The sequence below is a fragment of the Oncorhynchus mykiss genome, chromosome 4 (assembly GCF_013265735.2).
Source record: "Oncorhynchus mykiss isolate Arlee chromosome 4, USDA_OmykA_1.1, whole genome shotgun sequence".
Taxonomy (NCBI): domain Eukaryota; kingdom Metazoa; phylum Chordata; class Actinopteri; order Salmoniformes; family Salmonidae; genus Oncorhynchus; species Oncorhynchus mykiss.
Window position 1 is genome coordinate 31,174,615 of NC_048568.1, and position 71,922 is coordinate 31,246,536.

The following is a 71,922-nucleotide window of genomic DNA, read 5'->3' on the forward strand; positions in this document are numbered from 1 at the left end:
TGGTTTTCTAATGTAGGCTATTTCTTCCCATCTACAGGCATCGATGATGATGATTCAGCAGTGGAGGACATCCTCCAGCCCAGTGAGGATGACATGCCTGTCCTGGAGGGAGATGATGACACCTCTAGAATGGAGGAAGTTGACTAAAGATATTACAGAAGTACATCATTTTATTTAAGAGCCTTTTAACTCTTTATTTTGTAAGTAATTTTTTTGTTTGTCCCAAATAGACTTTCCAATTTACATTTTCCATGACTGTTGAGCTGTGGAGAAAGTATTGTATTTAATCAATCATAATTAATCACTACCATAATCACATAGTATACCGGCTGCCTATTCATATAGTATACCCTATTCAACTGTACTTTAATAATAGGCTATTTAATGTCAAGTCAACAGGGATTTGACTTGTCTTTTTGTAACTGTGAGCTATTTTCTATGAAAAACGACAAGATTTATAATAAAGATGTATTTAGAAAAATATCTTACATTGTCTCTTTCTGGTTGATGAATCCTCTTTTTCAAATAGTCTGGATTATTGTGATGTCAGGCATGTTTATAATTCAACACAAATTTAATATCTCAGAGATGGATGAATGGACTATTTATTTTGCATCACCTTAGCCTCTCCTAAGTGCTCCCTGTAATGACAGTATTTCACATCTTGTTTTCTTGTGAATTCTTTTGAGTTATCATGATGATGAACATGTCATGATATTGTCGTGGAAATTCAACACAGGGACACTATATTGGTATGTACTGTACCAATGACTGTTTGTTTATATGAAGGTATTAACCCTGATTTTAAAAAATAAAATACAAAATGAACCCTGATATCGCCACGCCCATAAACCCGCCTTCACAGAATTGAATGCAAGAGGGGCGTGGACAGAGTTCTAGCGTTTGATTGACATTCCATCGCTCCTCTCAGTGCACACACTCATCCTACACACTGTAGAAGCACAGTTTTGGAATAGTCCAGACGGTTCTAGAAGCTGAGGATTTCTCGAAGACACTCAGCTGGTATAAAACCTTGCCAGTTGTCCTCCTCTCCCCATCTTTGGCGTTAGCTGGCTGGGTTGTGTTTGGTCAGGAACCAACTTCTGAAGAAGAGTACAGGGACATTTTCATCCACAGTAAGGTAAGAAATGAAATAACATTTTCCAACAGTAAGATGAGTGTCACTCTCCAAGTCATACAGTCAGTGGTAGTCCAGTCTATTAACGAAATATATAGATTATATTTCATTTCTTTGCCATCAGAAAAATCCATCCAAAACATGGATATGTTGCAATGAATTCCATTGTACTTTTCCTAATTACCTTACATTATTTCAGCATAGCCCACCATCCATACGTTTGCATTCATTATGTTATGAAGCTGACCTATAAAACCTGCAGTATATCCCGTCATGGATCTTGACTGTCTGTCACACTTTGATCATTTTCCGAAAATGATTTTCATTCACTTTACTAAACAATAACTATTCATCACGATTTGGATAATATTTCTTAAAGTAGGAAATGCATAAATATAAACATAACTAGTTATAATACACAGTCGCGAGGAGGAGATTGCGATATGATAGATAGAAACGGATTATGCGCTGGTAGGTTCTAGAATCATGTTATTTACCGTACCAACCGGCAGGTGGAGCATGTTTGTCCGATGTTACTTCAAGCCACGTGCTTTCGGTCAGATTACACTGAGATTTGACGATGAATGAGTTTTCTTTTTTATATATAAGAACTCATTCATCGTCAAAGTAACTGTTGCTTATTAGCGCATCGTCATTATGGCTGGTACTTTCATAGCCTACCAGCAGTGTGGAATGTAGAATATTCGATTATATTATAGTGCGCCTGTTCAGAGTAGACAATTATCCATTGATGTAATTTCCTTACAATGAATTTATTTCAGTTTATTTTGTTGAATACTTTGCTCTATGAAATAAGCTATGTAAAATGTAAGAATATAATTACATTTTGAAGGAGACATTTGGAAAAGTGTTCATACTTTTAGGGGGGATTATATTTACGACTATGTGGTCGTCTCACCTTGCTATCTTTAGATGAATGCACTAACTGTAAATCACTGGATAAGAGCATCTGCTAAATGACTGAAATGTGGCAAGGACCTGTGGCTTCTCTGCTGATGGTTTGCATTTGGTGGATTATGGTCATGAAGTCAATGCAGCTGTGAGGAACAGCGAGGACAGTCTGTCACACACCATCTGTCTGTTTTAAACTATAAATCCCTTACGGAACTCCATGCAGGTGCACGAGCTAGTGCGCACATTAAAGGCCCAGTGCTGTCAAAAACATGATTTCCTGTGTTTTATATATATTTCCACACCTAGGTTGGAATAATACTGTGACATTTTGAAAATTATGATAATTCCCTTTTAGTGTAAGAGCGGCTTGAAAAGAACACCTGACATTTCAGCCTGTTTTGGTGGGATGGAGTTTTGGCCTGCCTGGTGACATCACCAGGTGGTAAATTATTTAAGATGCAATATGTAACTTTTTGGGTGACCTGACCAAATGCATATAGAAATGTGAGTTAATGATCTGAATTTTCATTGAAAGCAAGTCTAAGAAGCGGTAGATCTGTTCTATGTGCGCTATTGTTATGCTTCCCTAAAGTTTAGATTTTGCATCTTACTTTTGGTTTTGTACACCAGCTTCAAACAGCATAAAATTGTTATAGAAAATATATTTCACGGCAGTTTAGATTGTACAATGATTCTCGACACTAGTTTTGTCACATGAACTGAAATTAGCTAAACTATTTTAATTTTTGCAACCAGGAAATGGTTCAGTGATTTCTACATAGTACACCTTTTAATAGGCCAATAAGAAAGATACTTCCAAACCTCTCTGCCAATAATGGCTAGTTTTCAGTTTCCCACTCAGACCACTCACAGACAGTCCTAGCAAAATTCTTGCTTGAGGAAATAACTCTTTGCTAAAAAGCTGTTTTGGGGTGGAGTTGAAAAATGTGTTTTTGACGGTGACGTCAGATTGCACAACTTCGGCTGCACTGACAGTCCAAGGAGTGACGCAACCCGTCAGAAGACAATCTGGTGTGTTGTGTTGTCTCCTTCTCAGCGTGTGTGTGTCTGTCTCCACAGATGCCTGAAGCCCATGACGCTCCGATGGAGGAGGAGGCAGAGACCTTTGCCTTCCAGGCTGAGATCGCCCAGCTGATGTCGCTGATCATCAACACCTTCTACTCCAACAAAGAGATCTTCCTTAGGGAGCTCATCTCCAACTCCTCAGATGTGAGTACTTCAGACAACACAAGCACTTAGACTTCTTGGTAATTTAGTATTATTTGACAATTCATAAAATACACAGGCATTTTACTTACATTCCTAGTTTATTGCACCACTATTAATATTTGAAGTATCTTTAGATAGTTTAAATTCATATTTTATTAAACACAATAAAATATTGACGTAGCCTGCAGGATACATTTACATATAATTAAGAGTTTTGTTAATCTTGTGCTGAGGTCTGTGTGAAATCAAAATTCAGGTGTATTTAGACCTATTTATTTTCAATCGACTACTAGGCTCTGGACAAAATCCGCTATGAGAGCCTGACAGACCCGACCAAGATGGACTCTGGCAAGGACCTGAAGATCGAGGTCATTCCCAACAAGGAGGAGCGCACCCTGACCCTGGTTGACACCGGCATCGGCATGACCAAGGCCGACCTGATAAATAACCTTGGAACCATCGCCAAGTCTGGCACCAAGGCCTTCATGGAGGCCCTGCAGGCTGGAGCTGACATCTCTATGATCGGGCAGTTCGGTGTGGGTTTCTACTCCGCCTACCTGGTGGCTGAGAGGGTGACTGTCATCACCAAGCACAACGATGATGAGCAGTACATCTGGGAATCCTCTGCTGGCGGATCCTTCACCGTCAAAGTCGACACGTCAGGTAAAGACAGATTATAGTTTTACAGTGAACTGTACCACTTAACCACTTTTCTATGTTAAGATTATTTTCCTGGTATGGTCTGTCCTAAACGCTGACTTGACTCCCATGTCTCTCTCCTATAGCTGAGTCTATTGGTCGTGGCACCAAGGTGATTCTGTACCTGAAGGATGACCAGACAGAATATTGTGAGGAGAAGCGGGTCAAAGAAATCGTGAAGAAGCACTCCCAGTTCATCGGATACCCCATCACACTCTTTGTAAGAACTAGTAGGCGTGAGTGGATTAAATTGTAACTAGTGTGAAATCAACCCCTAGATGTAGTGGGAACTCCACTGAGTGATTACTATGTTGTTGGAAGTACATCTCAAGGATCCTTTCAGATTTGCATAAGAGGTCAAGGGAGGGGGTAGGAAGAGATTTCAGATTGGACAAGTAACTGATTGGACGATAAATTGATGCTGATAACATTTTTCACTTTTTTCCTTTTTAAATCGATTGTGAAACACAAAGTGAATGAAATATTTCTGCCCACTACCCTCTAAAAATAACTTCCTGTACACCAACTCTGTCCTCTAACATGCCCATGATCCTCTCTGTTCAGGTGGAGAAGGAGCGTGACAAGGAAGTGAGTGATGATGAGGCGGAGGAGGAGGAGGAGGAGGAGAAGAAAGATGGGGAAGGAGAGGAGGACAAACCTGATATCGAGGACGTAGGCTCGGACGAGGAGGATGACCATGATCATGGCCATGACGGCGCATGTGGGGACAAGAAGAAGAAGAAGACGAAGAAGATCAAGGAGAAGTACATTGACCAGGAGGAGCTGAACAAGACCAAGCCCCTTTGGACTCGTAACCCTGATGACATCACCAACGAGGAGTACGGAGAGTTCTACAAGAGTCTGACCAACGACTGGGAGGAACACCTGGCTGTCAAGGTGAGTATATTCTATTTATATTGGCCAACAGAATATGTTTCCACACTGTTTATTTACAAAGTTTCACTCTGATTTGTAGGTAGTCATAGGTAGTACCAGTATTGGTAAGTTTATAATGCTTGAGCTAATTTCATAATGGCATACAGTATACATGTACATGAAGATTTGTTTTAGTTAGTAGTTGACCTTCTGTTTTCTTCTACAGCACTTCTCAGTGGAGGGCCAGCTGGAGTTCCGTGCCCTGCTCTTTGTGCCTCGCCGTGCGCCCTTTGACCTCTTTGAGAACAAGAAGAAGAAGAACAACATCAAGCTGTACGTCAGGAGGGTCTTCATCATGGACAACTGTGACGATCTGATCCCTGAGTACCTCAGTAAGTCAGACAGAACTGAAGTAGATGCTCACATAGAGCAGGTCTGTGAATGATTAACACAGCTATAATCTCATCTGACCCATATTGTCTTGGTCGTTCTCTCCAGACTTCATCAAGGGTGTGGTGGACTCTGAGGATCTCCCCCTGAACATCTCCAGAGAGATGCTGCAGCAGAGCAAGATCCTCAAGGTGATCCGCAAGAACCTGGTCAAGAAGTGTATAGAGCTTTTCACAGAACTCTCAGAGGACAGAGAGAACTACAAGAAGTACTACGAGCAGTTCTCCAAGAACATCAAGGTCAGTTTCATACTAATGTGACACTGTAAACATAGTAATAATGGATTATATTATTTATACAGAGCTTTTCACTAGTTTTCTGACAATTGATGTGTAACAGCAGCACCCACCACATGGGTGGTACACAGCAACCATTTTGTGCCAACATGCTCACCACACATCAGCTATCATCATTGTAACATTACCTTCAAGGTCAGCCTGAACTTAATCTAGGTTGCGACAGTCACCTTGTATCTCATGGTATAATAGGATGTAGGAGACAATCTAGGTGGATACTATGTCATATACCTGTTCTTTGAAGAATCATTGGGGAACATTTTGAAAGGTGTAGCTGTAGAATGTTCCACTAACCTTTAACTGGTCGCCACCTGTCTGATCCCCTCGCCATCTTGTCTCCTCTAAACCTGATATAAGCTGCTTAGGGCCCTGTCGCTCAGAGTGCTCCTTACCACCATCTTCTGTCTTGCTGAAGTGGGTTTGCATGACTAGGGTCAGCCTCTATGGCATATTGTTAGTGCTTGCATAAATCTTAAGGTAGGCCTTGGATTCCAAGTTAAAACAATCTGCAGGGGGCACACCTTTCATGTCCTCCGGAATTATGTGAAATCTGGCTCTATTCTTAAAGGACGTTTACCTTACTGACACAAGGCAACAAACAAGCCCCTTCTAGATATCATATTTGTCAGAACTTTGGGTTACTTCCTGGAAAATGTAAAAGTCTCGTAACGCACCAAGATACTTTCTGGGTGACTTGTTGTTTAACTTAAATCTGTTTTCTTTCCCAGCTGGGTATCCATGAGGACTCTCAGAACCGTAAGAGGCTGTCAGACATGCTGCGCTACTACACCTCAGCCTCAGGGGACGAGATGGTCTCCCTGAAGGACTACGTCACACGCATGAAGGACACCCAGAAACACATCTACTACATCACTGGTGAGGAAACACTCCTCACTGTACAGCCCAGTTCATAGGTTGTCAGATGGTAGGAACCTGTTTGCTCAAGTTGCTTTACCTACTGCATGTTCCAGGTGAGACCAAAGACCAGGTGGCCAACTCCGCGTTCGTGGAGCGCCTTCGTAAGGCTGGCCTGGAAGTGATCTACATGATTGAGCCCATTGATGAGTACTGTGTCCAGCAGCTGAAGGAGTACGATGGCAAGAACCTAGTCTCTGTGACCAAGGAGGGTCTGGAGCTGCCTGAGGATGAGGACATGAAGAAGAGACAAGAAGAGCAGAAGTCTCAGTTTGAGAACCTCTGCAAGATCATGAAGGACATCCTGGAGAAGAAAGTTGAGAAGGTGAGGACGCTTAATCAGGCTGCTTACAGATATCATGTTGCTGAAGAGGTCCTTTATGATAAGGAAAATGTTTACCTCAATGTCACCAATAAACCCCACTTTATTTACAAGCTCACTGACCGTACAACGATTGCCTGATTCAATGCTGTTCTGATCATCTTCCTAATAACCAACCTATCCTACCCCCCCGCCCTAGGTGACAGTGTCCAACCGCCTGGTCTCCTCCCCATGCTGTATCGTGACCAGCACCTACGGCTGGACGGCCAACATGGAAAGGATCATGAAGGCCCAGGCCCTGAGGGATAACTCCACCATGGGCTACATGGCTGCCAAGAAACACCTAGAGATCAACCCAGACCACCCCATTGTGGAGACCCTGAGGCAGAAGGCAGAGGCTGATAAGAATGATAAGTCTGTGAAGGACCTGGTCATTCTGCTGTTTGAGACGGCTCTACTGTCCTCTGGGTTCACCTTGGATGACCCTCAGACACACTCCAACCGAATCTACCGGATGATAAAGCTAGGCCTGGGTTAGTTGATTTGCTCAAACAAGGATGATGTTTGTGATCAATTGTAACCCCTTTGCCTGTAGTCCTTTTGTGTTTTCTGATCTGAAGGACCCATGTTGGTGTAATCAATAAGGTCATATTGTCTCCATCTAGCCCTCCAGTATACAATACTTAACATTAAGTGGCCTAGATATGAGAGAGAACCTTGTTAAAGCTTCAGTAACTGACCATGACTCATTCCTCCCCCCCTTCCCCTGTCCAGGTATTGATGAGGATGAGCTGACCCCTGAGGAGCCAACTTCAGCCCCCATCGAGGACATGCCTCCACTGGAGGGAGATGAGGATACATCCAGGATGGAGGAGGTTGACTAGACCAGCTGCTGTGTTACTGTAACTATGGCAGTTAGCTTTGGCACTAGTAGTGTTGACAGGATGAATTTGTTTGTTCATAACCCTGGAATGCCCCCCCCCCCCTTGCCCTCTTTCTTGATCCAAAATACCTTGACCCGCATTGACCACATGCAGTTCAGATGAATTCCCCTAAATGTTAAAATCTTTTGAAGAAAAACAAGAGCCTGTTGACACTTTTTTTTTTGTATCTTGAATTATATCAAGCATTTTTGTATTTGACATTCCAATGTTATTTTGTGTTGACTGTATGACTTGACTGTAAATATCTTCTCGAATTGATACGAACTTCAAATGTTGGGGACCCAAAAAATAAAAGTACCACGTTAACCCATTGCATTGCTTCATTTTGCTATGTGTTTTCGAATAAAATGAGCTTTTCTAGCGGTTTAGTTGGATACTGTACAAATACTCAAGTTATAATGGTGTACAGCTTCTTCTGTCAGTAGGGTAAGTTGATTAAAACCATTACATTCAGCATCCTGCCATCAAGGGAAATTAGTTATTTCTTACTTTTACCACGTTTTCTCCTCAATTTCATAGTATCCAATTGGTAGTTAGTCTTGTCTGAAAGCTTCAACTCGCATGCGGACGCAAGGCAAGATGAAGGTCGAGCTGTGTATCCTCAAACACAACCCAACCAAGCCGACACTGCTTGACACAATACCCACTTAACCCAAAAGCCAGCCGCACCAATGTGTCGGAGGAAACACTGCACCTGGCGACCATGTCATTGTGCACTGTACACAATGGGATAAGGACAACCTTGACGGCCTAACCCGGATGACACTGGGCCAATTGTGTGCCACACGGGGTCTCCCCGTCGCGGCCAGCTGCGACAGAGCCTGGACTCGAACCCTGAATTTCTGGTGGCACAGATAGCAGTGCCTTAGACCACTGCACCACACGGGAGGCCATAAGTATTATTTCTAACAACGATATCTACATATCTCAATGTTGTGTATCCCTGGAAATGATCAGAATTCATTTTAACATTAGTTTTGAAAACCATAGCTTGTCCAAAACCTGTCTCCTGGCAAAACTTATCCCAGGACTGGGGTAAGTTGAGCCACGGTACTGTACTGAATTAAATATTACCACTTTTTAAATTATTCTTTATTTCCCTAACTCAATTCAATCACAAGTGCTTTTGTCTTAATTTTAAACATTAACACAGGCTTAACACCTTACATGGCGCCTCTGGGCTGAGGGGCTCTGGCGGCCCCTGGCTGACTGGCGGCACTGGCGGCCCCTGGCTGACTGGCGGCACTGGCGGCCCCTGGCAGACTGGCGGCGCTGGGCAGACTGGCGGCACTGGCGGCCCCCGGCGGCACTGGCGGCCCCTGGCAGACTGGCGGCGCAGGGCAGACGGGTGGCTCAGGCGGCGCTGGGCAGACGGGTGGCTCCGGCAACGCTGGAGAGGAAGGCTCTGGCAGCGCTGGACTGAGTAGCTCTGGCGCCTCTGGAATGAGGGGCTTTAGCGCCTCTGGACTGAGGGGCGGGAGCTCTGGCAGCGCTGGAGAGGAGGGAGACTCCGACAGCGCTGGAGAGGAAGGCTCCGGCAGCGCTGGAGAGGAAGGCTCCGGCAGCGCTGGACAGGCGGGAGCACCTGTAAGGATGAGACGGAGAGACAGCCTGGTGCGGGGGGCTGCCACCGGAGGGCTGGTGTGTGGAGGTGGTACCGGATAGACCGGACTGTGCAGGTGCACTGGAGCTCTTGAGCACCGAGCCTGCCCAACCTTACCCGGTTGAATGGTCCCGGTTGCCCTGCCAGTGCGGCGAGGTGGAATAGCCCACACTGGGCTATGCAGGCGAACCGGGGACACCGTGCGCAAGGCTGGTGCCATGTAAGCCGGCCCAAGGAGACGCACTGGAGACCAGCTGCGTAGCCGGCTTCATGGCACTTGGCTCGATGCCCACTCTAGCCCAGACAGGCTGTATCACAACCAGACATGATTGTCACTGGAGGCTTTGTGCCATGGAACATCACTACAGGCGCCGGGCCATGGATCATCACTGGAGGCTTCATGCCATGGATCATCACTACAGGCTCCGGGCCATGGATCATCACTGGAGGCTTCATGCCATGGATCATCACTACAGGCTCCGGGCCATGGATCATCACTGGAGGCTTCGTGCCATAGATTATAACTAGAGGCTCTGGGCCATGGATCATCACTGGAGGCTTCGTGCGTGGAGTCGGAACAGGTCTCACAGGACTGAGGAGACGTACTGGAAGCCTGGTGCGTGGAGCTGCCACAGGGCTTACCAGGCTGGGGAGACATACTGGAGGCCTGGTACATGGAACCGGAACAGGTCTCACCAGACTGGGGAGATGCACTGGAAGCCTGGTGCGTGGCACAGGCACCGGATACACTGGGCCGTGGAGGCGCACTGGAGGTCTCGAGCGTAGAGCTGGCACAACCCGTTCTGGCTGGATGCCCACTTCTGCCCCGGCAAATGAGGGGCGCTGGCACAGAGCGCACCGGCCTGTGAATGCTCACTGGAGACACCTTGCGCATCACAGCATAACACGGTGCCTGACAGGTCACACGCTCCCCATGGTAAGCACGGGAGTTGGCTCAGGTCTAAACCCTGACACCACCAATCTCCCCGTGTGCCCCCCTCCCCAAAAATGTTTTTTGGGGGGGCTGCCTCTCGGGCTCCAGTTGTTGTTGTGGACCAAAGCGCAAAAAACACTCGAACAAAGTAACAAAACGAAAGAGAACAGTTCTGTCAGGTAACAGAGACAAAACAGAAAATAACAACCCACAAAACACAGGTGGGGAAAAGGCTACCTAAGTATGATTCCCAATCAGAGACAACGATAGACAGCTGCCTCTGATTGGGAACCACACTCGGCCAAAAACAAAGAAATGGGAAACATAGAATGCCCACCCTAATCACACCCTGACCTAACCAAATAGAGAAATAAAATGGCTCTCTAAGGTCAGGGCATGACAGAGATGAAGACAGGAGGAGAAATGGAAGTGAATGAGGGTGAAGTATCGGACGTGGTAGGTGCGGTAAAGTTATGGAGACCGAGGTATGCACCGAGGATCAGGATGAAGAAGAGTCTTTGACAATAGGAGTGAAGCTTACAGAAAAAGTGGACTCCTGCCTTTTGGCTGATCCATTTGTGGTTTCACGGTGGGCGAAAAAGAGTTGGGTCATGTGGAATCGGTGAGGGTAACTAGAAGTGGTTTAGTGATAATTGTTTGTGTTTCTGTTGGGCAGTGGAATAATGCTTTCGAAGTAAAACTAATGGGGGCAAGAAAAGTGAATTGTTTCGTTCTCGAGAAAAGGGAACCAATGAAAGGAGTGATAACTGGGGTAGCAGTAGATATAAACATTGACCAGCTGAGAGCAAAGATTCCCGGTGTATGTGATGCCTGTTGTTTTATGCGACACAGACAGGGTGGCGAGAGTGGGGAAACAGAGTCTTTGTCTGTTCTTTTGAGTTTTGAAGTTGAGTCTGACAAAGTGAAGTTAGGATATATAAGTTATCATGTACGAGCATATCTGCCGAATACATTAAGAAGTTACTTGTGTCAAGCTTATGGACATGTGGCAGCGGTGTGTAGGAGGGAGGGTCCAAGGTGTGAGAAATGTGCAGAAGGGCATGAGACAAAGGAATGTGTAGCATTGCGGAAAGTAGTGGAAATTGTAGGGGTGCCCATTGAGTTGGGAATCAGAAAATTCCTGTGCGAGAGAGGCAGGTTGAGGTTTCCAGGGTTAGAGTAGAGCAGAAGATGTCATATGCTGAGGCAGTGAAGAAAGTAGAGGAAGATGGGTTAAGGGGGAGGAGTGGTGAGAGTAGTAAAGATTTACCAGTACAGAGGGATAGGCCAAAAAGTGAAATAAGTTTCAGTAAGATTGGACTTTTAGCATTTATAAAAAAATGTATTAATTGTACTGCAGGGATGGATCGGAAGTCTCAGAAAATTGAGGTTGTGGTGGCAGCTGCAGAGAGGTAATTGGGTGTGCGAGACTTGACAGCAGAAGAGTTACAGGATGTGTTAAGTGGTGATGTCTCATCCTTTCAGGGTGATGTCATGAGGTAGGAATAAATACATTTAATTAGTGGAGTAAGGGGGAGTTCATTTTATTTTATATATTTTTGAGATTATAGAGTATAGTGTGAGATGATAGGGTATTTATTTAGTACTTTTTTTTTTCAAGTAAAGTATAAGGGAGTTGTACTCCAGTCTAGCCGTTAAACCTCATAGATGAAGAAGAAGAAGAAGAAGAAGAAGAAGAAGTTATATCGACTATGTCTGTTTTAGCTCGCTCATTATTGTCTTAATTGAAATTACGGATTGCCTCTTATCCGCTCATAGCTCCCTTATGCCATAGTTTGTACATCTCAATTGTCAGTAGAAACCACATTTGTTTAAGCAAGTCAGCCATATCAGCTATTTTATTTTAAAAGGCAGTAAATGAGGCTGAATTAACAGTTTGGCTGCCAGGCAAGGCTCCTCTGATAGCAAGGATTTACTCCATGGGGCTTAAAAGAAAGCTCTGCTGTTGGGACAGCTATATGTAGTCCCTAACAGTGCATTGCATGTTTTGTTTAGTATTGTAGTGTGGCTTTGCTGGCATGCATAAAACATTATTACTTTTTTTCTTCCCACCCCATGCTAATATCGCCACTGGGTGTAGAGGTTTTACTGCAGAAGACATAAGGTTTTGAACACCCTCCCAGGCCGTCAGCCTGGTATAGGATCAGTAAGGGGCGAAGTAGTGAAATGTGGGGGTGATTTGTATTACATAGTGGTAGGTTACATGGGTGTAGGTTAATTGGTGGTGAAATTCTTTCATTTTTATTTTGGTATCACAAAATATAACGTGATCGACCACACACTACCGCACAGTAGGTGGCGGCATGCACAAACAAAATGTGCAACCGCCATGATACCAAAGAAGAAGAACTGCTAAACGTTGTTAGGCTTTAGCTTCTGGAGAGCGTCAGAGAGGGAACGAGGGCGGCTACATTTTTGCAATGCCGAATAAAGCGAAAAAAGAGAAGGTAAGTTGGCTTGCAAAACCGCAGATACAAGTAGTGGAATGTACAACAACTTGTTTGATGTTTTAAACTACGAACAGGTGGCCATCGACTCGACATTTGCAATGTCTCATTATGACTAGCTAATGTTAGCTAGCTATGCTAACTTGGAAAGCTACCGTTAGCTGGCTAGTTGCATGTAGCTAGTCAGATTATTTGTAACAAAAAGTACAGTACGATTTGAGGGACATGAAAACGCATAGCTAACGTTAGCTACAATTTAAAGTTAAACTTCTTAAAGTTACTAAATAACTTGTTCAACTTCAACAAAACTGTCAAAAATATTAGCTTTGCTTGCGTGCTAGCGTTTGACATTAGTCAACTTGCCCCCTGTCGCTACACATGACTTAAATGACTTGTGAATAAGGCATGTCTAAAATATGTTTTCTTTACAGGAGTCGGGAAAATTTGTAAAAACTGGAGGTCAAGAAAACGACCATGAGGTAACTAAACACCTCGCTAGCTCTTGAGAACCTGTCTATGAATGTGCAAGAAACACTTAACGTTAGCTACTACAGCACCAAAAACACATGGTAGCCACTATCCCTTTACTGTGTCAGAATATAAAGAATGCTTGCATAACATTAGCTACTACCTTGTGATCTGAGACAACTTAAGAAGGCTAGCTATGTCAGTTAAAATCAGATGTACTGAAGATGTAGATATGGCCATGAATCCACAGGAACATACACCAGTCAGTGATTAAGCCCTCATAGAAACGTTTTGCCCTCCTCTTTCTCTCTGGGGGTGTAATCCAGGGTTATCTATCTGTACTCTGTGTCATCAGCCATGCAGCCGATCTGCTAATGTGCCAGCGTTGTGTCGAATTGAAATCGCTGTATTACTCCCACAACCCAATCCAACCCCTCTGCATACAGCCAGGTTCCGCTCTCCTCTGGGATGCTTGTGGCCGCTGGGGTTCTAAACTTTTGACGTCAGTGGGATGATGACAATGAAACCATGGGAGTCATATTATACAGGCTGGTTCAGGCTTAGTAATACCCTTTGTTTAAGCGCCAGTGGCCTGAGCTGGCACGACCTTCTCATTGTTTGAGCTGGGTTAAACAGGTCGATAGATGCAAGCAGAGAAGTTTGTTGATATTTATTCTGCTTGTTTCTGAACAGCCATGTCTGCCTCTTTGGTTACATGTAGCTAGACTTATTTCCTATCTTGTGTTTTTTGGATGTGTGAACCACACCACTTTCTTACCCAAGGGCCTGACCAGCTGCAGTATGAAGCTAATACAGTATATGAAGGTATACAGTTAGGAAGCTAACACATTGGGTAAATTAATCAGCGGGAGAGAAGACCTTCTGTTGTGTCATGGGTCAGTAATCCAGGCCCGTCATGTGTTCCAGCAGCTTTATTCCTCCCATTACTAGACAGTCGGCGGCTCACTAAGAAGGTCTAAAACCCTTGTCTTGTAGTGTGAAAGGCAACATTTAGTTGAGTTCAGTGAATTTGACATATCCCCCTTCTGATGTAACTCCATAGCGGAAAGACAGCCTTGTCAGGTGTATATGTGGTGATTTTAAAGGATCCCAGCAGGCAGGTGGGACAAGACTATAAGAAACTGCCCGCATTTACCAGTTTTCATATCTAACCTAGGGGGGACCGGGACGACTCTAAACGGGGTTGTTCAGTAGGGAAAAACCTTTGGAAATTAGATAAAAATGAAAAATGAATAGTCCCTCCGTTTCATTGTTTTGTTTGGTGTCCCCCTCCACACAGCAGGGTTCCAATAGGAAAGGCAGTAACAGCGTCCCTCCCGCCACTCAGCTGCTGAAGGGCAAGCAGCCGGGTTCCCAGACGCCGGTCAAGAAGGACAAGAGGCAGAGCTCGTCCCGCTTCAGCCTCAGCAACAACAGAGAGCTGCAGAAGCTGCCTGCCTTCAAAGGTACGATTGGACCTAATCTAGGCTAGCCTTAACTCGGCCTATTCAAAGACACATATTTTGCCTCTGTTCACTCCATAATTGAAAATACATCAAGCTACCTAGGCAATGGTCTGAATCCTGCATTGGTTTGGTTTCTCAGCCCTCCCAACTGATGTATGTGCTGGTCCCTTTACCCCTGTCCCATTACCCCCAGCTCTGGCTTATCCTCTAGGTTTAACCCTGGTAAGCTTTAGCATAGCTGCCTGCCATCTCCAAAAGCTGTCTTTCATTATTTTCTGATGTAAATCACAGCAACGTCACCATCACTCTCTCTCGCTCTCTGTGCAAGTCTGTACCTCTCCACTGCTCTGCCATGCTATAAAATGTACCTCCGACAGCGTTGCTCAAGACGTGGAAACAAACAGTGGACGTAAAGGGCTCTGACTTTGCGCTGGATTTAAACCAAGTGTCTATATTTAGGGGGTAATCCAGAGATAAGGCTTTGATGCTGCCAGGTCCTTGTTTCAGGATGCTGCCGGTTGCCAGATAAGCGGGTGGCTGGCAGAGAGCTACATTACAACCCACCTACCCTCCCCTGCATTTCTCATGGACAATATCAGCACTGGCGCATGCAAATCCTATGCAGTGTTATAATGTTACTACTGTGAGTGACTGGCATGCAGTTGGCTGTCCATGGCGAACTATTATAGATGTGGTATGTGTGCAGTATGCACATCCAGCAGATTTCATAAGTACATAAGCTATGCTACACCACGTGAAAAGGACAGGACCCGTGCAGTACTTAGGCCTAGATGCAGGGTTTGAAATAACATGGGACATTTGGTGTTTAAGAGCTGGGGCAAAGTGGAGAGCTGCTTTAGTTTCTGTCTATACATTCAACTCTGTCTAGAGTAACCACGCAAGCCAACTGCTTCAGCAGTGATAGTGTGTCCTGTACACCTCTCACTCTTCCCTGTGTCTTCTGTCAGACCGCTTACATTCAGGCAGACACTTATCTCTGATCATGCAATACCTTTGTTTCCTTTCTCTTGTGTTACTGTGTTCTTTACGAGTTCGATAAGCTCAGAGTTGTGATAACAGCTGGTCACATCCATGGGCCCAACGAGGGCTTTTGATAAGGTTGTTCTGCAAATATTGTCCGATGGACCATGTGGGTGTTACCAGTGGTCCTGTCCTAATAGGCAGTCAGGCACCTAGCAAGGCCTGCTTTCATTCCACACATTCTCCTCTGGATGGAGATGGACTCTTTTGGACGGCAGCAGTCAGGCTACACCGAGCTTTAGTGCTGCTGCTTTTTGAATGGCTGAACTACAGCAGACTAGACCGCTTCACAGAGCTTTACCAACGGGTTGTCTCTGGACACCTGGGCCACATGAAGAGGTAGAGTGCTGCTTTTGGAGAGTTAGTTCTGTGTAGCTGAAGAGCTGATTTCCGACAGCTACAATGAACTTTAGGGGTTGTTTATTTTGTGTTCCACAGAGTTTTAGTAGGTGCCTCTTTTTGACAGCAGACTGACCAGGCAGGGGAAGATGCAGCCTGATACCACCTCACATTATTGCTGAGTGGAATATGCAGTCTGCATCCTGTTCACGTGGTGGTAATGGCAAAAAAAAAAAAGCTGTTCCAGGATAATGTTGACCTTTTCCACAGTTTGATAAGCATGAGCAACTTGCTACATTGGGGGAAAAACAACACCACAGTGTTTCAGGCGAGTGTCTGTTTTTAGTGAACCCCCCACTTGGCTCTCAACTCTCCCACCACTGCAATGGTTTGCCAAAAGGTGGTGAAGAAAGGAACGAACAGCAGCTGGTGTTTTTGTTTGAGATCCCGTGACAGAGGAGCTGTCTTGGGAGGGATACAGTTTCTCTTGCTCTCTGTTGGGAACTGTTGTCTGGAGGAACTGTTTCAGAGTGGAGGAACTTCACTCTGTGTGACTGTGAACTCAAGTCATTGGCTGGATGACATATGGCTTCAGTAGTAGCTTGAGGTCAATAGAATGTGGTGTTGAAGTGTCAGCAGACTCATAAAATAATTATTCAATTACTTCCATTGACACATCTTTGAAATCGCTACAATACAGACCTTGTTGTTATAGCCAGACTAGCCCGACGTGTCACAAGTTTAGTCCAGTTGTTCTGCAGGGGCTAGCGGGAGAGTTTATATAAATGGCTGGAGCCCGGTGGCCTGTGCCAAATGAGAGTTTGGAGGATAACCAATGAGTGAGTGCGTGCAGTCTATCAGAAGAACAACAGCTCTTCAGACAGGAGAATGCCCCATGACTAAGCATGCCAGAAACAGCTCTTTATCTCTCACACACACACTTGTTTGTTTTAATTATTGTGGGGACCTAAAATGTATTTCCATTCAAAATCCAATTTTACCTAACGTTAACTTCTAACGCCAAACCCTAACCTAACCCCTAAGCTTAAAATAGCCTTTGTCCTTGTGTGGACATGGGAAATGTCCTAACAAGGGAGAATTTCTTGTTTTACTATCCTTGTGGGGACTTTTGGGTATTTCAGGTCGACACGAGGATAGAAGAACAAGACAACACACAGAGATGGCCGGTGTTTCTGTTGCATGTATTTTAATGACTTCTGAGGATTTTGTATGATGTATTGAACTACACTCCAGTGTATTTTATAACAGATACTTTTGAAAGCTGTAATTTGTGTTTTCAAAATAGTTCACTATACCATTTCTTTATAGCAGTTCAACATTTTGTGTCCCTATTTCACCCTACATTGGTATACCCTACATCAGGGGTGTCAAAGTCAAATGGACGGAGGGCCAAATAAAAAAATCAGCTACAAGACGAGGGCCGGACTGTTCGAATGTTCATTGAAAATTTTTTAAATGACGCATATAGTCTAGTGAACCTAATTGAACCTACTGAAAACCTAACAAATATATTACAATATGATCAGATAAATAAAGCAATATTTTCTTATGGCTCTGTCAGTAATCTTTAATTTTCAACAGACACAAAAGACAAATTTCCTTTATATAAATATCCCCATAACATGAACATTAAATGAAAGAAACCGGTATTCAAGGCACCATCAGTAGACTATATTTTCTATTTTAGCAAAAGTGGGCTAAATTTACTTCAAAGAAAAAACAATAATAGCAATTTTCTATCATCCACTCAACTGAAATATTTTTAAAATATAATTGGATTGAAATACAAAAAAATAAAGTGCAAAAATCTATTAATCAAAAACAACACTTTGTTTAAGGAGAAGTAACATGCAGTGAAAACAAATATTAAATTTTAACTTTTAAACTTGAACTGAGTAAAAACTCTAAATATGTGATTGCACAGTAATGTTCACTTGTTTGAGGTTGAGGGTGATACTTGGTGGTGTCCCATCTTTTCCACAAGTTCATCAATGTTCGGGGTAAGGCTCTGAGCTGAAGAAATCCTCAGAATTGAGTGGAGGTGTTCAGCAGTAAGTCGACTTCTGTGTGATGTTTTGTTCAGGTTCATCAAAGAAAACAGTTGTTCACACAGGTATGTGCTGCCAAACATAGACAACGTTTGAGCAGCCTGGATGCGCAGCTGGGGCATTGTGCCGGGGAGGAAACGGGCAAACTCCGCAGCACCCACTGCCGCATATTTTTCCCTCAGTGCATCATTGCATTGGAGGTCAATCAACTCCATTTGGAGGTTTGGTGGTGAGCTTTCCACGTCAACAGCAAATGGGTTACCGAGCAGTTCCAACCTGCTTTTTTGTGCTTCAAAGTCAGCAAATCGGCGTCGAAAGTCAGTGGTAAGCATACCTATTTTATCAGCCAACTGTGTGCTCGGGAACGCACTGGTAGAGAGCTTCTCTTTCATGGTCTGGCAGCTGGGAAAGTGGCTCAAATTTTCTTTCCGCATCTGCGTCTCCCACAGAGTCAGTTTGGTTTTAAATGCCTTCACTGTACTGTACATATCAGAGATGACACGATCCCGACCCTGCAGCTGCAAGTTTATTGCATTCAGATGACTCGTAATGTCACACAGAAAAGCCATTTCACACAGAAACATTTCGTCTCGGAGTTGTGTTGTGTCTTTCCCTTTGCTGTCCAAGAATAGACAAATCTCCTCACGAAGCTCGAAACATCTTTGAAGCACCTTTCCCTGGCTTAGCCATCGCACCTCTGTGTGATAAGGCAAATCACCATGCTCCGTTTCTAACTCCGTCAGAAATGCCTTGAACTGGCGGTGATTCAAACCTTTGGCTCTGATAAAGTTAACTGTGCGCGTGATGATGCTCATTACATGCTCCATTTTCAAGGCTTTACCGCACAACGCTTCCTGGTGTATGATACAATGATAAGCTGTCAGCTCACCTGTCGCGTTTTCCTCTTGCATCTTTTCCCGTATCTTCGCCACCAGTCCGCTCCTGTGTCCACACATCGCAGGTGCTCCGTCGGTTGTCAAACCCACAAGTTTTTCCCAAGGCAGCTCCATCTCATTTACACATCTTAACACCTCTTCATACAAATCATGCCCCGTAGTTGTGCCATGCATAGGACGTAAAGCCAAAAACTCCTCTGTCACGCTTAGGCTGGAGTCCACTCCGCGGATGAAAATTGACAACTGGGCAATGTCAGAAATGTCGGTGCTCTCATCCACAGCCAAGGAATATGCAATAAAATCTTTTCCCTTTTTCACAAGCTGCTCTTTTAGATTGATGGACAACTGGTCTACTCTCTCGGCAATGGTGTTTCTGCTCAGACTCACATTTAAAAAGAGTTGCCTTTTTTCTGGGCAAACTTCGTCACAAACTTTAATCATGCAGTTTTTGATGAAATCCCCCTCCGTAAATGGCCGGGCTGATTTAGCGATCTCTTCTGCCAAAATAAAACTGGCCTTGACAGCAGCCTGGCCTTGTGATTTGGCTTTTTTGAACAGAGCCTGTCGAGATTTGAGGCCTCGTTTTAATTCCTCTGCCTTTTGTAGCCTTTGTTCCATGTCCATATTCTTGTTTTTGTCCGCGTGTTTCGTTTCATAATGTCGTCTCAGATTATACTCTTTCAGTACCGCCACACTTTCTCCACACAGAAGACACACAGGTTTTCCAGCTACCTTCGTGAACATATACTCCGACTCCCACCTTGTTTGAAACCCCCGGTTCTCAGTATCCACCTTCCGTTTTGCCATTTTTGATGGGTATCTGAAAGTTAATTTTACTGTGATGCTGACGACTGCTGTGCCAATAAATATTGAAATGAAGCAGCCTACTGCTCGGTGCGTCACCTTTGCATTGTGGGAAATGTAGTATTGGTGCGTGTAAAAGATCTGCGGGCTGCCGGCTTGCTGCGGGCCGGTTCTAATAATAAATCAAGATCATCCCAGGGGCCGTAAAAAACCTTCTTGCGGGCCGGATGTGGCCCGCGGGCCTTGACTCTGACATATGTGCCCTACATCAAGTCTGATGGCACTATGGTGTGATATGAGCATCTGATAAATTAACTATATGTAATTTAAAAATGAACAATTGCATAACATGTTGACTTACTCTGATCTCCGCCCTGAAACGAGGTCAATGGAAATACCCAGTGTGCTTTGCAGTTGTTCAGTTTTGCATATTTACATTTTGGTCATTTAAAAGATGCTCTTATTCAGACTGAGAGTGCATTCAACTAAGCTGGATAAACAATATATCACAGTCATAGTTTCTTTAACGGTTACTGACAATGTTGCTTTTAGCTCGGCTACTTCCAAATATATTTTAAAGTACATGTATTTTAATTGAAACATTGGTCTTTAGGGTATTTTGTAGTTGTATTTTGTACTTTATGTCCATCCCTACACACCACACACACACTTTTTAAATACTTGAATACAGAAATTACATTCATGATTCAAACATTTCAAAGCTCTTGTATACAAAAAGCTTCCCTTCTCCACACAGCTAGGCTGCCCATAACCGCTAAAACAGAGCATTACTTCACCAGTTGCTTTGCTCTAGTCTTATGCAGGCCTGCGATCTTTAGTTCACGTACTGTAAACCTATGTAAGTGGCTGAGACTGTCAAATATCAGCGCCACCACACACACAAACCAGGAATTCCTATATAACTAAACTGAATTACCTGTTATCAGTATTTTCTAATTGTAATTAGTTCTACTGGTAACGATACATTTACCAACTATTCTCCTCTTGAATACTGCCAATTGTACTAGTTAACTTACAAGAGAGGCTTCTTCCTTTAACCTTCTTGCAGAGTATTCAGTGTGGCGCACAGTGACATTAGCTCTCTCCCCATGTGCTACTTTGCCAACAGACACGCAGCCTCCTTCACCTCTAATGTAAAGACTGTTGGTTCAGTCTGTATCTATAGCAACATCAATACTTACTCATACCTTCCTATAGTGACCCTGGACACAGAACATCCAGATCGAAAACACGCAGCAGCTAACCTGACTGGTCACGTTCAGTTCGACCTGCTACAAACAAAGCTAAGGAATCCCGCTTTCAGTTGGAACATTTTCTGAAAACGCAGTTGAGTTCACAAGTTGCACTATGATTCACTTCACCTATTTGATTTAGGTCAGAAACCACAGTAGGGGGAAAGCATGAAACACGCCAAGAATCTCACTGCCGATGGGTACTTGTCACAGTGGGAGGGTGTTCCTTCTCTTGCGAGACAGAAAGCAGTACTTGCTGAGCCGGTAGCGACAAACCTTCCGATTCTACTTGTAGACTCGGCCAACAACTTGACTTTGAACCAATGGGCGGCAGGTAGCCTAGTGGTTAGAGCGTTGGGCCAGTAACCGAAATGTTGCTGGATCAAATTCCCGAGCTGACGAGGTAAAAATCTGTCGTTTTGCCCCTGAGCAAGGCAGTTAACCCACTCTTCCCCGAGCGCCGAAGACTTGGATGTTGATTATGGCAGCCCCCTGCACCTCTCTGATTCAGAGGTGTTGGGTTAAATGAAGACCCATTTCAGTTGAATGCATTGTTGTACAACTGACTAGGTATCCCCTTTCCCCAATCCGAGAACACAAACCCCCACGTGGGGACCGGAGTTTGGAATTTTCTCCATATATCGGTTAAATGTCATGAGCCAGTCACACTTCATGTGCATTGTAAGTTATGGGATGGTAGTGGGTTAAGTGCACAAGTCTAGGTACAAAAGGCTTCTACCACCCTTGTTTTTAAAAAATAATGATTTTTTGGAGATATAGTTTTCAAATAACCGAAGGTGTAATCTGAATAAAGGGGGAAAAAAGGCCTTTCTTTGCACATGGGGTGAGACATTCTTAGTAATTTACTAGAGAACCATTTCAGATTTTAGTAACTTTTGTATGACTGATGCATTTTGTGAGGTCTAATGCTTTAGTATTTAATAATTTCTGCCCTCCGAATTCATATTTGTTATGTTAATAGGCCCTTTTAATTTTGTCTGGCTTGTCATTCCAAAATAAATTGAATAGTTTTTTGTTCATATCATTTAAAAAGTGGGTCACTAGGTGTAGGCAAAACCATAAGCAAATAGGTCAACTGTGATATGACTAGAGTTACTCAGGGCGATTTCTCCCTCTCCCCCCCTTGATGGCAAGATCTTATCTATTTTTGTTAACTTTCAATAAAAATGTCCTGGAGTGAGAATTTCTTTCTATCATGATAAGTATACTTAGTATGTCACCATCCCCGTCAGAACATTTTATTGGGCAACTACACAGTAATGTAAACTTTTTTGTGATCCAATACATAATGTAATACATTTACCATAATTTGGTTAAATCCTGAGAGGTTAGCAAAAGTATCTAGATCCTCTGAGGCTGTGGAGGGATTCTAATTGTGGTTTTAATAGAAACATGAATCCTCAGCGTACAATGAAACCTTTGTTTTTAAGCCATGGATTTCTAATCCCTTAATGTTATTGTTGTATCTCATTTTAACAGCTAACATTTCGATGGCAATAACAAATAGATATGCCGATAGTGGACAACCTTGTTTTTCTCCTCTTGACAGTTTAAAACTTACTGCGATGTAGCCATTATTTACTTTATTTTTTTTTTTTTACATAGGGTTACTATACTTAAACCCATTTTAAGAGATTCTACAAAATTGATATATTCTAGGCATTTTATATATAAACTCAAGTCTTTATCAAAAGCCTTTTCAAAATCAGCTATGAAAACCAGGCCTTTTTTCCCAGATATGTCATAATATTCTATTGTTTCCAGTACATGTCATGTATTATCTCCAATGTATCGTCAATGTAAACTGTTGTTCAGGTTAGTTATCATTGTTTTAGTTTACAATGGAGCCCCTAGTTCCACTCCTCATAACTCTGATACCTCCTTTGTCCCACCTCCCACACATGCGGTGACCTCACCCATTATAACCAGCATGTTCAGAGATACAACCTCTCTTATCATCACCCAGTGCCTTGGCTTACCTCCGCTGTACCGGCACCCCACCATACCCCTGTCTGCGCATTATGCCCTGAATATATTCTACCACGCCCATAAATCTGTCTTTTTATTCCCTGTCCCCAACACTCTAGGCGACCAGTTTTGATAGCCTTTAGCCGCACCCTCATCCTACTCCTTCTCTGTTCCGCGGGTGACGTGGAGGTAAACCCAGGCCCTGCATGTCCCCAGGCACCCTCATTTGTTGACTTCTGTGATCGAAAAAGCCTTGGTTTCATGCATGTCAACATCAGAAGCCGCCTCCCTAAGTTTGTTTTACTCACTGCTTTAGCACACTCTGATCCTTGCCGTGTCTGAATCCTGGCTTAGGAAGGCCACCAAAATTTGGAGATTTCCATACCCAACTATAACATTTTCCGTCAAGATAGAACTGCCAAAGGGGGAGGAGTTGCATTCTACTGCAGAGAGAGCCTGCATAGTAATGTCATACTTTCCAGGTCCATACCCAAACAGTTCGATATTCTAATTTTAAAAATTAATCTCTCCAGAAATAAGTCTCTCACTGTTGCCGCCTGCTACCGACCCCCCCCCCCCCCCCCCCCCCCCCCTCAGCTCCCAGCTGTGCCCTGGACACCATCTGTGAATTGATCGCCCCCCATCTAGCTTCAGAGTTTGTTCTGTTAGGTGACCTAAACTGGGATATACTTAACACCCCGGCAGTCCTACAATCTAAGCTAGATGCCCTCAATCTCACACAAATCATCAAGGAAACCACCAGGTACAACCCTAAATCCGTAAACATGGGCACCCTAATAGACATTATCCTGACCAACTTGCCCTCCAAATACACTTCTGCTGTCTTCAATCAGGATCTCAGCGATCATTGCCTGTATCCGCTATAGGTCCGCGGTCAAACGACCACCCCTCATCACTGTCAAACGCTCCCTAAAACACTTCTGCGAGCAGGCCTTTCTTATCGACCTGGCCCGGGAATCCTGGAAGGATATTGACCTCATCCCGTCAGTTGAGGATGTCTGGTCATTCTTTAAAAGTAACTTCCTCACCATCTTAGACAAGCATGCTCCGTTCAAAAAATGCAGAACTAAGAACAGATATAGCCCTTGGTTCACTCCAGACCTGACTGCCCTCGACCAGCACAAAAACATCCTGTGGCAGACTGCAATAGCATCGAATAGTTCCCGCGATATGCAACTGTTCAGGGAAGTCATGAACCAATACACAGAGTGAGTCAGGAAAGCAAAGGCCAGCTTTTTCAAGCAGAAAATTGCATCCTGTAGCTCTAACTCCAAAGGTTCTGGGGCACTGTAAACTCCATGGAAAACAAGAGCACCACCTCCCAGCTGAGGCTAGGTAACACGGTCATCACTGATAAATCCGTGATAATCAAACTTCAAGCATTTCTCAACGGCTGGCCATGCCTTTCTCCTGGCTACTCCAACCTCGGCCAAATTTGTGAGGCCATATGCTGGTGCGGTTGGCCCTGGGTTCCTCCTAATGCAAGACAATGCTAGACCTCATGTGGCTGGAGTGTGTCAGCAGTTGCTGCAAGAGGAAGGCATTGATGCTATGGACTGGCCCACCCGTTCCCCAGACCTGAATCCAATTGAGCACATCTAGGACATCATGTCTCGCTCCATCCACCAACGCCACGTTGCACCACAGACTGTCCAGGAGTTGGCGGATGCTTTAGTCCAGGTCTGGGAGGAGATCCCTCAGGGGACCATCCGCCACCTCATCAGGAGCATGCCCAGGCGTTGTAGGGAGGTTATACAGGCACGTGGAGGCCACACACACTACTGAGCCTCATTGACTTGTTTTAAGGACATTACATCAAAGTTGGATCAGCCTGTAGTGTGGTTTTCCACTTTAATTTTGAGTGTCACTCCAAATCCAGACCTCCATGGGTTGATAAATTTGATTTCCATTGATAATTTGTGTGTTTTTTGTCAGCACATTCAACTATGTAAAGAAAAAAGTATTTAATAAGAATATTTCATTCAGATCTAGGATGTGTTATTTTAGTGTTCCCTTTATTTTTTAGCAGTGTATATAGATTTTTTTTCCCCCCTCTACTATGGTATTAACTTGTTTATTGTTTACTCCATGTGTAACTCTTGTCTGTTCACACTGCTATGCTTTATCTTGGCCAGGTCGAAGTTACAAATGAGAACTTGTTCTCAACTAGCCTACCTGGTAAAAAAAAAAATAATAATCTGTCTGATTAGGATGAATAATATCTAACAAAACCTTTTTAATTTTATGAGCCAAGCATTTGGCTAGAGTTTTTGTATCGCAACACTGAAGTGTACGTTTTTTTAAATGGACTGGATCTTATATAACTCAGCAAAAAAAGAAATTACCTCACTGTCAACTGCATTTATTTTCAGCAAACTCCACATGTGTAAATATTTGTATGAACATAAGATTCAACAACCGACATAAACCGAACATGTTCCACAGACGTGACTAACAGAAATGGAATAACAAAGAGGGGGTCAAAATCATAAGTAACAGTCAATATCTGGTGTTGCCACCAACTGTATTAAGTACTGCAGTGCATCTCCTCCTCATGGACTGCACCAGATATGCCAGTTCTTACTGTGATATGTTACCCCAATCTTCCACCAAGGCACCTGCAAGTTCCCAGACACTTCTGGGGGGAATGGCCCTAGACCTCACCCTGCAATCCAATAGGTCCCGGCGTGCTCAATGGGGTTGAGATCCGGGCTCTTCGCTGGCCATGGCAGAACACTGACATTCCTGTCTTGCAGGAAATCATGCACAGAATGAGCAGTATGGCTGGTGGCATTGTCATGCTGGAGGGTCATGTCAGGATGAGCCTGCAAGAAGGGTACCACATGAGGGAGGACAGCGTTGAGATTGCCTGCAATGACAACATGCTTAGTCCGATGATGCTGTGACACATCACCCCAGACCATGACGGACCCTCCACCTCCAAATCGATCCTGCTCCAGAGTACAGGCCTCGATGTAACGCTCATTCCTTTGACGATAAACACGAATCCGACCATCACCCCTGGTGAGACAAAAACGCGACTCGTCAGTGAAGTGCATTTTTTGCTAGTCCTGTCTGGTCCAGCAACGGTGGGTTTGTGCCCATAGGCGACGTTGTTGCCAGTGATGTCTGGTGAGGGCCTGCCTTACAACAGGCCTACAAGCCCTCAGTCCAGCCTCTCTCAGCCTATTGTGGACAGTCTGATCACTGATGGAGGGATTGTGCGTTCCTGGTGTAACTCGGGCAGCTGTTGTGCAGGTGTTACATGTTACTCGCAGTGGCAGACCACGATCAGCTGTCCGTCCTGTAGCTCTGTCTTAGGCGTCTCACATTACGGACATTGCAAGTTATTGCCCTGGCAACATTGTAGTCCTCATGCCTCCTTGCAGCATGCCTAACGCACGTTTACACAGATGAGCAGGGACCTTGGGAATCTTTCTTTTGGTGTTTTCAGAGTCAGTAGAAAGGCCTCTTTAGTAGCCTAAGTTTTCAAAACTGACCTTAATTGCCTAACGTCTGTAAGCTGTTAGTGTCTTAACGACCGTTCCACAGGTGCATGTTCATTAATTGTTTATGGTTCAATGAACAAGCATGGGAAACGGTGTTTAAACCCTTTACAATGAACTGTGAAGTTATTTGGATTTTTATGAATTATCTTTGAACGACAGGGTCTTGTAAAAAGGGTTATTGTTTTTGTGCTGAGTTTATATACCACTTGGACCCTGTTTCAGTAATAATATCAGACAAGCAAAAATGTCTGATAATCCACCGTTTATGTAGGAGTGATTAAAACATGCTCATAATGGTCCTCTGAGTATATCAAACTTTGTTTGGTATACTTCCACTGGTATGCCATCCATCCCTGGAGTTTTCCCCGGACGTAAAGGCTTTAATTGCATCAAGAAGTTCCTCTTCTGTAATGTGGCCTTCATCTGTCTTTCTGTACAGATGTTAATTTGACATTGTTAATAGGAAAAAAATCCATACAATTTGCTTCGGTTAGTGGAGATGGAGGAGACTGAAACGAAAACTTTCTTAAAGTACTTTAAAAATATTGTTCGGTGAATCATAGTCCCGCTATTGTTATTTTCCTGCTGCTCTTTTACTTTGTGCTTTTATTTCTTATCCTTATCAATATTTGTTAAACTGCATTGTTGGTTAGGGGCTCGTAAGTAAGCATTTCATTGTACGGTTTACACCTGTTACAACCTTACAGCATGTGACTAATAAAATTTGATTTGAAATTCTTCCTCCTAGCTAGCTAACCACTGTAGTTAGTATTTCCATTATAATTCAATCACAATGCCTGTTATTGCAGTGTCCTTAGCTCAATAGCTATGTTGTGCTAGCTAGCAAATATGCTAGCGCTAGCTAAAAATGTCGCTATGGGCTGGCAGTGGCAGTATGGGATTATGGAGAGTGAATTACATTGTTCGTCATTTGATATTTTTCTAGCTGTGGCCATCTCTTACAAAAAGGACTTTCTACAAAATAGCAACATTGGCACATCTAGCTAGCTAACTAACATTGGAATCTAGACCTTAACCTCTCTGGGATATGTGGGACTGTAGTGTCCCATTTGGCCAAAAGCCAGAGAAAATGCAGAGTGACAAATTCCTAACTTTCATGAAATCACACATGTAGCATACCAACTTAAAGCTACACGTGTTGTGGATCCAGCCAACATGTCAGATTCCAAAAAGGCTTTTTGACGAAAGCAAACAATGTTATTATCTGAGGATGGCACCATAGTAAACAAAAGAGAACATTTCAACCCTGCAGGCGCGACACAAACCGCAGAAATTAAAATATTAATCATGCCTTTGACAAGCTTCTTCTGTTGGCACTCCAATATGTCCCATAAACATCACAAATAGTCCTTTTGTTCGATTTAATTCAGTCCATTTATATCCAAAATGTCCATTTATTTGGCGTGTTTGATCCAGAAAAACACCGGTTCCAACTTGCGCAAAGTGACGGCAAAATATCTGTTACCTGTAAACATCTCAAACTACTTTTGTAATGCAACTTTGGGTATTTTTTTAAAGTAAATAATTGATAAAATTGAAGACTGGATGCTCTGTGTTCAATACAGGAAGAAAACAAACTCAAGCATGCTTTCTAGTCATACGCCTCTATCAAACAGTACACATGAAGTGACCCTCGTTCAAGATGGCCGTACTTCTTCATTCCACAAAGGAATAACCAATTTTTAAAGAATGGTGACCTCCAGTGGAAGCGGTAGGGACTGCAAGCAAGTCTTTTAGAAATCTGGATTCCCAATGAAAACCCATTGAAAAGAGGGTGACCTCAAAAAAAAAAACATCTGAATGGTTTGTCCTCGGGGTTTCACCTGCTACATAAGTTCTGTTATACTCGCAGACATGATTCAAACGGTTTTAGAAACTTTAGTGTTTTCTATCAAAATCTACTAATAATATGCATAGCTTATCTTCTGGGGATGACTAGCAGGCAGTTGAAATTGGGCATGCTTTTCATCCAAAATTCCAAATGCTGCCCCCTATCCTAGAGAAGTTAACACTAAGCAACGCAAACTGACATGCATTGCCAAACAATGCTACTGCCACCAAGGCCTTGTGACTGCCAACTTCATGGTCTTTGCGGTGTGTACTAAAGAGCTTGACTTCTGACACTCTTCAGAGGTGCTAATTACTCTTGGTTGGTGACAGGTAGGCAATCCTATGTGTCCCTGCTCTTTACAACGGACATGGTTAGTCAGTCTACGCTCCTGTCATTGTCTTATCAAGCAGAAAGGTCTGACATGCATACACGACTAAGAGCAAGAGAAGAATGTGAGCCATAGTCGTTGTGTGTGCGCCGTGTGTCTGCCTGTTGTGCTGGTGTTAGTGATGTAACTGCTCACTCTGAGAGCAGCTGAGGCAGAACATTTGCTCACTAGCTTCCTGTGTTATAACTGTGGCTTCCTGTTTCTTACACCTGGGCCATCTGTATGTGCACGCACCCACACAAGACCTCCGCTTTTACTGAATGATAGTCAATGCCTCCAAGTATTTTTCACGTCTTTCATCAATCACTGTGTCATTATGTATCCTCTTATTGTTGTGAGCCAGAGATAAGATGCAGCCTAACAATAGGTGTGTATAGATCTGACCTACTGTACTTTGTATAAAGTATTAATGGACTGTCTGTGCTTTTCCTAGAGCCAAGATAAGGCAGGTGATAATGTGTAGCCTTTTAGACCGACCCTACACTGTTTGTTTGCTTACTTTTTTGTTTATAGGGGGCTACTTTGTCTGAAAGTCTTGATTTATTTACATTGCTCTTTCTGCTGGGAATTCCATTTATTGTAATGAGTGCGGGGGCAGGGTAGATGTTTGTGTGAGACAGAAGGAAAAGAGATGAGGGGTAAGGTTTTCAGAGCTTCAGTCATCTTTCCCACTGAGGTTGTTAGCCAGACCTCCTGGGTCTGCTCCAATCACAGCAAAGGTCCCGCCTCTTCCCCAGCCCACCAGCAAATCCCCTCGACCTGCCTCATGCTTATGCATTCTGACAGCCTGCCCCATGTGACCCAGGTTGGCCAATCAGACTCCGTAGAGTGACATCACAAACTAGCCTGTTCCCTCCAACTGCAGCAGAGTTTCATTTTCTGCTCAGAGTGTTTGCTGTTAAAATGGAGGCTGGTTCCTCGCCTTAGCCTGTGCTACCCTCTCCTCTACCCCAGCCCTTAGATGTTGACAGGCACTAGTGCTGCCAGCGTGATGGTTCTGGATGCACCGAGCTCAAATGGGCCTTTTCAGCCCGTGGCCCTAATGCATTTCAGAGGTGAGCAATGCAAGCTGGCTATTTTTTTTCTCTGTCTTATCTGGTTCTCTCGTGTGTGTGGGTGCACGCTAGGGGAGGTGGGCAAAAATGTTGCCATTTACCATCTGTAGCTGTTTTAATGTGCTTTGCAGATATAAATGGTTTGAGACTAAAGCCTTCACTAGGAGGCGGCAGGGAAGGGTGTCTTATCTACTGTCTGGGCACCTGGGGAGTTTTTGGAGCAAGTGAAGATTTTTTTTGTCGTAGGCAATAAAGGAAGGTTTTTGCTAGGGCATTGCATAGCTCAGTGTGGGAGAAAGGGAGGGGAAGGGGGCTAGTTTTACTGCCTTCTGCCTCTACCATCCCCCACCAAGACTGCTGATGTCAAAGGATGTGAGGTCACAGTCGTTTGTGTGTTTGCCGTCACCCAGAGCCCTTTTGCTATACTCCTGTCCCTCGCAGTGGAGATGGATGTGTTTTCCCTATATTCATTTAGTTGTTGCCGCTCCCGAAAATATTACTACATTTTAAAAAATCATTTTTGGGATGGTAAAATGTTTTCAGTGTAAACTATAACCAACTACTATAACTCCGAATAAGAACACAGCATAAGCCATGGCAAAATATGTAGAATTGCAGGAAAATAGCTTTAAAAAGGTCAAATGTTCTCTCTGCCCCATGGCAAAATGTGTAGCTTTAAAACAGACAAATGTGTAACCACTACTGAAGGAAATCTGTTTCATACATCTTCAGTGTTAAGCAGTAGTTTTAAGGACCAAATTAGTACAACAGTAGCAGACACTAGTCATTGAATATACATTGTTTGGTGTTCTGTTTTTACTAATAGTGAAGAAACTACAGTTTCCTGATTGCAAAACGAGGGCATTTTTATGGAAACCGTACTGTATTGTCCCCATGGCCACAGTCTCGTATTATTATGCACATAGATTTTGCCAAGACACCTGTGACCTGCTGCAGCATATTGTTGTCATGACATTTTTTCCGGCGATGTATTATGCATCAGCTGTCGTTCAAATCTCCATAAAAGCTAATGGCCTCTGGCACTGTTGTTGTGAGTAGTCTGCTGAGACACTGTAGGAGTGACACTACGATTTTGGCTTAGAGGTGTAGACCTGTGTTCAGTGTTTCCACTCTTCATTTAGCAGCGTTGGCCCTCGGCTGGTAAATTTGTTGGCATCACTTCAAAATATACTGTATTCAAAACATTAAGGACATCTGCTCTTTCCATGATAGACTGACCAGGATAATCCAGGGGAAAGCTATGATCCCTTATTGATGGCACTTGTTAAATCCACTTCAATCAGTGTAGGTAAGTGGTCACCAACCAGTCTATAGCCAAACAATAAAACCTTGATTTCTTTTTTTTTTAACGGGGGGTGGTGCACCGGATTCAGCTGCGCTGATAGTGTTCCCATTTTTAAAAATTGTTTCATGTATCTAAAGAAGCAGACTCTGCCTTTCCGGCTGGCATGGGGAGCAAGCAAGTGCACCTATTGGCCAGCGCTAGGCCTATCGGATGTCTCAGATTATCATACAGTAACCTGTAAAATAAAGATTCCTCGAGCACACTGAATACTATGAAATTTCAAAACTTTTCTAACCTTAACTAGAGACCGTCAATGAATACAATAAAGAGCTGCTGTTTTTGGGTGATTTACTTTCACACTTTATATAATCCATAAAAAGCTTGTTCTCCCTACTTCAACCAGCTCTGCCGCTGCAATGAATGAGTAGGAATGTGTATCGATAGGCTTATGCTATTATTATTATTATTATTATTATTATTATTATTATTATTATTATTATTATTGGCTTAGGTCTTTTTCAATATTGTTAAATTTCACTTCCTTTGTTCATAGGAGTAACAACATGAATTTGTGCATGAGACATAAATAATGCGGTGCAACTCGAGTTGTGCCATCAGCTGGAAGATAATGTCCCCTCTTTGGTCAGTGCCTTTGAATGGGCTATGTGGAACGCTTTCGACACCTTGTTGAGTACATGCCCTGGTGAATTGAGGCTGTTTTGAGGGCAAAAGGGGGTGTGCAACTCCAATATTAGGATGATGTTCTTAATGTTTGGAATACTGTCTATTTCTGGCGAGATACACTTAAATGGATAGTCATTGGCTCATTGACTGGAAGTCTATGGCAACAGCTAGCATGTCATTACGTTAGCGCTAGTAGCACCCCCCCTCCTCCCTTTACCACCACTGCTGAAAACAATCCTATGGGAAACACTGGTGTTACTAGGCCTAGTTATGAGAAATGCATTCATGCTATTATTTTGCATAAAAATGGTGCAAACATTCAAAGCAGTTGGTTTAGGCAGAGCAGTTCACACTTTCAGCTTGTCCTAAAGCATTAAGTAGGCCCTTGACACAATTGCCCTAACCGTTTTGCCTTGGCTGAGTCCGGGTCTGTGCATCAACCCTTCAGATATGCTTGTGTTCACTGGGAGGTATGATGAAGCTGATCCTAGATCTGTGCCCTGTTTTACACCCATAGCGAATGTTCAGATGCTTTCTCTTAACTTGTAAATGTCTGTGGAGGCAATAAGGGCATGGAGCCCATGCACACATACACTGTGTCAGGTGTGTGTGTGTGTGTGTGTGGGGTACACGTCCCTTTAATATTTTAGGCATGATGGGAAACCCTAGGGCTGTTGTGTAATGGCACTAGGACTGGGGTAGGGTAGGCATGGAGGAGTGGATAATGGGACACGCATGTTAGAGCAACAACGTGTCTGAACACTCCTGACACAGGCATGTTCCACAGCAGGAGCAGTGTTATGCAACAGGGGATAATGAAGAAGAGGGGTTGTGTTAGCACTGGGCTGCCAAATCAGGTAGTTTCTTTTTACTTAAAAAAAAAACACCCAGGTTTAGGCCTATATAGAATTGTCCAGTTTGGACAATCAGCAGGTTTGGTGAATTTTGCTGTGCTATGATTTGCTGTGCTATATGATCAACAGCCCTCGTCCCTGTTTCCTCAAACTTTTCTGTAGGATTCTCTCTGGTGCTTTGTCCCAAATGACCTATGGTCAAGGTAGTACACTACATAGGGAATAGGGTTCTGTTTGGGACACACTCTTGGTCATGCTGTGGCAACTAAACGTCTGAGAGCCAGGCAGTGTTTCACTCATAAGGTTGTGTGTTTGGTGGGATGATACTGGTGGAGGTTGTCCTTCTCAGTGTCGGGCTCATTGGTTTTGTAGGTTTAACATATCATTTATTTGCACCAAAGAAAACAAGTGATAAACAACAAAGATTAAAAAAATACAAATCACATTTTCTCACATGCGCTGACTACAACAGGTGAAATGCTTACTTGCAAGCCCTTAACCAACAATGCAGTTTTAAGAAAATACCCACCCCCCCCAAAAAACAATTGATAATGAAGTGGATGTGGTTGGAAGCCCAAGGGCTTATATAAAAAGCAATATACAATACAAAAGTAAAAAAATAAATAAAGGTTTGTTAAAATAGATAAAACCCTCAATGTACAAATTAACCTATCATAAATGATTTATAAGGGCTTAAATCCAGCATGTCTGTATAGATGCCATCCTTAGCACCAATGTACCTGACCAGGTAAGGTATTGAACTCAAGACAGCAATATCTCGCTGAGCTAAAGCCAATGTTTTAGTTCTGGGAACCAAAAGGAATGTTTAAGTCTCAGCTAACCAGCCATGGTTAGGGTACCCATCATGCGAGCATAGTTTTTCCTCCATCTTTGAGAAACAATTTTATATCTGAGTTTCTGCCTTCTCATTGGCCAGAATGTTCCCGCCTGCCTTTGGTCTTTGGGAACATTTAACCCATTGTAAGAGCGGTGACTCCAGTATCTCCAGTATCAGTATATACCACCATCTTTGTCAAAGATGCTTTGTGTATATGGCCCCTGATCCAAAGTCCTTTCTCTCTCCTGCTTCAGTGGTGACCTAGTGTGCAGGTAGTGGTAGTAGGTCAGTTCAACCAAGATCAAAATGACAAACTTGCAACAAAAAAATTCAAGGCACTCATTTATAAATAATTTTTAAAACTAATAGCGGTTGTTTATTTTAACCTGTGTTAGGTACACATTCTGAGTGGTTTACCAGAATGCACCGTCAGGGAGCTTTGTTAGACTGCATTTGTTTTCTCTTCAGATTGGAATTGTCATGTAGGCCTAGTGTATGAAGCTGGCTGCTTCTCAATATTGATTTCTGTCAGGTTGTGGTCAGTCATCGCATGCACAGTGCACACGGCAATGATGCGTGATGAGCTCGCTAGCTACACTATATACAAAAGTATGTGGACACCCCTTTAAATGAGTGGATTTGGCTATTTCAGCCATACCTTTTGCTGACAGGTGTATAAAATCAAGCACACCGCCATGCATTCTCCATAGACATTGGCAGTAGAATGGCCTTACTGAATAGCTGTGACTTTCAATGTGGCGCAGTCATAGGATGTCACCTTCTCCAACAAGTCAGTTTGTCAAATGTCTGCCCTGCTAGTGAGTAAGTGCTGTTATTGTGAAGTGGAAAGGTCTGGGAGCAACAACGACTCAGTCGTGAAGTCGTAGACCACACGAGCTCACAGAACAGGACTGCCAAGTGCTGTAGCGCAAAAAAAATCTGTCCTTGGTTGTAACACTTACTGAGTTTAACCTGCCTCTGGAAACAATGTTATCAGAATTGGTCGTGGGGAGCTTCATGAAATGGGTTTCCATGTCCGAGCAGCCGCACACAAGCCTAAGATCACCATGCCAACTGTTGGCTGGAGTGGTGTAAAGCTTGCTGCCATTGGACTGTGGCGCAGTGGATATGCGTGTTCTCTGGAGTGATGAGTCACATTTCACCATCTGGCAGTCCGACGGACGAATCTGGAAGAACTCTACCTGCCTGAATGCATAGTGCAAACTAAAGTTTGGTGGAGGAATAAGGGTCTGGAGCTGTTCATGTTTCGAGCTAGGTTCCAGTGAAGGGAAACCTTAACATTACAGCATAAAATGACATTCTAGACAATTCTGTGCTATCAACTTAGTGGCAACAGTTTGGGGAAGCCCATTTACGGTTTCATCATGACAATGCCCCCTTCCACAAAGCGAGGTCCATACAGAAATGGGTTTGTTGAGTTGTGGAAGAACTTGACTGGCCTGCACATAGCCCTGACCTTAACCCCATCGAACACCTTTGGGATGAATTGGAACGCCGACTGCGAGCCAGGCCTATTCGCCCAACGTCAGTGGCCAACCTCACTAATGCTGTTGTGGCTGAATGCTGCTGGGACTTGCTTCCAATGTTAACCCTAGTGGAATGCCTTCCCAGAAGAATGGAGGCTGTTAGTCTCCCCCCCCCCCCCCCCCCCCCCCACCCCCCCTTGCTGCAATAACTCCACATTAATGCCCTAGATTTTGTAATGAGATGTTCCACATACTTTTGATCATGTAGTGTATCTACCTGAGTGAGCCTTCATGCACAGAAAGGAGAGTGAGCAGATATTTGGATGTTAATGTTTATTTTATGGCTGCCACGCTCTGTGCCCCTGAGCCTGAATTGAAAGTGTTTACATTTGTATTCATTCAGTAGGCTCTGTAATCAGGAGCGTCAGTGTCTGAGACTATTTTTTTGTGTATTTTTTTCAATCACTCACTCATTCTCTAGTTAAGTGGCTGGGTTTTTGGTTATTTTGCCTACAGCATGTGCTGTGAATTTGTCTTTATTCTGTGTATTTTGTCAAGCAGTGAAAATGAATTTCCTTGTGTGGATAATGAATCTGACTCATCTCTCTCCCCCCTCCCAGATGTCCCTCCGGCGGAGCAGGAAAAGTTGTTTGTCCAGAAGCTGCGTCAGTGCTGCGTCCTGTTTGACTTTCTGTCGGACCCTCTGAGCGACCTGAAATGGAAGGAGGTGAAACGGGCAGCGCTCAGCGAGATGGTGGAGTACATCACCCACAACAGGAACGTCATCACAGAGCCCATCTACCCAGAGGTGGTGCACGTGGTCAGTAGACACAGTGAAGAATGCCTTGGTCGTAATTATTAGTGCACACTGTCCCAAAACATTTTTAAACATAAAAGGGAAAGAAAAGTGTTTGTTAGTACTCCCTCCCTCCTTTGGACCTGTTGCTAATTTTTGGTTCCTGGTTTGTCAACCCTTCTACACCTTCATGATGTTTTTCTTCTTTTTATTATGTGGTGCACATAGGCCTAGTCAGTGGAGAAGGCCCTCTGGTGACATTGTATTGTCCTTAGGGGTGTGAACGTTTAAAAGTTAAAACGTTTAAACGAAGTTGGGACCCGTAATGTTAAACAGATATACCCTTAACTGAAAAACAGTTAAGTTTTCTGTGTTTATAGATTATTTTAACATCTGACCGCCAGCCTGCCTTCTCATGCCTGCCTCTCTCTCTCGTGCTGGCCTGCCTTCTCCTGCCTCTCTCACATGCTGGCCTGCCTGCTCTGTCTCTTGGCTAGCAGTGTGCAGACTTCGGTCTGTTGCGAATAGAATATCCTTGCCTTTTCTGGCACCTACGGCTTTTTTTTTGGGCCATTTGTTTCCAGACCATAATATAGACCGTAAAAATACATATCTTCGCCCAAAACAATTGTAAGCAGCAGGGATCTTGATCCAGGAGGCGATTTGATTCTCTGCTGTAAAAAAAAAAACATCTTGATCTTGCAAGCTAGCTACTTAGCTAACAAGTTCGCAAACCAAATGCATAGTTGGAGCCCCGAGCTGGAGATATTTTATTTGGCATATCTTAGGTGGTTATTGTAATATTTTTTTTACATTATTGAAAACCATAGTCAGTATTTCAAAATGCCCATGTTAACATTATAACTGGTGTAGCCTACTGTGTTTTTTTTTGTCTCATATGAAATCACAATACCAGTAGCCTGTTTTGATAACGCTTTTCAGACAATGGAATGTGGCCCCTTGAAAGCGCTGCAGCATGTTTGTCTGTTAGGGTAGTCTACACTATGTATTTTTTTTTTAAAATGCCCACACGAAACCTTCTCTGGTGAGATGAACTGACATTTACTTGTCTTTAAAGGAATTACTGCTTCCATCACTAGGCAACCAGAACTGTCAATCATAATCTCGAGCTACTGCGCGAAGCCGGCTCGCCTGCTGCATGCTCGCAGACTACTCACTCCTAAAAAAGTACTTTAAAGTTTGTTAAATACCGTGACTTACCAATACATTTTAGTATAAGACACATCTAGCTACCATACCATTAAACTGCAGAAATAACACAGCAGCGTCTATTGTTGTCAGGGAAAAAATACAGAACATTTTTACGCTGAAGCAGAATTCTACAGTCGTGGCCAAAGGTTTTGAATGACACAAATATTAATTTTCCCAAAGTCTGCTGCATCAGCTTGTATGATGGCAATTTGCATATACTCCAGAATGTTATGGAGAGTGATCAGATGAATTGCAATTCATTGCAAAATCCCTCTTTGCAATGCAAAGGAACTGAATCCCCAAAAAACATTTCCACTGCATTTCAGCCCTGCCACAAAAGGACCAGCTGACATCGTCAGTGATTCTCTCATTAACACAGGTGTGAGTGTTGATGAGGACAAGGCTGGAGATCACTCTGTCAGGCTGACTGAGTTCGAATAACAGACTGGAAGCTTCAAAAGGAGGGTGGTGCTTGGAATCATTATTCTTCCTCTGTCAAAATCGACCTTTCATCGGATCAACAAGAACTTCAAGGAGAGCGGTTCAATTGTTGTGAAGAAGGCTTCAGGGCGCCCAACAAAGTCCAGCAAGCGCCATGGCCGTCTCCTAAAGTTGATTCAGCTGTGGGATCGGGTCACCACCAGTATAGAGCTTGCTCGGGAATGGCAGCAGGCAGGTGTGAGAGCATCTGCACGCACAGTGAGAAGACTTTTGGAGGTTGGCCTGGTGTCAAGAAGGGCAGCAAAGAAGCCACTTCTCTCCAGGAAAAACCTCAGGGACAGACTGATATTCTGCAAAAGGTACAGGGATTGGACTGCTGAGGACTGGGGTAAAGTCATTTTCTCTGAATCCCCTTTCCGATTGTTTGGGGCATCCGGAAAAAAAAAGCTACCATCAGTCCTGTGTCATGCCAACAGTAAAGCATCCTGAGACCATTCATGTATGGGGTTGCTTCTCAATCAAGGGAGTGGGCTCACTCACAATTTTGCCTAAGAACACAGCCATGAATAAAGAATGTCACCAACACATCCTCAGAGAGCAACTTCTCCCAACCATCCAGGAACAGTTTGGTGACGAACAATGCCTTTTCCAGCATGATGGAGCACCTTGCCATAAGGCAAAAGTGAAAACTAAGTGGCTCGGGGAACAAAACATATATACTTTTTAACCCACAAATCCTGACAAACTCCAAGCACTGATTATGCAAGAATGGGCTGCCGTCAGTCAGGATGTGGCCCAGAAGTTAATTGACAGCATGCCAGGGTGGATTGCAGAGGTCTTGAAAAAGGGTCAACACTGCAAATATTTACTCTTTGCATCAATGTAATTGTCAAAAGCCTTTGACACTTATGAAATGCTTGTAATTATACTTCAGTATTCCATAGTAACATCTGACAAAAATCTAAAGACACTGAAGCAGCAAACTTTGTGGAAATTAATATTTGTCATTCTCAAAACTTTTGGCCACGACTGCACTGTCTGAAAAGGTACAGACTTGATGTGGCACTTTTTTAAACTGTCTGAAGTTATCAGTTGTCGCTATCGACATAACGCATCTACAGTAATATGTCTGTAAAGGGATGTGGTAGATATAACTTCATCGCCCAGACCTAGTTGTTCATACATACGTAATCGAACCATTCTGTATTGTAAATTGATGTGGAATTTTGTAATTGATTTAACAATGTTTCTTATCGTTTTAACAAATGTTTTTAAACATTAAGGAACATTTTTTTTACATTTGTCACATCCCAAATTGTCCTCAAACTTGCTTTTAATGGTCACCAAAGACAACCCTCTGACGTTTGTGTTGCAAACACATTTAGTGTCCATAGACACAACCATTTTGTGTAGTAGGCCTCTGTCTTTCTGGCTTGAGTGAATTCATAACCCTGCTATCAAGTGAAAGCTATTAGCCATTTCAATCAATTAAGTTGTCACAGAAGCTTTCAAATGGCATATTCCACATACCACAAAGTTTCTGCATTTCTCAGTCTCACGTTTTTTGTCGAGGGTGCCTTTGGCAGAAATTCTTCAAGTTATTTCAGTTCTAGTTAGGCTAGATGTTTTCTTTTCTAGTTCCTGAGGCATAGGTGCGTCCCATTCCCTTCCAGGTGAACTCTGTGAAACCAGGACATTGCAGAGAGTGGAAACTGCTTTACACTCACCAAACTTGAATCTGTTACCCAGAGTCAGAAGCGGGGCTGACTTTGTTATTCTATAGTACAGCTAGCAGTAGGCCTATTGTCTACCTAGCTAGACATCGGCCAAGGGCTAGCACTGTGGGCTCAATATCTGTGTTACGCCACATATGACTGAAATCAGATTGGTGTGAAAATCTGAACTCATCCTTTGTGGTTTCGTCATCATGGGCTCACCTACCTATGTAACAGATATACATGGCTGGGGATGTGATGTGTCGTGGTGCTGCCTGCCTGCCGGCCAGCCAGCCAGGTCTGAATTAAAACAGGCTTTGATGTTTATCAAAGCAGGAAACCAAGGATGATCAAGGTGCAAATGTCCCTTCATTCTCCTGATCCTGCCTCTATTTGATCAGTGCAGCAGAAAATGCAAGGCCCCTGCCAAATCAGCATAAGAATATACTCTTGGTTTACTTTAGTTCTCCCCTTCCTGAGTCTTTCACTTTGATGTGTTCACTGCTTTTAACATCAAAGTGTGGACGAGGCGGACTCTGAAGGATGTGTTCTTTATGGTTAGATAGACCACGATGGGTGACTCTTTGCGGGGGCGCCCAATTGAAAATTGCGGGGGCGCCCAAGTGCATTATTGTTACAGCGCCCCAAAACAAATGTTACATTGATAATTCAGTCGAGTGCATTTTAACTCAACCTGCTGGGGGTGGGGGGGGGGGGGGGGGGGGGGGTCGTCATCTGAAAGGTGAGAATGAATGGGAATTACATAGCGCTTTTCTACAAACTGAGGTACTCAAAACGCTTTAAGGAGAGAAACTCGCCTCATCCACCACCGTGTGGCACTCACGGCAACCATTTTGTGCCAGAACGCTCACCACACATGAACTATCAGGTGGATGATGAAATGGGGCCAGTTTGGGAATTTTGCCTTATCACCGGGGTTAATACACCTACTCTTATGATAAGTGCCATGGGATTTTCTTATGACCACAGTCATTTAACGTCCCATCCGAAAGACTGCATCCTATGTACCCTTCAATGCCCTGGGACATTGGGATCTCCTTAGACCAGAGAAGAGTGCCCCCTACTGGTCTGCCAACACCACTTCCAGCAGCACCTGGTCTCCCATCCAGGGACCAACCAGGCCCTGCTTAGCTTCAGAGGCAAGCACACATTGGAATGTAGGGTGGTGGTATGCTGCTGGCTTGGAGAGGTGAACAAAAAGAGTAGCTTAAGCTTCGGCTGGTTAAAACAAAAAATGTCTGCTTCTCATTGAGGGGGGTGGGGGGGGTCTGATAAATGTAATCTTAAAGGTCCTGACATCCTCCTCTCTCTGGTTCTACTGGTCTGTGGCTGTGTTGATTGAAAAAGTTTTTAATTTATGAATATGTAAATGATCAATTAGATGCAGCTTGATGGGTGAAGAGGTCGGCTGGACATCTGTACTATTCTCTTATATTTAGTTGTATTCACAATACACATGAAACAAAGGGTGTTTCTTAATATGCCTTCTACCCTGCTCCACACCCCCATCCTCAGTCCGTACTGAGTCCGTACATTTTGAGGCACTAGGCACTCATTACTTTGGACCCTTTTAGAGTAAATTGAGTCATGTCGGCTGCTCATCTATGCTTGACTTTCCTGGATCATGACTACTCTCAGCCGTTATACGTCAAACATTTGTAGATTTAAACGTCTGATTCGGTTTTACATTGCAATATTGTCAGTAAAGCAAATTATCTACATAGACTAGTGTTGCATGGTATACCGGTACCAGGGTAATATCATGGTACCAAAACCTCATGGTACTTATGATACCAACATTTTAGAATACCGTAGTACTGTTTCATAAGATACTACCATGTTTTTGGTTGTCCCTACCAATTTAAAGAACCCGCTGATTCCTGTTTATGGAATCTTAATAGTCAGTTTAGAAATTCAGTTGAGTTTAAGCAACATTATCTAGACTCTTGTTTGCGCCAGTCCAACAATGTCCGCCTCACATTCATGCGCCTATCACAATGTGGCAGCTGTACACAGCCAGCCGGCAGCTGGATCCCCTTCCAGCCATCACTCACCTGCATCTCTGTCTGGTCTTCCTGCGGCATTTAGTCCTCCATCAATAAAACAAAATATATAGCCGTGATGGCGAGTGGGGATGTGATGGCGAGTGGGGATGTGATGGCGAGTGGGAACGCAGTCTTCTGATACATTGGAGCAGCTTGCAGAGCAAGCGAAGTTGATACATTGTATAATTTCACCCCTTGTATAACCAAGAGCACAAGCCAGTCTGAGTAGACTTTGCAAGTTTGCTGTCACACAGCCTGTGAGTGCTAGAGAGGACAAATAGGGCACAGCTTTGCAAAAGGCATGCTTGCAGCTTACAGCAAAGAAAATGGCTTGTCTCTAGCTCAAACGGTTAAAAAAAAGGAACAATTTTACCGGAGCTCCCCTTTCTAAAAACATAATTTCACAAACCATGTCGCTGGCCGTTTGAAACAAATCCCGTCTATCGGTTTGATAACAATGTTCAGTCATGTTTCCTAGCTAACAACCTAACTTGACAGTAGGTCTAGGCAAATTTGATTGGCACAGGAAGAAAGGGTCTGCTTTGCTACTCATGAGAAATGAATCCTACCCTTTTTGAATCATATTGGCCTATTGGAAGCCTAAAATGTCTCTTACTGGTGCTCCTTAAATTCTGTTTGGTGCATGAGGTTTTTAAAGTTGACAGCAGTATGTTTGGGAGTGTTTTTGAGACCGAGGGAGAGCGTGTGAGTCTGTTTACTGAAGAGGGAGGGTTTCATGCAGTGTTCTCCCTGTACTTCCACAATGATATGCAGACCATTATGCATGTGTATTCCTTCCTCCCATTCGTCCAGACAAATCACAGGTAGACCTTTGCAAGTTGGGGCAAATCAGCCATTCTTTGCAGTATTCTATTATACAGTGTGAAAAATTCAATACGTGTTGTATTGAGTAGAAGTGTCTAGAAATCAGTGTGTTGTATTGAGTAGAAGTGTCTAGAAATCAGTGTGTTGTATTGAGTAGAAGTGTCTAGAAATCAGTGTGTTGTATTGAGTAGAAGTGTCTAGATATCAGTGTGTTGTATTGAGTAGAAGTGTCTAGATATCAGTGTGTTGTATTGAGTAGAAGTGTCTAGATAAATCAGTGTGTTGTATTGAGTAGAAGTGTCTAGATAAATCAGTGTGTTGTATTGAGTAGAAGTTTTTAAATAATTTTTTTATTTAACCAGATAGGCTAGTTGAGAACAAGTTCTCATTTACAACTGCGACCTGGCCAAGATAAAGCAAAGCAGTGCGACACAAACAACAGTTACACATGGAATAAACAAAACATAGTCAATAACACAATAGAAAAAAAGTCTATATACAGTGTGTGCAAATGGAGTGAGGTAAGGCAATAAATAGGCCATAGTAGCAAGTAATTATAATTTAGCAAATTAACACCGGAGTGATAAATGTGCAGATGATGTGCAAGTAGAAATAGCGTAGCTATATGAATATATTTATATAATATATTGAGTATCACTGCCATGTTTTTGGTGTAGCACATCCTCAATTGTGATTTGTGATGCTTGGCCTGGTATCGTTAGTAAAATGTTGGTGTCGTGAAAACACTGACATTTAACGAAAGTAACAAGCTAGTTAACTTCAGCAAGAGACCACTTGTCTTAACTTTATGCATTAGCTTGCAACTTACTATCATTAACATAAAATATTAGCCTAGACAATGACCATACTTGTTTACTAGTAAAAGGTAACTTGCTAGTGCTGTAACCATAGGTTGTTAACCCTCATGAACCGTGGTTAGAAAGCTGACCAAGTTAGCGGGCTAGCTAAGTTAGCACTCACCATGGCTGCATGGGCTACGACACAGCCTGCAAGTACTCTGTGAAAACGGTGAAAACATTAATATAATCTGTTACTAGCCACGCTACAAATACTTACACGAGTCGGGAGACGAGCTGTTCGTGCCTCAGTCACCTCAGCACAACTTTGCCCTGTAACGCATTACTGCCTATAAGACTCGATCTGCTGCCAGCCAGCCAGTCTAATGGCAATACAGACGACACAGGACTACATAAACTTAACTTCGGAATGATCAGCTAGCTAGCTATATGTGAATCGTAATAGTCTAGCTAGCCAGCTAGTTTAAAAGGCAAAAATGCCTGATAACCGATGTTATGCAATCTAGATGACGAGCTGTCAATTCCTCGTGGCTAGTTAGTTTCCAATTGTTTGTGGCCAGTTAGACCTATTGACTTACCCATTGTGCAACCCCATAGTATTGTAGGCAGGTAAACATGCCAAAATTAACACTGTATTTATTAACATATCAAGATAAAATATTGTAGTCCGGCAACATAAGAGATGTGAATGGGCAACAGTTCATTCTCAAGCCAGTTTATTTCTTCTCTTCAGCCCAAAATAATGGCTTCCATTGATTTCAATCATTTTTGCTTTTTTTATGTGGTTGCGTCATATTTCTGTGTATACAGCTTTCAGCGATGCATACTTCGAAATGTTTTCTCCGTGTGAGCGGAGCATGGTAGTATTCATTTTGAGACACCCAAAATGTCAGTTTCCAAAGTGCTGGAGTTGGCTAACCATTGACACATGCTTAGGATAGTTCTTCCAATAGCCCTTATGGTAATAATATGAAGTGCTGTGTCGTGACCTGCCTGTCTGTCCTTCAGTTTGCAGTGAACATGTTCAGGACATTGCCTCCATCATCCAACCCCACAGGGGCTGAGTTTGACCCAGAGGAGGATGAGCCCACTCTAGAGGCCGCGTGGCCACACCTCCAGGTAAACACGCACAGTCACGCATACCGCACAGCCAAGCACACCACGCACCGCACGGCGGCGCAACACACTTGCAGTTGCGCGCACCGCACACTCCACAGTCGTGCGCACCGCACACAGTCACACAAACAAGCAAATGAACATGCGCACCGTTTCATACCACTGATGTGTACACCTCTGCTCTTTCTCCAGCTCGTCTATGAGTTCTTCCTCCGGTTTCTGGAGTCTCCAGACTTTCAACCAAATGTGGCCAAGAAGTATATCGACCAGAAATTTGTAATGCAGGTAGCTAAGCACTGGACCTTTTCTCACTGGAAGTAAATAAACAGGATGTGAGATTGTGTGAGAAAGTACATGTGATCTAAGGTCACCTGCTGCATTGTATCCACAGCTATTAGACCTGTTTGACAGTGAAGACCCTAGGGAAAGGGACTTTCTAAAGACCACTCTGCATCGCATCTACGGAAAGTTCCTGGGCCTGAGAGCGTACATCAGGAAACAGATCAATAACATATTCTATAAGTAAGTAAATGGTCATAATACTGTACTATGAAATTGTATTGTCATACACTGAGTGTACAAAACATTAAGAACACCTGCTCTTTCCATGACAGACCGATCAGGTGATTGATTCCAGGTGAAAGCTACAGTACGATCCCTTATTGATGTCGCCTGTTAAATCCATTTCAAGCCGTGTAGATGAAGGGGAGGAGACAGGTTAAAGAAGGATGTTTAAGCCTTGAGACAGTTGAGACATTCAATGGGCAAGACCAAAGATTTAAGGGCCTTTGAACGGGGAGACACAACATGGCGAATACCAATGTTTAAATGATAATTTATTGAACTGCTCTGTTCTGCTTTGACATTGTCATTTCTTTCCAGGTTCATTTATGAAACAGAACGTCATAACGGAATAGCAGAGTTATTGGAAATATTAGGAAGGTATGTGGTTCTTGAATCGTTTTTTGTGCCTATATTGTTTTGTGTTGATCAGAAGTATTACATTGCTGATCACAACCTTCAAATCCTTCTGTTTGCAGCATTATCAATGGCTTTGCCTTACCGTTGAAAGAGGAGCACAAGATTTTCCTGTTGAAAGTGTTGCTGCCTTTACACAAAGTCAAGTCCCTTAGTGTCTATCACCCACAGGTAGCTATCCCTAACTACCTTTGGTTTCAAACATGTTACTGTTAATGACCGTGCAGTTAAAGCCTTAGGCCTGCAATACAATAAACCTTTTGATTAGGCCTATATGTGTTTATAGGTTGTAATAAGCGTTTATTAGTTGTATTAAGCGGTGTCGGAATGATGGTTGTAGTTAATCTGCTTTTTTGTTTCTGTCTTTTCTAGCTGGCTTATTGCGTGGTGCAGTTTCTAGAGAAGGACAGCACTCTCACAGAACCGGTAAGACATCTTGCTGTTCGCTGGGCAAAAATCAACATTCCCCCATGGAATGCGTGAGGTTAGTACTTTGCTCTAATGCTGGCTTAGTGTGAATGTGTGAATCTTCTCCATAGACAGTGATGGCTCTGTTAAAGTACTGGCCAAAACACACAGCTCTGTGTGACTAGTTAGTTAGACCCACAGCTCTGTGGGAGGGACTGGTTAGTTCAGTATTAATGTATGACTAATCTTGTAGACGGTGATGGCTCTGTTGAAGTACTGGCCGAAGACACACAGTCCAAAGGAGGTGATGTTCCTCAATGAGCTGGAGGAAATCCTGGACGTCATCGAACCCTCTGAGTTCGTCAAGGTCATGGAGCCTCTCTTCAGACAGCTGGCCAAGTGTGTGTCCAGCCCTCACTTCCAGGTGTGTTGTTGATCTGGTGGAACTCATGCAGTGTGTGTTGTGCATATGTGTGTGTTGCGCATGTCCAGGCTTGTGTGTGGTTATCTGTGCTATGGTGTGGCCTTACCAGGCATCCCTCTCTCTGTGTGTGTATCAGGTGGCAGAGAGAGCGCTGTACTACTGGAACAATGAGTACATCATGAGTTTGATCAGTGACAATGCTGCCAGGATCCTCCCTATCATGTTCCCCTCGCTCTACCTCAACTCCAAGACCCACTGGAACAAGTGAGCCACTCTGCTAACCTACCACTATGGAGCAGACTCTTTCTCCGTCTCTGTTGCTGCCCTGTGAAAGAGAAGTAAACATCGTTCCATATGTATGGTTAATGTGTGTGTGCAGGACGATCCACGGTCTGATATACAACGCCCTGAAGCTCTTCATGGAGATGAACCAGAAGCTGTTTGATGACTGCACACAGCAGTTCAGAACAGAGAAGAACAAGTAAGACTACTTTACCTCTAAACACACACACACTGAATAAAACCTTTGTCATAACTGTTCATTCATTTGCAACATCCACCCACATAGTTTCATTCTACGTCTGTCTCCACTTAGCAGATTTCATCTTGAAATGACTGTTCCGCTGTCGTCTGATCTTTGTTCCCGTCTCTCTAAACCTGTCGTTGTGATGTCTGTTCCCCTGTCTCCCTAATCCTGTCATTGTCTGATCTGTTCCCCCGTTGTCGTCTGATCTCTGTTCCACTGTCTCCCTAAACCTGGTGTGTGTGTGTGAAGAGAGAAGGCCAAGTGGAAAGAGAGAGAAGAGGCGTGGGTGAAGATTGAAAATCTGGCCAAGTCCAACCCTCAGGTGAGCTCTAAGCATCTTTCCTCGTGTGTTTTAATCCAGCCCCGTTGTCTCTTGCTCTCTCAAGCATTTGACATTTTACTCATTTAGTAGATGCTTTTATCCAGAGCGACTAACAGTAGTGAGTGCATACATACAGTGCCTTGCGAAAGTATTCGGCCCCCTTGAACTTTGCGACCTTTTGCCACATTTCAGGCTTCAAACATAAAGATATAAAACTGTATTTTTTTGTGAAGAATCAACAACAAGTGGGACACAATCATGAAGTGGAACGACATTTATTGGATATTTCAAACTTTAACAAATCAAAAACTGAAAAAGTGGGCGTGCAAAATTATTCAGCCCCTTTACTTTCAGTGCAGCAAACTCTCTCCAGAAGTTCAGTGAGGATCTCTGAATGATCCAATGTTGACCTAAATGACTAATGATAAATACAATCCACCTGTGTGTAATCAAGTCTCCGTATAAATGCACCTGCACTGTGATAGTCTCAGAGGTCCGTTAAAAGCGCAGAGAGCATCATGAAGAACAAGGAACACACCAGGCAGGTCCGAGATACTGTTGTGAAGAAGTTTAAAGCCGGATTTGGATACAAAAAGATTTCCCAAGCTTTAAACATCCCAAGGAGCACTGTGCAAGCGATATTATTGAAATGGAAGGAGTATCAGACCACTGCAAATCTACCAAGACCTGGCCATCCCTCTAAACTTTCAGCTCATACAAGGAGAAGACTGATCAGAGATGCAGCCAAGAGGCCCATGATCACTCTGGATGAACTGCAGAGATCTACAGCTGAGGTGGGAGACTCTGTCCATAGGACAACAATCAGTCGTATATTGCACAAATCTGGCCTTTACGGAAGAGTGGCAAGAAAGCCATTTCTTAAAGATATCCATAAAAAGTGTCGTTTAAAGTTTGCCACAAGCCACCTGGGAGAGACACCAAACATGTGGAAGAAGATGCCCTGGTCAGATGAAACCAAAATGGAACTTTTTGGCAACAATGCAAAACGTTATGTTTGGCGTAAAAGCAACACAGCTGAACACACCATCCCCACTGTCAAACATGGTGGTGGCAGCATCATGGTTTGGGCCTGCTTTTCTTCAGCAGGGACAGGGAAGATGGTTCAAATTGATGGGAAGATGGATGGAGCCAAATACAGGACCATTCTGGAAGAGAACCTGATGGAGTCTGCAAAAGACCTGAGACTGGGACGTAGATTTGTCTTCCAACAAGACAATGATCCAAAACATAAAGCAAAATCTACAATGGAATGGTTCAAAAATAAACATATCCAGGCGTTAGAATGGCCAAGTCAAAGTCCAGACCTGAATCCAATCGAGAATCTGTGGAAAGAACTGAAAACTGCTGTTCACAAATGCTCTCCATCCAACCTCACTGAGCTCGAGCTGTTTTGCAAGGAGGAATGGGAAAAAATGTCAGTCTCTCGATGTGCAAAACTAACAGAGACATACCCCAAGCGACTTACAGCTGTAATCGCAGCAAAAGGTGGCGCTACAAAGTATTAACTTAAGGGGTCTGAATAATTTTGCACGCCCAATTTTTCAGTTTTTGATTTGTTAAAAAAGTTTGAAATATCCAATAAATGTCGTTCCACTTCATGATTGTGTCCCACTTGTTGTTGATTCTTCACAAAAAAATACAGTTTTATATCTTTATGTTTGAAGCCTGAAATGTGGCAAAAGGTTGCAAAGTTCAAGGGGGCCGAATACTTTCGCAAGGCACTGTACATGCATACATACATACATACATACATACATACATACATACATACATACATACATACATACATACATACATACATACATACATACATACATACATACATACAGTGGGGAGAACAAGTATTTAATACACTGCTGATTTTGCAGGTTTTCCTACTTACAAAGCATGTAGAGGTCTGTCATTTTTATCATAGGTACACTTCAATTGTGAGAGATGGAATCTAAAACAAAAATCCAGAAAATCACATTGAATGATTTTTAAGTAATTAATTTGCATTTTATTGCATGATATAAGTATTTGATACATCAGAAAAGCAGAACTTAATATTTGGTACAGAAACCTTTGTTTGCAATTACAGAGATCATATGTTTCCTGTAGTTCTTGACCAGGTTTGCACAAACTGCAGCAGGATTTTTGGCCCACTCCTCCTCCATACAGACCTTCTCCAAATCCTTCAGGTTTCGGGGCTGTCGCTGGGCAATACAGACTTTCATCTCCCTCCAGAGATTTTCTATTGGGTTCAGGTCTGGACACTGGCTAGGCCACTCCAGGACCTTGAGAGGCTTCTTACGGAGCCACTCCTTAGTTGCCCTGGCTGTGTGTTTCGGGTTGTTGTTTTGATGGAAGACCCAGCCACGACCCATCTTCAATGCTCTTACTGAGGGAAGGAGGTTGTTGGCCAAGATCTCGCGATACATGGCCCCATCCATCCTCCCCTCACTGCGGTGCAGTCGTCCTGTCCCCTTTGCAGAAAATCACCCCCAAAGAATGATGTTTCCACCTCCATGCTTCACAGCTGGGATGGTGTTCTTGGGGTTGTACTTATCCTTCTTCCTCCAAACACGGCGAGTGGACTTTAGACCAAAAAGCTCTATTTTTGTCTCATCAGACCACATGACCTTCTCCCATTCCTCCTCTGGATCATTCAGATGGTAATTGGCAAACTTCAGACGAGCCTGGACATGCACTGGCTTGAGCAGGGGGACCTTGCGTGCGCTGCAGGATTTTAATCCATGACGGTGTAGTGTGTTACTAATGGTTTTCTTTGAGACTGTGGTCCCAGCTCTCTTCAGGTCATTGACCAGGTCCTGCCGTGTAGTTCTGGGCTGATCCCTCATGATCATTGATGCCCCACTGAGTGAGATCTTGCATGGAGCCCCAGACCAAGGGTGATTGACCGTCATCTTGAACTTCTTTCATTTTCTAATAATTGCGCCAACAGTTGTTGCCTTCTCACCAAGCTGCTTGCCTATTGTCCTGTAGCCCATCCCAGCCTTGTGCAGGTCTACAATTTTATCCCTGATGTCCTTACACAGCTCTCTGGACTTGGCCATTGGGGAGAGGTTGGAGTCTGTTGGATTGTGTGTGGACAGGTGTCTTTTATACAGGTCATGAGTTCAAACAGGTGCAGTTAATACAGGTAATGAGTGGAGAACAGGAGGGATTCTTAAAGAAAAACTAACAGGTCAGTGAGAGCTGGAATTCTTACTGGTTGGTAGGTGATCAAATACTTATGTCATGCAATAAAATGCAAATTAATTACTTAAAAATCATACAATGTGATTTTATGATAAAAATTACAGACCTCTACATTCCTTGTAAGTAGGAAACACAGCCGATTTTGCAGGTTATCAAATGCTTGTTCTCCCCACTATATATAGATGTGTGTGTGTGTGTGTGTGTATATATATATATATATATCACACATGCCGCACATAACATACACTGGTCCCCTGTAGGAATCAAACCCATCACCCTGGTGTTACAAGCACCATGCTCTACCATCTGAGCCAGTAGTTTTGCCACTATTCCTCCTCCACCACAGAACAGCCCAGGCAGCACCAGATACGCAGGTGTATTCTATGGCTCAGAACTCAACAACCAGAAATCATCTGACTCATGGATTTTACCAAATGATCTAAAAAGGTCTATATCATTATCTTTGGTTCTGGGCGTTCCTCACCTCTCCGCTGGGTTTACTTCCTGTTGTCTCATTATAATCCTACCCTCCTCTCTCTGTCGGTGTGTTTAGTTCCTGGTGTATGTGGACCCGTCAGACCTGGGTAGTCCTATGGAGACAGACGGACCTATGATGGAGGATGTTAACATCTTGAAGAAGACCATAGCGGAAGAAGCCACACAGGTACTGTGTTGGTGGGGCGGGCGGGCTAGCGTGCAATTCCTCTGACGTCCTCCATGCAGTCAGTGCATTGAATTAGACTGTTCGTGTGAAGGTTCAGAGCACAGTCTCCCGAGCTGTTTGAAATGTAGCATCAGAATCTGGTGCTTCCTGTCACACCTTGTTGCAGTTTTAAGCCTGGGTGGGTGGAATTATGGAATTGTTTAAGATGGTCATACCAAGTATCATGTAGCTATTAGTGTGTAATTTAAAGGCCCCTGAAGGTAGAGGGTGATATCGGTGGATGCGGTGTTTTGAGACGCTGCCCATGCAAAAACATCTCTAGCTTCAACAGTCAGATGTTGATGGGGATTTTCTATTATTATGTTCATTAGATTCCCGCTGGGGTGCAGAAATTGTAGGCTAAGGGTTAAGAGGGGTGGAGTCAGACGTGTAGGAACAGGAGTAGTGCAGCATGGGTAGGAGTAGAAGTACGCCATTCATAGCCCTCTCCTTGCCTACTGCCCAGGCTGTCATAAATGGCAACATATCCCCTATATAGTGCGCTACTTTCAACAGAGCCCTATGGGCCCTGGTACAAAGTAATGCACTACATAGGGAATAGGGTGCCATTTGGGCTGTAATGTAGGTTGGAGAGGGACAGGGTCGGGGAAGAGGGCTGTGAGTGATGTACTTATCGACAGAATCATATCTATAGGCAGGCTCACATTTCTAAGGCAGGGGAGAGCTGACGGTAATGTACACTTCATACAGGACTACTACATATCTAGGACATGATGGATTGGGCTGAGTTGGGTATACAAGTTGATCTAGTCAAGACGTGATAGACCTAGTTAAACGTGCCGAATTTGAATTCTAGCAGCACTGAGGACTATCAAGGACTAGAGAAGGTTTGTTTAGGTTGATGGACTCTGGATGTGTAACTGTTCCCCCATCTCTTGAAGAGGATGTGTGATCAGTCTAATGCCTCCATAAGACCAGGCACTACTTCTAGCAATCAAACAATTGGAAGTCATTCGTTATCAAAGGAGCGAGAAACAAGGATGCACCATAGTGCCCTCAAAGCTCACCACTAAGCTTAGGACCCTGGGACTAAACACCTCCCGCTGCAACTGGATCCTGTACTTCCTGACATTAACTTATATAGGTTCGTTATTATTTTATTGTAACTTTAATTTAAATATAGTTTAAATATATTATATGTATGTTTTTGATTTTTTTTTCTTAAACAAATGAGATTCAATAAATAAATTTAAGGGCTTGTAAGTAAGCATTTCACGGTAAGGTCTACCTACACCTCTTGTATTCGGAGCATGTGATAAATTAAATGTGGTTTAGCTACTGAGCTGGGATCCGTAATGGTGAAACATTTACGTCTGGGGAAATTACAACTAACAAAGAACCAGTTTTTTCCTCTGTCACTGCATGTGCAATATAACAGCAGAATAAGTGATGCATCTTTTCCCTAAAGTGCACCTCTCGTCCACAAAGCATCAGTCTCTGGGACGGACAGTCGTGATGCTTCCCCGAACGCAGACCTCAACTATCGGTGACTAAAGAGTCTGACGTTTATGCAAATTAGCAGCGCCTTAATAACAATCAGGGACGGGAGGATCTAGCTTGCTTGGACACCGCGCTGAATAGGCTAACAGCCAGCGCAACCTCGTACATGCTATTTGGAGAATACATCCACATAGGATGATCTCCACGATTCCTTATTACTTTGTAGATTTTGGTTTGACTGTTCTATAACTGTTCTCCCTCTCCCCCGAAAGCTCCAGAGGAACGAGCGCAAGGAGCGTCCGCTGGTCAGGAGGAAGTCTGAGCTGCCTCAGGACATCTCCACCGTCAAGGCCCTGGAGACGCACCGGAGGGCCAATGATATGGTCACACCACACGACGGACACTAAAGACACACGCACGTACACGAACAAACACGTACAGACAGTCTCTCTCTCTCACACACACACACGCACGTACAGACAGTCACACACACAGACGTACAGACAGGCTCTCTCTCTCACACACACACACGCACGTACAGACAGTCACACACACAGACGTACAGACAGGCTCTCTCTCTCACACACACACACACGTACAGACAGTCGCACACACACACGTACAGACAGTCGCACACACACGTACAGACAGTCGCGCACACACACACACATACAGACAGTCTCTCTCGCTCTCTCACACACACACACACACGTACAGACAGTCGCACACACACACGTACAGACAGTCGCACATACAGATGTACAGACAGTCACACATACACAGTCAGACACCACATACTGACAGACAGACCAGCCCCGGGGAGCCCAGAACAGTCCAGCACAGACAAGGTCCAGACCAGAATAGAACAAAACAGAATGGCCTGGCTGAAAGAAGCTGCAGCTCAAACAACTCCACCAGTCCAACTCTGAAGTGTTCCCCAGTTCGCTACAGCCCTGCCCAGACATGTCAATGGCACAGGACTGTATGGCATGACCACCAAACATGACATTGTTGCCCTCCCTCCCTCTCTCTTGTAAAAGCAGTGCTGTCCCCTTGTGGTCATTTTTCTCAGGTCTTCTGTTTTAATTTGTTGGGTTCTTTCTGTTTTTCTCTCATCCTCATTCTAGATGTCATGTGCACTGGCAATAGGATTGGCAGACAGACATGTATTATAGATGCATACTGTACGTAATGGGCGAAGGAAGAAGCAGTTTAGTCTCCTCTCTCAGCATAGAGAGGAAAGCACAGTCCTTCTCTCTCATGTTTATTCTTTTTTGCCTAGTTACTGCTGCTATTGCCATAAGCGTAATCTTTTGTGTTCTGCTAGGATTGATTTGATGGGAGGGGAATTATTGGGGACCGCCAAGAGACGTAATAAAGTTGTGGCTCTAAATGTGCTTGGCTTAGTGAAAGGGGGGTTCTTCTGTCCACTGGACATCAGCTGGTCTGTACAGACCTAGTTTGGTTCCAACCTCACGCTTGCTTTTTTTAAAAACTTATCCACCCTTTCTTAGCTGTATGATATTGTAGGCAATAAGTTGCAGTGTGTTTGGTTGGTTCGAACAATGGTTAATGGTTTTCTAAGACTGAGGGCACAGCACATCAATTGTTTTCTGGATCCATTGGAGTTTACTGTCCATGTGAACACGTCAATCCCATTCCCTGTCGGTCTGTTCATGTCTTCATTCATAATCAGTATTGATCAAGACATCCAAGTCATGTTAGTGTTGTGAAAGCTGAGGTCTGTGTTCTAGTTCAGTGTTTACAGACTCCCATTGAGCTGTAGTGTGGGAGGAGCTGTACTGGGCTACACACAGAGGAATACCTGCTCCTCACTCCTCTCTACTCTTCATAACCAAGACCCCTCTTTCTGATGTTGCTTGTATACCTTGGTAACTAAGTAGCTTAGTTCAGTCACATAAGATCATTGTCTGTAGTCAGTCAAAATTCATCACAAGCCTTTCCTTTCATAGTGCCTTTATTGTACAAGCGGCTAAACTGAGAGTAGAATAGCAGTGTTATGTGAATGCAGAACCATGTTCAATTTAGCATTAGCTTCCCAACAGACCAGAGATGCACGTTGAAACACAATGACACTCACACCTACCCACAGAGTATTTAGGGCCATGTTTAGTGTAAAACGCATACAAGTTGTTTTTGTTAAATCTACAAAGCAGATCAATGATTGTGGTCAAGCTAGAGAGGAGTGGGTAAGCCCCAAAGACTTAAGATAGAAGCACTTCCTGATAAAACTTGAAGAATAAAAACCCAAGATTCAAAATGAATTAATAATTAGTGCTGTCTGGTCTGTTTAGTTACGTCAGTTCCTCTGTGCCTGACGGAAAAACGTGTAGAGAAGGATGATGCTTATTCAACCTGATCTTATTACCCCTCGCCCTGTTCCATTTAGGATGTCCCCCAAATGGCACCTTATTCCCCTATGGACCGTGATCGAAAGAAGTGCACTATATAGGAAATAGTGTGCCATTTTAAGATGCACCATTGTTTGAGTCCCCAGACAGACATGCACTCTGGCTTTATCCCTGTAGAGAAGCTCTGTGTGTGTGAGACACTACTTCTGGATGTGTGCAGGGTCTTTTTCATTGCCTGCAAAAACTCTGATGTTCAGATTGAATGTGCAAATTGTAAATATATTACTATCATGACGTTTCACTGTCTCTTTCTAGATTATTTTCTTTGTCTTAAAGAATATCATTCACCATAAATGTATGCCACCCCCCAACTATTTTGCTGTAAAATTATTAAAAGGAGGTATAGAGTGCTTTTATAGATGGCACACACAAAACTGGATGGCACCAGGGTTTGGGTCAATTAAGGAAGTAATCTGAAATACAAATGTTCCTCATTGCTTCACAGAGGAGAATTGGAATTTCAGTTGACTGAATGTGAATGGATCCCTGGCTGTTCCCAGTGTCCTGAGAGCAGAGAGGACTCTGTGACTGTTCTTCATCAAATTGCTTTAATATTGTAGCCTCTGGCGCTCTCTATATTTTACATACAGTGCATTTGGAAAGTATTCAGACCCCTTGACTTTATCCACATTTTGTTACGTTACAGCCTAATTCTAAAATGGATTCAGTTGTTTTCCCCCTTATCAATCTACTCACAATACCCCATAATGACAAAGCAGAAAGTTTTTTTAGAAATTTGGGCAAATTTGGTATTTTATTTTTTTTTATTTTTTTTATCTAGAACATTTACATAGGTATTTAGACTCTTTACTCAGTACTTTGTTGAAGCACCTTTAGCAGTGATTACAGCCTTCACTCTCCTTGGGTATGATGCTACCAGCCTGGCACACCTGTATTTGGGGAGGTTCTCCCATTCCTCTCTGCAGATCCTCTCAAGCTCTGTCAGGTTGGATGGGGAGAATTTCTGCACAGCTATATTCAGGTCTCCCCAGAGATGTTTGATTGGGTTCATGTCCAGGCTCTAGTTGGGCCACTCAAGGCCATTGAGACTTGTCCCGAAGCCACTCCTGCATTGTTTTGTCTGTGTGCTTAGGGTCGTTGTCCTGCTGAAATGAGAATCTTTGCCCCAGTCTGAGGTCCTGAGTGTTCTGGAACAGGTTTTCATCAATGGTCTCGCTGTACTTTTCTCTGTTCATCTTTGCCTCAATCCTGACTAGTCTCCCAGTCCCTGCCACTGAAAAACATCCCCACAGCATGATGCCACCACCACCACGCTTCCATGTAGGGATGGGGCCAGGTTTCCTCCAGATGCTTGGTATTCTGGCCAAAGAGGTTGATCTTTGTTTCATCAGAGCAGAGAATCTTCTTTGCCATGGTCTGAGAGTCTTTAGTTGCTTTATGGCAAACTCCAAGCAGGCTGTCGTGCCTTTTTACTGAGGAGTGGCTTTCTTCTGGCAACTCTACCATAAAGGTCTGATTGGTGTAGTTCTGCAGAGATTGTTGTCCTTCTGGAAGGTTCTTCCATCTCCACAGAGGAACTCTGGAGCTCTGTCAGTGACCATCGGGTTCTTGGTCACATCCCTGACCAAGGCCCTTCTCCCCAGACCGCTGAGTGGCCAGCTCTAGGAAGAATCTTGGTGGTTCCAAACTTCCTCTAAGAATGGAGACCACTGTGTTCTTGGGGAACTTCAATGCTGCAGAAATGTTTTGGTACCCTTCCCCAGATCTGTGCCTCGACACTCCTGTCTCGGCGCTCTACGGACAATTCCTTTGACCTCATGGCTTGGTTTTTGCTCGGACATGCACTGCCAACTGTGGGACCTTATATAGACAGGTATGTGCCTTTCCAAATCATTTCCAGTCAATTGAATTTACCACAGTTGGACTCCAACCAAGTTGAAGAAACATCTCAAGGATGATCAATGGAAACAGAATGCACCTGAGCTCAATGTTTAGTCTCATAGCAAAGGGTCTTAATACTTATGTAAATACGTTTTTGTTTTTTATAAATTGGCAAAAAAAATAAAAATAAATACGGGTTTCCCTTTTGTCATTGTGGGGTTCTGTGTAGATTACTCAGTTTTTTTTTCTGTCCATTTTAGAATAAGGCTAATGTAACTGTGGGAAAAGTCAAGGGTTCTGAATACTTACAGTGCGAAGGCACTGTATGGTTTTGTTTATTTTGAAAAGAATGATTCTGCAAGTGTCTTTTGGTATACACCCTGTATGATAATTGGCCTCATCTAATATTGTACATATAATGTACTTTTATTTTATAGCTACTACATGGTAGATGTAATATTTTGTACAGAATGTCCCCTGTGTACAGAAAACAAAGGTTATAAGCTACCACAGTTGATGTGGCACAGACGTCAACACGTGACCTATATGCATTTAGAACAGTTTTGAATTTGGATTCTACTATTTTTTTAATCGATTTGTAATCCAAGACTTTCTTTGATTCAGCATTTTAAAGTATGTGATGAGTTCCTACATACATCTGCATTGTGTGTGTGCTTTTATCCAAATTCTCCAGTGGTGTACATCTATCTAGCTGTATATGGTAAATAAAGAGAACATGTGAGTTTTTATATTTTCATCCTAGAACAGGTATAGTGCTTTCATGATATGCCGCCTAATTCCTCATTCACTACCCTTGGAAGCCTGTGACACGATTTGGAAGGATGGCCATGTGAGACTACTCCTTGATGAACTACATCCCCTATCCTTATTTAGTTCTGTATCCATGGACACGGATGATTACTTATCAATGTTTCCAACTCATCTCCATCACTCAGAATCTGGAGATTGCCTTATAATATCCTAGACAATCTCCACACAACACATCACCCAGAGCGAATATGTACATTTAGAAGCCTGTTTTTTCATCTTTAATACAGTAGAAGGCATACACTGACTCATACCAGAAAACATTTTATAGCAGTGCTGTCTATCGGAGAGTAAACTATAAAAATACAATTGTGCACTAATTATGCTCCCAAACATTTAAATGACTTATGCTTTATGCAAACAATACCGATTACATTAACGCCTGAGCTGTTTTATTGACTGTTCCAATATCTAGCATACAATGAACCTAATTGTCAATATTATTTTGTAAGTCTGCAGGTATAATACCTCATTTCTTTTATGGATAAAAATGGGTTTCAGGTGGTTGGTTACCAAATGTAACTGTTATAAGGCAAATTTCTTGGAATTCTACACATTTTGCAGAAATATAATGTTAGTTTTAAAGCAATTTTTTTCTCTTTCAATTCTACACGGCTTATTTTATTTGACCAGGTAAGTTGACTGAGAACACATTCTCATTTGCAGCAATGACCCTGGCAATAGTTACAGGGGAGAGGAGGGGGATGAATGGGCCAATTGTAAACTGGGGATTATTAGGTCTTATGATAAATGCCATGGGATCTTTAATGACCTCAGAGTCAGGACGCCCGTTTAATGTCCCATCTGAAGGACGGCATCCTACACAGGGCAGTGTCCCCAATCACTGCCCTGGGCATTGGGTTATTTTCCTCCTACTGGCCCTCCAACACCACTTCCAGCAGCATCTGGTCTCCCATCCAGGAACTGACCAGTACCAACCTTGCTTAGCTTCAGAAGCAAGCCAGCAGTGGTATGCTGCTGGCATTAATAATGCCATCTGTGACACAAACAAACACAATCAATGGGGGCCACATGCCATGACAAATACTCCTGAATAGCTAGGTTTCCATCCAATTGGTGACAGATTTTTAACATTAATATTTTAAAATATACATTTTTTTTAAAAGTGCATTTTCTCACCAGATAAAAGGCTGTGTGTGATGACATAGTTCACATAAAAACACCCTTTTTGGTTAAATTCTCATTTACCTAATAAACTGCATGCTTTCCTGACGTCGCAGTGGGAGGTTTACTTAGATATGATGGTTATTATATCAATATTTGCACATAAGCGTTTCCACTGACATTTCTCACCTAATTTTACCGACACAGCGTATTTAGTTTTGTCGACATTTGAAAAGTTTAACGAAAAATGTAATTTTTCCACCAGGCCTGTCATGATTTATTTTTTATCCCACATGCATTTTTGACAGCAGCATATCCCACTGCTGGTTTATCTCTGAAGCTAAGCAGGGTTGGTCGTGGTCCGTCCCTGGATGGAAGACCAAATGCTGCTGGTAGTGGTTTTGGATGACCAGTAGGAGGCACCCTTTCCTCTGGTCTAAAAGAAAATATCCCAATGCTGCAGGGTAGTGATTGGGAACATTGACCTGTGTTGGGGACATTAAACAGTTGTCCTGACTCTGTGGTCACTAAAGATCCCATGCCACTTATTGTAAGAGTAGGGTTGTTAACCCTGGTGTCCTGGATAAATTCCCAATATGTCCCTCATACCATCATGGCCACCTAATCATCCCCAGCTTCCAATTGGCTCATTCATTTCCCCAGGTTGTTGCTGTAAAATACAAAAAGTACTTTACTCTCTTAAGGTTGGATGGAAACCGGTTTTAATGCCTATTTTTGTACATTTTAGATTCTCCCTGACTGTCTAGCTTTTATTTTGATAATTGTTAGTTTTCAAAGATGACCGTACAATTTAAAATATTTTCTACATATCTGATTTTTGTTTTATTAAGTTTGCATTGATAAAATATTCTCATCCTGAAGATAATTTTATAAAAAGGAAAAAAGAAAGCAATTTAATAGTTTTGAAATGGGCTTCCCGGAAAAAAAAACAAAGTTAGGTAGAACACCCAATAAACCTTATGATGCAGTCATAATGCATTGTAGGACTTTTTGAGCATGTATGACCCCCATATGTTTTGTCTCATTGTCATGCATACTGTTGTGCTAATGAGTAATTGGAACTTTGGTTTCCTGTCTTTAAAAAAAAAAATGAGTTACACCAACTATGATGTCCGAAAGGAAGCAACAAGCATTTTCCAAGCATTGAAACCGGGGCCCAGTATCAACTAGAGCATCCTATTGAAACCGTCTGCTACCATCTTGTGGTTTAAAATGGTCACTTTATTCACACAGCACCAGAAATCAAATACAAGGAATCTTTCGATCATAGTGAACCAGACATTCTGAGGAGATTTGCTAGACGAGGCCAGTTGCATGAAACTAATTCAATGGAGCAGATGGGGGCTTGTCATTGCTTAGAAACACTATACTCATTTTAGTTTGCCTGTTGCGTAAATGGGACAGCCAACTGACTGGGTGCTTAGTTTACACATTTGAACCAGACCAGGGTCAAATTCATGTCAAATACTCCAATGTTGAGATTAGTCCAGAATCTGTTCACTGACACAATGGGGAATACTTCTCTTCAAATACATTTTTTATTTGTCACATGCGCCGAATACAACAGGTGTAGAACTTACTGTGAAATACTTACCTACAAACCCTTAACCAACAATGCAGTTTTAAGAAAATAGAGTTAAGAAAATATTTACAAAATAATCTTAACGTAAAATACATGATTTAATAATAAATAAATAACAAAAATATACAGGGGGCACCGATACCGAGTCAATGTAAGTATATGTAAATAAGTATAAGTATATGTAAATAGTCCGGGTGGCCATTTGATTAATTGTTCATTGTTCAGCAGTGTTATGGCTTGGGGGTAGAAGCTGTTAAGGAGCCTTTTGGACATAGACTTGGCTTTCCGGTACCGCTTGTCGTGCTGTAGCAGAGAGAACATCTTGGATGGCAGGAAGCTTGGCCCCAGTGATGTACTGGGCCGTACTCACCAACCACTGTCATGCCTTGTGGTCGGATGCCGAGCAGTTGCCATGCCAGGCGGTGATGCAACCGGTCAGGATGCTCTCGAACCTTTTGAGGATCTGGGGACCCATGACAAATCTTTTCAGTCTCCTGATGGGGAATAGTTGTTGTCGTGCCCTCTTCACTACTTTCTTGGTGTTTGGACCATGATAGTTTGTTGGTGATGTGGACACCAAGGACCATGATAGTTTGTTGGTGATGTGGACACCAAGGACCATGATAGTTTGTTGGTGATGTGGACACCAAGGACCATGATAGTTTGTTGGTGATGTGGACACCAAGGACCATGATAGTTTGTTGGTGATGTGGACACCAAGGACCATGATAGTTTGTTGGTGATGTGGACACCAAGGACCATGATAGTTTGTTGGTGATGTGGACACCAAGGAACTTGAAGCTCTTAACCTGCTCCACTACAGCCCTGTTGATGTGATTGGGGCCATATTTGGCCCTCTTTTTCCTTGTAGTCCACGATTATCTCCTTTTGTCTTGCTCACGTTGAGGGAGAGGTTGTTGTCCAGGTCTCTGACCTCCTCCCTATAGGCTCTCTCATTGTAGTCGGTGATCAGGCCACTGTTGTCGTCAGCAAACTTAATGATGGTGTTAATCGTGCTTGGCCACGCAGTCGTGGATGAACGGGGAGTACAGGAGGTGACTAAGCACGCACCCCTGAGGGGCCCCTGTGTTGAGGATCAACGTGGCAGATGTGTTGCTACCTACCCTCACCACCTGGGGGCAGCCCGTCAGGTAGTCCAGGATCCAGTTGCAAAGGTAGGTGTTTAGTCCCAGGGTCCTTAGCTTAGTGATGAGCTTTGTGGGCACTATGGTGTTGAGCTGTAGTCAGTGAACATCATTCTCACATAGTTGTTCGTTTTGTCTGGGTGGGAAAGGGCAGTATAGAGTGCAACAGAGATTGTGTCTGTGGATCTGTTGGGATGTTATGTGAATTGTACTGGGTGTAGGGTTTCTGGGATGATGGTGTTGATATGAGCCATGCCGAGCCTTTCAAAGCACTTCATGGCTACAGACGTGAGTGCTACAGGGCGTAAGTCATTTAGGCAGGTTACTTTCGCTTTCTTGGGCACAGGGACTATGATGGTCTGCTTGAAACATGTTGGTGTTACAGACTCGGTCAGGGAGAGGTTGAAAATGTCAGTGATGTGAATTGTAAATGTTTTGCATATCCCAACTCCCCCTGAGACACCAATATGGACAGCAATCAGGACAAAAAATGTTCCCCGACATTCACTTTAGGGAGCGGTAAATTGGTGGCTGCAATTGAGCAATAAGCTATATGGGTGATTTTAGCATGTATTGATGGTTTAGCGACAGATTACTTTGTGTTTGAACTTCGTGTTGTCTACAAGCTTGATCGGATTGAATTCTGGCCTATTTCATGTTGGGTTATGTTATATACAGTATGTTAGATGTGTGATCCAACAGAAGACATTAAGAGGAAATTCTAATCAAATATGAAACTTAATTTTGCAGGAAGGCCTTGTGCAGGCCCAGAGTTTCTCTTTTGAAACTAACCTCACAGGCTACGTCCCAATATCCATAGCATACCAAGTCTTAATGTATGCCAAATACATTACCTCTTAAATGGTGTTCTAGTGCGTTGTCAGATTCTGCCTGCACTGAAGGATGAACCTCACGCATGAGTGATGCCACCTGACAATGATTCTAGTGTGGATATTGGACCAGAGCCTCACAGAACCAAGTCATAACCTTTGAGGCCAAAGCTTTAACTTTATTAGTTGTTATCTACCAATATAGGATTCCTGGGCTATATCCCAATTGGCACATTCCCTATTTAGTGCACTGTCTTTGACCAGGGTCCATAGGGCTCTGGTTAAAAGGAGTGTGCTATATAGGGAATTCGGTGCCATTTGGGACGTACCCGTAGATGAGGTAAGTGTAATTCTGGGCTGTGCTGTCTAGATGGTGGTGTAGTGGGGCAATTGGCCAAACAGTGCCAGCCCCTGACTGTTAATAGGTTGTTCCAGGGTCATGCAGTTCTCCAGCGACATAGAGAACAGACGGGGCTGACTGTCGCTTGGCGACCGCCCCACCTAGGCACACCCTTCTGTGTTTAGTACCCCTGCTGAGCCCTGCTCTGGTCGCACACCATCCATCCATCCAACGGACCGACACGCTCAGCCGCTCAGGGAATCATGTCTATAATGAATATGCTCATTCAACGCCATGATCCTTATCAGGATGATAATAATGACTATTGTGATGGTAATGGCGTTTATGATGATGATACATGCAGTAATTCTTCATTTAGTTGATAACCTAGTTAGAATGTACTTACATATTGTGTTGTAATAGACAGTGTGGATCACTCCCATTTAGAACAACATTAGCCACAGGCTAACCTCAGTCTGTGTCATAATCATTCCTTTATGTAAGTGAAAAGAGTGTCCGCATTTGACCCTTTGGAGGTGTTTCTTAAAAACAAATAATTAGCTTTATCGACACTGCTTGCCATTTATCCCAAAACAAATGTTCTCTTTAAGGAATCTGAGACGTAGAAAATACGTCAACGGTTGGTTGTCAAAGTGAGTGTTTTTCTCTCTCGCTCTCTCTCTCTCTGGCTTCCTCTTTCTCTCTCTCTCTCTCTCTCTCTCTCTCTCCCCCTCTCCTGTGGTTACCCTCCCTCTTTTCTCTCTCGCTCTTTCTAGCTTTCTGTCTCTCAGATGAGGTCGTTGAGTTCGTTTAATGTTTTTGCGAACAGCCAAAGTGCCTTGCTTTGTGTAGGCTACCAGAGAGTTTCAGAGAGGAAATACTAGTTGTGTGCCTGTTGTCCTGCAAAGCCCCTCTATCTCCAGTGTTAAATCTCGCTGCTGCGCCGCTACCCGAGGTCTCTGTATCCAAAAACATCTTGTCACGACAGGATGGTGTCAGCTACTATTGCCATGGAAACACGGCTCGGAACTTTTAAGGGACCCCATTGAGATTGCGTCCAATCATATTTTAGAAAAAACATTCAACAATATCTGTGTGTGTGTTCCTTCCCACCTCTACATGACTCAGCACCCCTCTCCAGCAGCTTGTGGATGAACTGGAGACGGAGAGAAGATGGAGGGGTCAGCTACCCAGGAAAGAGCTACTGAGGACCAGGAAACTGACTCACACTGCCCTGGGGGTCTGGAGCAGCTTGGATATGACTCCCTCTCTTTTAATTTCTCTGTCTTTGTCTCTCTCTCTTCATGTACCTGTCTTTATGTATCTCTCTCTCTCACTGTATTTCTCTCTTGCACAAACACTCTCTCCCTACCTGTGTCCTTCCCGCATCTCTCTCCTGTAGTGCCAGAACTCAGTATAGAAGCAGCGTGTGATTCCATCATAAAGAGATCAGGCCTTCCGCTGTGCTGCTTCATAGAGAGGGATACGTTTGTTTTCCCTGACCTATTTTCTTTCTGGTCCCTTAGTCATGGGACCATGCGACTCTCTCACCACCAAAACAGCTCTCTCTGGGGTCAGCAGACTGACTGGAGTGGTGTGGCAGCAGGCAGGGCCAGGGAGGGTGAGAGGCAGACAGACAGACAGACGGGAGGAGAGGGGGGGGAGGGATGGAAAAAGAGAGAGTGAGAAGGAGAGTGAGGAAAAGAGCAAGGGAGAGGTGTGGAGTTATGACACTGATCAAGGTAGCGCGAATCGATCTACCCGGAGAGGGAGAGAAAAACAAGGAAAAGGATGGCGAAAAAAAGATGTAGAGCAAAAGAAAGATATGAAGAGAGGGGAAAGAGCGAGTGTGTGAATGAGTGGCTTTAAACGACATACCTAGTTTGGGATACTCTACATCACCCTGTGCTGCTCTTCTACTTGAATAATTAACCACATTTGTCAGAGAACATAAAAGTTAGCCCGCAAAAGTCTCTGCTGGTGCAGGAGTAAGGGCCTGTGCTTCACTCAGCTCAGAGGTTATGTTGGCTCCATCTTCATTAAAACACACTTCAAGTTAAATTGACCATGAGAAGGGGGGAGAGTGATGCAGAAATGAAGTAAGGGGGGGAGGGGGGAAAGAGAGAGGAGGAAGATAAACAAACAAGGAGGGAGGTAAAGAGAGAGGTGGTGAAACCTAGCAAAAGAGAGCAGGAGAGTTCACAAACACAAACACACCCTACAGAGCCCCAGGACAGCAGCACAATTAGACCCAACCAAATCATGAGAAAACAAAAAGATAATTACTTGACACATTGGAAAGAATTAACAAAAAAACAGAGCAAACTAGAATGCTATTTGGCCCTAAACAGAGAGTACACAGCGGCAGAATACCTGACCACTGTGACTGACCCAAAATTAAAGAAAGTTTTGACTATGTACAGACTCAGTGAGCATAGCCTTGCTATTGTGAAAGGCTGCCTTAGGCAGACATGGCTCTCAAGAGAAGACAGGCTATGTGCTCACTAACCACAAAATGAGGTGGAAACTGAGCTGCACTTCCTAACCTCCTGCCCAACGTATGACCATATTAGAGAAACATATTTCCCTCAGATTACACAGATCCACAAAGAATTCGAAAACAAATCCAATTTTGATAAACTCCCATATCTACTGGGTGAAATTCCACAGTGTGCCATCACAGCAGCAAGATTTGTTACCTGTTGCCACGAGAAAAGGGCAACCAGTGAAGAACAAACACCATTGTAAATACAACCCATATTTATGCTTATTTATTTTATCTTGTGTCCTTTAACCATTTGTACATTGTTAAAAAACTGTGTATATATATAATGACATTTGTAATGTCTTTATTGTTTTGAAACTTCTGTTTGTGTAATGTTTACTGTTAATTTTTATTGTTTATTTCACTTTATATATTCACTTTATATATTATCTACCTCACTTGCTTTGGCAATGTTAACACGTTTCCCATGCCAATAAAGCCCTTGAATTGAATTGAATTGAGTGCCCAGCATTGACTTAATATGAGTGGCGTCTACAGAGCTGGTGGAGTCGAGCCAATGTCCCTTTCTCACCCTGTCCAAGGGGCACAACAAGACAAAAACCTTGAGACTGGCTGGCTGTTTTTACCCTGTGTGCTTTTGGTCCAGCCTAGAACCATAACACAAGATGTCCGCTGAAGATACTGGAGTCCATCACACTTTACCAAAGCTTCTTTGTCTCCATCTTGAACAAAATAGGCTGAACATTCAGAAACCTGCTTCAAAGGGTTATTGAGACTCAGACATCAGTAGCCTACTGTATTTCAATGAACTGTGCCTTTAACAAAGAAATGCATTAAACAGAAACAAACATTTATGTTAGCTACAGTATGCATTTAGCACAAGGGGGGGCAAAGTACGGCCCACAAGGCACTTCAAATCCTGCCCGCGAGACATACAAATCCAGCCATTGAGATATTTTTTTGTCCCCAATTTCGTGATATCCAATCGGTAGTTAGTCTTGTTCCATCGATGCAACTCCCGTAGGTGAAAGTCAAGAGCCGTGCGTCCTCTGAAACATGACCCAGCCAAGCCGCACTGCTTCTTGACACAATGGCCGCTTAACCCGGAAGCCAGCCGCACCAATGTGTCGGAGGAAACACAGTACACCTGGCGACCGTGTCAGCGTACCTGCACCCGGCCCACCACAGGGGTCGCTAGAGCATGACGGGACAAGGAAATCTCGGCCTGCCAAACACTCTCCTAACTTGGACAATGCTGGGCCAATTGTGCGCCGCCTCATGGGTCTCCCAGTCATGGCCATCTGTGACAGAGCCTGGGATCGCGATGCAGTGCATTAGACCGCTGCGCCACTCGGGAGGTCCCCGCAAATTGATTTTAACAAACAATTGGTCCCCCCAAAAATGCAGCCCTCCTTTTGAATTTCAAAATCCCCATGTGGCCCTCGAGCCTAAATGTTTTCCCACCCCTGATTTAGTATCTTAGAGAGATTGTAGTAACTCCTAACAGGTTTTTACCAGATAAATATATAGAACTGGTGTTGGGGATGTTCTGTCCTGAAGAGAGGGTTACATAGCTACTAATCGGCCACACAAGGAATGGAAAATGGACGGAAAGCAGACAGATGGGGATTGGAGTCGCTGGCACAGTTAGCTGGTTTGTCAATCTGCCGTTAGGTGTTTGGATGTTCTCTATGAACTCAAAGTTCACCCTAGACAAAAAGCTGTCTGCGATAGGCTGGACTTTTTGCACCTTGCCTTTTCCCTTCAGAAAGAGTGCCACTTAGCCCTGAAAGGAAAAACGACGGCTCAGCAATATTCTAGTCTAGTTCTTGAAAAAAGAATGGATCATTTCCTCCTATGTCACACCCTGACCCATAGTTTGCTTTGTATGTTTCTATGTTTTGTTTGGTCAGGGTGTGATCTGAGTGGGCATTCTATGTTGTGTGTCTAGTTTGTCTGTTTCTGTGTTTGGCCTGATATGGTTCTCAATCAGAGGCAGGTGTTAGTCATTGTCTCTGATTGGGAACCATATTTAGGTAGCCTGTTTGGTGTTGGGTTTTGTGGGTGATTTTCTCCTGTGTCAGTGTTTGTTCCACACGGGACTGTTTCGGGTTTACACGTTTGTTGTTTTTGTAGTTTATTCATGTATAGTTTTCTTATTAAAAAGAAACATGAATTTCAACCACGCTGCGTTTTGGTCCTCCCTCTCCTTCCCAGGAAGAACCCCGTTACATCCTAATTTCCTTGGAAATGTTCACTGGGAAATATTTATTGATCTGAGCCGACTGGATTAATGAATGTCGTGGCATCTTGGCTACCTAATTTTGTTAGCTCCCTAACTATCCAAGAAAGGAAGATATACATTTCTGTAGTATTACAACAGGCTCAATGTCTATAACTGCTCTGTGACTTTGTACATTGTAATTACAAAGTAATAGGGCATAACTTTGCCGAAGTACAGTTTTAGTGACCACCCACTAGGGGAAAAAATGGTTGAATCAGAATGTTGTCCACGTAATTTCAACCCCAAAAAATCTATATGTTGACGTTGAATCAATGTGGTAAACTGATCAGATTTGCAAAAAGTCACCAACGTCAGGGCATTCCGTCTTTTCCCCCCAAACCTAAATCCAAAGACATGGTGAAATATTGTCAACTCAGCCAAATATAAATCAAAACCAGATGTTGAACTAATGTCTGTGCCCAGTGGGTATGTTGTTTTTAATTGGAATCCTCTTGCTTCTTAATAGAAGATGCAACTTCCAGGAATTCTGCTATCTTGATTGGCTCTTGTGTGTCTTCCAGGAGCAGAGAGCACTTCTGTGATTGGTGGATATTTTCTGGCTCTTGCCCAGGAACCATCTTAAAGATTGATTCCGATTTCCGCCTTTGCCCCATTATGAGATTTCACAGTGTTTTCCGTGTTAGGAGGACACCCTGATTTTCCAGGAAATAGATGCCCTTAGTATACTATAGACATTGGCCCTGTTCTGATATCTGCACTAACATACCACTTAGAATGAAGGTATGTCTTTGCATGCTTTCTAAACGGTATGATAGTGTGGATATTGGATCCTAGCCATGGTTGCTACACTCTTAGGAAAAAAAGGTGCTACTAGAACCATAAAGGGTTCTGCAATTGTCCCCATAGGAGAACCCTTTGATGAACCCGTTTTGGTTCCAGGTAAAAACCCTTTTGGGTTTCACGCCGATCCCTTTTTTCAGAGCGTTTTACATGGAACCCAAAAGGGTTCTACCTGGAACTAAATAGGGTTCTCCTATGGGGACAGACAAAGAACCCTTTTTTCAGAGCGTTTTACATGGAACTCAAAAGGGTTCTACCTGGAACTAAATAGGGTTCTCCAAAGGGGAAAGACGAAGAACCCTTTTTTCAGAGCGTTTTACATGGTATTCAAAGGGTTCTACCTGGAACTAAAAAGGGTTCTCCTATGGGGAAAGACGAAGAACCCTTTTTTCAGAGCGTTTTACATGGTACTCAAAGGGTTCTACCTGGAACTAAATAGGGTTCTCCTATGGGGACAGACGAAGAACCCTTTTGGAAACCTTTTTTCTAAAAGTGTAGGAGAAGAAAAGTTGGATAAATATGGTATATTTAGAAGACAAGGGGCAGACAGTGTTAGAAGAGCAATCAGTCCAGGCGAGCTGAGAGTTAGCAACCAAGATCCAATTGTCTGAATGAGGAGAGAGGAGGAGGGGAGGAGAGCTGTATTTTGTGCTGGAAAGGGAGCTTGGTGGGTGGGGGGTGCTGAGAGTTCATCTGAGGTAAGGAGAGGTGAGAGGATGAGCGCCGCCGTGATCTCAGTTCAGTTGATAAGGGACAGGCAGGGCTGTGTGTGTGTGTGTCAAGGGGATAAAGCTGGGTCGGTCTCCTCAGCAGTAATCCAATCAACAGGGAAGCTGGGACGGATGACTGTCAGGATACCACAGAGTTACACCAGGACACACTCCCGCTGTCACCGTCTGAAGCAACACACACACACACACACACACACACACACACACACACAGGGGGACTATGCTATTGTTTACCAGAGTCAAATGGGAACAACAACACCCTCTCTGTGTGAGAGTCTAATGGATAGGTTATTGTGTGTCTGGCTGCAGCTGTACTGTATTTGGGCCAAAGGTACATTCAGACCACACTGGAAAACCATAGGTAGCCAAGACCACACTCTGACAGTCAGGAACAGGAGTAGACAATCTTACCCTGCCAGTGCGTGTGTGTGCGTCCAGGCTTTTTTCATCTTCAGCCAAGCTGTAACACAAGGATTCTACTAATCAAAGCCTTGATTAGAGAATATGATTAGTTGATTTGTAGAATCAGGTATGTCTCTGCTTGGATGGAGAATTTGTACATTTGAGTGAGAAGAATGATGTGTACTGATATGTGTTTATAACAGCCAAATACACCAGATCAAAGGTGCATTGACAAATATATTTCTGACATGATAATGAGCTAATTATCAATTTGATATCAATGGCATTTTATTGCAGACACCAAAAGATCTGGCATGGGGTGGAATGAGATTGAGCAGACAACCCAGAACAGAGTGTGATGAAGAGTCATCAATGCCCTATGGTCCCTGGGGAACAGAGTGGATGGAGAGAAGTCGTCGATGGTTATGGTCCCTGGGGAACAGAGTGGATGGAGAGAAGTCATCAATACCCTATGGTCCCTGGGGAACAGAGTGGATGGAGAGAAGTCATCGTTGGCTATGGTCCCTGGGGAACAGAGTGGATGGAGAGAAGTCATCAATACCCTATGGTCCCTGCGGAACAGAGTGGATGGAGAGAAGTCGTCGTTGGCTAAGGTCCCTGGGGAGCAGAGTGGATGGAGAGAAGTTGTCCATGGCTATGGTCCCTGGGGAACAGAGTGGATGGAGAGAAGTCATCGATGGCTATGGTCCCTGGAGAACAGAGTGGATGGAGAGAAGTTGTCGATGGTTATGGTCCCTGGGGAACAGAGTGGAAGGAGAGAAGTCGTCCATGGCTAAGGTCCCTGGGGAACAGAGTGGAAGGAGAGAAGTCGTCCATGGCTATGGTCCCTGGGGAACAGAGTGTGATGGAGAAAAGTCGTTGTTGGCTATGGTCCCTGGGGAACAGAGTGGATGGAGAGAAGTCATCGATGGCTATGGTCCCTGGGGAACAGAGTGGATGGAGAGAAGTCGTCCATGGCTATGGTCCCTGGGGAACAGAGTGGATTGAGAGAAGTCGTCAATACCCTATGGTCCCTGGGGAACAGAGTGGATGGAGAGAAGTCGTCGTTGGCTATGGTCCCTGGGGAACAGAGTGGATGGAGAGAAGTCGTCAATACCCTATGGTCCCTGGGGAACAGAGTGGATGGAGAGAAGTCGTCGTTGGCTATGGTCCCTGGGGAGCAGAGTGGATGGAGAGAAGTCGTCAATACCATATGGTCCCTGGGGAACAGAGTGGATGGAGAGAAGTCGTCCATGGCTATGGTCCCTGGGGAACAGAGTGGATGGAGAGAAGTCGTCCATGGCTATGGTCCCTGGGGAACAGAGTGGATGGAGAGAAGTCGTCGTTGGCTATGGTCCCTGGGGAACAGAGTGGATGGAGAGAAGTCGTCGATGGTTATGGTCCCTGGGGAACAGAGTGGATGGAAAGAAGTCGTCGTTGGCTATGGTCCCTGGGGAACAGAGTGGATGGAGAGAAGTCGTCGTTGGCTATGGTCCCTGGGGAACAGAGTGGATGGAGAGAAGTCGTCGATGGTTATGGTCCCTGGGGAACAGAGTGGATGGAGAGAAGTCGTCGTTGGCTAAGGTCCCTGGGGAACAGAGTGGATGGAGAGAAGTCGTCGTTGGCTATGGTCCCTGGGGAGCAGAGTGGATGGAGAGAAGTCGTCCATGGCTATGGTCCCTGGAGAACAGAGTGGATGGAGAGAAGTCGTCGTTGGCTATGGTCCCTGGGGAACAGAGTGGATGGAGAGAAGTCGTCCATGGCTATGGTCCCTGGGGAACAGAGTGCGATGGAGAGAAGTCGTCGTTGGCTATGGTCCCTGGGGAACAGAGTGGATGGAGAGAAGTCGTCAATACCATATGGTCCCTGGGGAACAGAGTGGATGGAGAGAAGTCGTCCATGGCTATGGTCCCTGGGGAACAGAGTGGATGGAGAGAAGTCGTCCATGGCTATGGTCCCTGGGGAACAGAGTGCGATGGAGAGAAGTCGTCCATGGCTATGGTCCCTGGGGAACAGAGTGGATGGAGAGAAGTCGTCCATGGCTATGGTCCCTGGGGAACAGAGTGGATGGAGAGAAGTCGTCGTTGGCTATGGTCCCTGGGGAACAGAGTGGATGGAGAGAAGTCGTCCATGGCTATGGTCCCTGGGGAACAGAGTGGATGGAGAGAAGTCGTCGTTGGCTATGGTCCCTGGGGAACAGAGTGCAATGGAGAGAAGTCGTCGTTGGCTATGGTCCCTGGGGAACAGAGTGCGATGGAGAGAAGTCGTCGTTGGCTATGGTCCCTGGGGAACAGAGTGGATGGAGAGAAGTCGTCGCTGGCTATGGTCCCTGGGGAACAGAGTGGATGGAGAGAAGTCGTCGATGGCTATGGTCCCTGGGGAACAGAGTGGATGGAGAGAAGTCGTCCATGGCTATGGTCCCTGAGGAACAGAGTGAGATGGAGAGAAGTCGTCGTTGGCTATGGTCCCTGGGGAACAGAGTGGATGGAGAGAAGTCGTCGTTGGCTATGGTCCCTGGGGAACAGAGTGGATGGAGAGAAGTCGTCGTTGGCTATGGTCCCTGGGGAACAGAGTGGATGGAGAGAAGTCGTCGTTGGCTATGGTCCCTGGGGAACAGAGTGGATGGAGAGAAGTCGTCGTTGGCTATGGTCCCTGGGGAACGATGGGCCTTTGTAAGTAAAAAGTTTACTTTACTTTAATTTATCTGATGACTGTTATTTATCGAATCAACTAACTATGTTTAATTGTTACCAGATTTAAATTAATCATGTAACAATTAACTCATTAGGAATTTGGGGCTTCTTGCCTCTTCCTCGTGTTGATATTCAGAGTTCAAACCAATTTAGACATGGGCTGCAGCTCCCCATCTTTCCTGGTCTGGGAGGTGAGTTTATTTTCTTCACCTTGTGTT

At 43.8% G+C, this 71,922-nt stretch overlaps 2 protein-coding genes across 6 annotated transcripts in view; both read left to right on the top strand.

Annotated features, from left to right (window-relative positions):
• LOC110522488 (heat shock protein HSP 90-alpha 1) overlaps positions 1-8,098 on the top strand; it is a 13,062-nt gene extending 4,964 nt beyond the window's left edge. The window contains exons 1-11 of one of the 3 annotated variants that reach the window (XM_021600916.2): positions 954-1,141; positions 3,134-3,283; positions 3,577-3,946; positions 4,069-4,202; positions 4,547-4,879; positions 5,085-5,250; positions 5,357-5,547; positions 6,333-6,480; positions 6,576-6,844; positions 7,041-7,374; positions 7,616-8,098. In XM_021600916.2, coding sequence (XP_021456591.2) covers positions 3,134-3,283; positions 3,577-3,946; positions 4,069-4,202; positions 4,547-4,879; positions 5,085-5,250; positions 5,357-5,547; positions 6,333-6,480; positions 6,576-6,844; positions 7,041-7,374; positions 7,616-7,725 — 2,205 coding nt within the window. In that variant the 5' untranslated portion in view covers positions 954-1,141 and the 3' untranslated portion in view covers positions 7,726-8,098. Of the gene's footprint in view, positions 1-37; positions 484-953; positions 1,142-3,133; positions 3,284-3,576; positions 3,947-4,068; positions 4,203-4,546; positions 4,880-5,084; positions 5,251-5,356; positions 5,548-6,332; positions 6,481-6,575; positions 6,845-7,040; positions 7,375-7,615 lie in introns of those variants that run through there. The other 2 variants (XM_036976090.1, XM_021600917.2) reach the window with 2 other exon arrangements.
• Positions 8,099-12,611: 4,513 nt separating this feature from the next.
• On the top strand, positions 12,612-52,750 carry ppp2r5cb (protein phosphatase 2, regulatory subunit B', gamma b). Of its 3 annotated transcripts, none has more exons than XM_021600920.2 (16): positions 12,612-12,790; positions 13,222-13,269; positions 14,562-14,724; positions 35,730-35,929; positions 43,991-44,101; positions 44,291-44,383; positions 44,490-44,620; positions 44,981-45,040; positions 45,139-45,247; positions 45,449-45,502; positions 45,738-45,908; positions 46,045-46,172; positions 46,288-46,389; positions 46,684-46,756; positions 50,532-50,642; positions 52,415-52,750. In XM_021600920.2, exons 1-16 carry the CDS (start codon positions 12,764-12,766, stop codon positions 52,547-52,549), a joined length of 1,716 nt encoding a protein of 571 aa, XP_021456595.1. In that variant the 5' UTR covers positions 12,612-12,763; the 3' UTR covers positions 52,550-52,750. The 3 variants fall into 3 exon arrangements, with proteins under 3 accessions (XP_021456595.1, XP_021456594.1, XP_021456596.1); XM_021600919.2 differs by having other exon boundaries at positions 12,616-12,790; positions 14,559-14,724; XM_021600921.2 differs by lacking the exons at positions 12,612-12,790; positions 13,222-13,269; positions 14,562-14,724 and adding an exon at positions 29,734-29,940.
• The last annotated feature ends 19,172 nt before the right edge of the window (positions 52,751-71,922 follow it).

Excerpts from the sequence above, each read along its gene's own strand:
- ppp2r5cb (XM_021600919.2), top strand. The coding sequence starts at position 12,764 with ATGCCGAATAAAGCGAAAAAAGAGAAG. Across the intron at positions 12,791-13,221 it reads ATAAAGCGAAAAAAGAGAAG|GAGTCGGGAAAATTTGTAAA; the intron begins GTAAGTTGGCTT and ends TTTTCTTTACAG. Across the intron at positions 45,041-45,138 it reads TTATTGGAAATATTAGGAAG|CATTATCAATGGCTTTGCCT; the intron begins GTATGTGGTTCT and ends TTCTGTTTGCAG.